General features: G+C 38.9%; 4 protein-coding genes and 1 pseudogene across 8 annotated transcripts in view; 4 read left to right on the forward strand and 1 right to left on the reverse strand.

Annotated features, from left to right (window-relative positions):
• The window catches only part of LOC137606120 (connector enhancer of kinase suppressor of ras 2-like), a 30,926-nt gene extending 6,534 nt beyond the window's left edge, over positions 1 to 24,392 (forward strand). The window contains exons 3-22 of one of the 4 annotated variants that reach the window (XM_068331214.1): positions 232 to 434; positions 1,436 to 1,541; positions 2,047 to 2,088; positions 2,176 to 2,295; positions 4,859 to 4,918; positions 5,102 to 5,170; positions 8,719 to 8,865; positions 11,783 to 11,916; positions 13,316 to 13,518; positions 13,750 to 13,839; positions 15,885 to 16,075; positions 16,190 to 16,241; positions 16,323 to 16,501; positions 16,601 to 16,674; positions 17,664 to 17,735; positions 17,969 to 18,036; positions 19,289 to 19,389; positions 19,466 to 19,952; positions 23,107 to 23,306; positions 23,391 to 24,392. In XM_068331214.1, coding sequence (XP_068187315.1) covers positions 232 to 434; positions 1,436 to 1,541; positions 2,047 to 2,088; positions 2,176 to 2,295; positions 4,859 to 4,918; positions 5,102 to 5,170; positions 8,719 to 8,865; positions 11,783 to 11,916; positions 13,316 to 13,518; positions 13,750 to 13,839; positions 15,885 to 16,075; positions 16,190 to 16,241; positions 16,323 to 16,501; positions 16,601 to 16,674; positions 17,664 to 17,735; positions 17,969 to 18,036; positions 19,289 to 19,389; positions 19,466 to 19,952; positions 23,107 to 23,306; positions 23,391 to 23,438 — 2,646 coding nt within the window. In that variant the 3' untranslated portion in view covers positions 23,439 to 24,392. The remainder of the gene's footprint in view (positions 1 to 231; positions 435 to 1,435; positions 1,542 to 2,046; positions 2,089 to 2,175; positions 2,296 to 4,858; positions 4,919 to 5,101; positions 5,171 to 8,718; positions 8,866 to 11,782; positions 11,917 to 13,315; positions 13,519 to 13,749; positions 13,840 to 15,884; positions 16,076 to 16,189; positions 16,242 to 16,322; positions 16,502 to 16,600; positions 16,675 to 17,663; positions 17,736 to 17,968; positions 18,037 to 19,288; positions 19,390 to 19,465; positions 19,953 to 23,106; positions 23,307 to 23,390) is intronic. The other 3 variants (XM_068331215.1, XM_068331216.1, XM_068331217.1) reach the window with 3 other exon arrangements.
• Positions 24,393 to 26,440: 2,048 nt separating this feature from the next.
• On the reverse strand, positions 26,441 to 27,361 carry LOC137606442 (olfactory receptor 51G1-like). The gene has a single exon (XM_068331695.1). It carries the CDS (start codon positions 27,359 to 27,361, stop codon positions 26,441 to 26,443), a length of 921 nt encoding a protein of 306 aa, XP_068187796.1.
• Positions 27,362 to 39,212: 11,851 nt separating this feature from the next.
• rnf167 (ring finger protein 167) lies at positions 39,213 to 47,537 on the forward strand. The gene is made up of 10 exons (XM_068330912.1): positions 39,213 to 39,403; positions 41,668 to 41,777; positions 41,870 to 41,950; positions 42,032 to 42,160; positions 43,037 to 43,124; positions 43,241 to 43,331; positions 43,452 to 43,557; positions 43,837 to 43,930; positions 44,158 to 44,238; positions 45,835 to 47,537. Exons 2-10 carry the CDS (start codon positions 41,694 to 41,696, stop codon positions 46,227 to 46,229), a joined length of 1,149 nt encoding a protein of 382 aa, XP_068187013.1. The 5' UTR covers positions 39,213 to 39,403; positions 41,668 to 41,693; the 3' UTR covers positions 46,230 to 47,537.
• Positions 47,538 to 51,888: 4,351 nt separating this feature from the next.
• Positions 51,889 to 60,208, forward strand: LOC137606446 (E3 ubiquitin-protein ligase RNF167-like; annotated as a pseudogene).
• A 4,826-nt stretch (positions 60,209 to 65,034) lies between these two features.
• Positions 65,035 to 67,085, forward strand: part of srrt (serrate RNA effector molecule homolog (Arabidopsis)) — an 8,959-nt gene continuing 6,908 nt past the window's right edge. For both annotated transcript variants that reach the window (XM_068331734.1, XM_068331737.1), the window contains exons 1-5: positions 65,035 to 65,154; positions 65,675 to 65,793; positions 65,919 to 66,047; positions 66,132 to 66,278; positions 66,426 to 66,614. In XM_068331734.1, coding sequence (XP_068187835.1) covers positions 65,675 to 65,793; positions 65,919 to 66,047; positions 66,132 to 66,278; positions 66,426 to 66,614 — 584 coding nt within the window. In that variant the 5' untranslated portion in view covers positions 65,035 to 65,154. The remainder of the gene's footprint in view (positions 65,155 to 65,674; positions 65,794 to 65,918; positions 66,048 to 66,131; positions 66,279 to 66,425; positions 66,615 to 67,085) is intronic.

Genomic DNA, 67,085 nt, shown 5'->3' on the forward strand with positions numbered 1-67,085 from the left:
TCGGGGTTGGGTGGACGGGTCACTGGGCTTCATTCCTCACATGTTTAAGCAGCATCTACTGTATTGCAACAAAGTGGGATCCTCTGCCAGTTTTTTTTATTTTTTTATTTTTAATACACAGAGAAATGCTGGTTTCAGTTTCACACTGGCAGAAACTCTTGTAATGCATCAGAAATTCAAACAAACACAGACAAACTGTTCAAACAAGGGGATTTACTTTCTCTCCTGCAGAACTATGGACTAGAGACTGAGAACCTGAAGACTCTTTCTCATAAGCTTAATGCATCTGCCAAGAACCTGCAGAACTTCATCACAGGCAGGCGCCGCAGCGGGCATTATGATGGTCGAGCCACTCGCAAGCTGCCCAACGACTTTCTTACCTCTGTGGTGGATCTGATTGCTGCAGCCAAGAGTCTTCTGGCATGGCTCGACAGGTGAGATTTGCAACAAAGTACACCTGGAGTATATTGAAAGATAGTAAATGGCATGTTTGAACTCTGTGGACTGGTACATGCTGTATACTGATGCAACGCAGCACTGGTTTTACATGACATAGGCTAAAATTTTGCTTGGATCCACATTTATGATGATGAATTCATTTTCAACTCTGGATTAGACATGTATATGTCATGTATATGGTTTCAATATGATGGAATTCTTGAATTCTGCATTTTCTGTACATTTGACTATATTTGGAAATAATACATTTCAACATTTATAAAATATCTTCAGAAAGAAATGAGACAACCTTGTGGTGCATTTTGTGTTTTCAACATGTTTTTATTAATTTTGTTTTACACATTAATAACATGACCGATTGCCTTTCAGAAAAGAATGAGTAAAGTCTTTATATATGTTGATTTTTACTGCGTCCAGAGAAACACAGAACAGGCTTATTTATACATTGTTCTATTGCTTCTTTCTCTGTGGGATTGTGCCAATGTTTTTGTTTCTGCTTGAATATGTATGTGTGTGTGTGTGTGTGTGTGTGTGTGTGTGTGTGTGTGTGTGTGTGTGTGTGTGTGTGTGTGTGTGTTTGATATCTCGAAGTTCAAAGCAAACAACATTCAACAAAAATAGACTGAAGTTTCTTTTCCAATAAACTCATCATGCGCATAATCTGCACACAATCTGCAAGCATGAAATCGCTTTGATATCTGGAGTTTCCTCTTAGTCTCTGAATGCATCGTTGTTGACAGAATGGTTCTTCACAGTGTATATTTCTCATGAGTCATATTGTCTGCATTAAAAACAACAAATGGGGAATCGAAATAAAGCAGTGCTTTCTTTAGGCTTGTGTATTATATTTATAACAAATGAAATGAACATGGTTGGTTTTGTAAACTGATGCCCATCATTATGTGTTTGGACCTGTTGCCACAGATTTACCAATGATTTAATCTCAAAGGATGGATGATCTAATGGTTCATTCCAGGTGCTCCTTCTTTTTCAGGTCTCCATTCGCAGCGGTGGCAGACTACTCCGTGACCAGAAACAGCGTGATCCAGCTGTGTCTTGAGCTCACTACAATTGTACAACAGGTAATTGTGTAATACCGATATTCCATTCCCCTTTAAGAATTACCTTTAAGGTGAATTGTTGCTCATTTTATAGTATGTGATGTGGAGCATCAGATGAAATACATGAAAAGAAGGAAAATGAAGACGCTGCTGATCAGATCGAATGTAAGGAGTTTATGTCAGATTAGATTTGAATGTGAGTGTGTTTGTTAATGTTGTCAGTCAGCTCCACTTGACCATGAACGATCAGCAAATAATGAGGGGAAAATGCACTTGATAGGTTTATATGGAGTTAAAAGAAAGATTTAAGTCGGAAAATAAAATGAAGAGCAGGAGAGGGAGAGACATGCCTCCGCATTGGTGATTCATTTGTTTTGTGTTCGTGCATTGCTGTGTGGGAGTGTTGGGGGTTATAGGTGCCAAGCTGCTCGGTTTTTGCTTATATCCACCTCCAGCAAAAATGCCAATAATAGCTCCATTTTGACACATTCTCTTGAGGTAACAGTGCTCTTTGAATGTTCCCCAGGACTGCTCTGTGTATGAAACCGAAAACAAAATCCTGCATGTGGTGAGTTGCTGACTTCTTTACACTCAATTTAATGTCAAAGCAGATATAACGTGTATGTATTCATCTGTTCATGTGTGCTCTATCCAGTGTAAAACACTGTCTGAAGTTTGCGACCACATTATTTCTCTGTCATCGGATCCCATGGTGTCCCAGGCAGCACATCTGGAGGTTGTGCAGCTCGCTAATATAAAAACTACCGAAGGATTGGTAAGACTCAGTCAAACGGTGTGAAATGTCTTTTTTATTGGTCATCCTTCTATAGTTTTTTGGATTGTGTCATTAGAGGATAATTAATCACATTGTAATTATGATTAATAATGAAATAACTAATACTGCTGAATGATGGAAAAATCTACTCAGATTTAGTACTCAGAGAAGTCTCTGTGTTTTTATAACTTATGTTTCATTCAAATATTGTCCGTGCAATTAATTTTTCAGGCCATATCTGAGTGCAGAGAAACAGCTGATTTATTTGCTCAGTAAATAAAACTAACTTCAACCCATTCATATCTGTCAGTTTTTCTCCTGATCCAAATTCCACATACTGGCGTAGGTGTTTTGGTACCAAGTACCAAAGCTATTTACTTAAAGGGTTGGTTGACCCAAATTTCCCAAAACCCCATTTCCTCATTCACCTCTAGGGACATTGAACCACATAAATATGTTTTTAGTTTTGTTGTCCCGGTTCTGAGATATTCTCATATTTAAGACTTAAACCTTAACCAGTACAATGTAGCTAGATAGCAGGGGCTGTCCTAAGCCTAGACCTTTGCAGACAGTATTTTAGGTGTTGCTAAGACCGTGTGAATTAACCTAAAAACACTCATGTCATAGAATTGCACCGGCAACATAAACATTACTCATTTACCTGTTTCAACAATCTCTCGTCTCGGTTAAGCAGTGATATTTAAACAGAGGAGGCAAACACCACAAACCCATGGGTTTGTATAGCAAGGTTTGAATTAGACACAGACAAAACAATCTGACATAAATGTAGACACAACATTACACAACACTTCTAGTGACTCTGTGTTTGGCTCACTCCTATTTAGTGCTTGTATATTTCAAATCTATGTGCTCTTGCACGATTCTCTGTTTCATATTTTACTTCTCTAATTTTAATTGACAAATGTTCTCAGTTTTTTTTCTATTAGTTGTATTTAAGTTTATTCTTAACACTCTCTTTTAGTTTGTACAACTCATATTCATCAGAGATACCATGGTAATAGAATATTAGTTTTACTAAATGTGCATACTTAGACTGGTATATAATCATCAATTGAGGGTAATTCTTGATCAATATGTAAAAATATATAATTACAATAAAAGCAATCAGTCCTTTTTAGTCCTACTGAGTTCCAAGTGCTGGTATCTTGTACAGTATAAAATTGTACTAAGTGCCTTCTTCCCATTCTCAATATCAGCATTAACAGATTTGTCCTGTCTGAGATTTTTACCAAACGTTTTTCAAATAAAACAGAAAGCATCATTAATTTTGGATGAATACTTGAGTTCTCAAAAATCTGGAATAATTTTGGTTGGAAGATTTTTTTGTCTGAACCAAACCGATATGTTATAATACTGGCAGCTTCAGCTCCCCTCAGAGAGGGTCAAAAACTGCCTTGAAAATAGCATTGAAAATTCAGAACATTGCTTTCCAGAGACAGTTCTGCTGTTATTGAGGTTAATGCAAAGACCTTGGTGTTAAAGGTTAAAGGTTCATGCAGCACTTAATGGAGCTCACTTTTTTTTTCTGTCTCAAAACTGGGTTTTGCTGAGCTTGTGGGCATATGAGTCATGTGATGCAAAGCAACACAAAAAGAACATGTTGCCCATTTTGAAAGAGACAAAATATAAAATAGTTTTTATTGAGGAAAGCAGTGCAACAAAATTGTTTTTTTCTATAAAAACTGGGCATTGTAGGATGAAGAAGCAGCGAGGAAATTTTTACCAGTGCTGTTAAACCATCAGCACTTTGCTGAACTCCATCTCTACACTGACCTACACTCAGGCTCGAGTGGCCACAACAAAAACCCCACCCCCACACAAATGCTAGCAGGGGGCATGGAAGTTCTCTCATCCGTTCAGTGAAACTTGAACACAGCAATGCACCAAGTTGCCTAAAAATAAACCTCTTACAGTTATCCTGAAGACTGGCATGTTACATCTGTGCATGTGTGTGTGTTTGTGTGTCTGTCTGTCCGTGTGCATCCATGTGTGCGTGTGTATGTGTGTGTGTGTGTGTGTGTGTGTGTGTGTGTGTGATGTACTTCAGACCCCTTATCGATGAGAATTTTGAGTTTTAATGAGTTTTAAATTCTCTTCAACAGCAAATATTAGCCTCAATCATTCCTCATGTTTGAGTCAGTTGTTAGAATGAGATTCGCTGCTTGATGTTAATTCAGATTAGGCAGTTAATAACAAAAACCTTGTGACATTAAAACATGTTGTTCTAACATTCATTTGGTCTGGCAAATTCAAATATCAATACGTTTACATCCTTCATCTCTGCTTAAACCAATTGAAATAAAGCTTCCACTATTTGTGATGTAAGATTAGATAATTACACAACACTTCATAAATCTAGTGACCCTGTGTTTGGCTCACTCCTATTTAGTGTTATTTATATTTCAAATCTATTCTTTCATGATTCTCTGTTTTATATTTTCAGACAACTGGTCGTACAAATGACAAGGATGTGTTGTGTTACATCAGGGACATGGTAGCTATGAAATGCAATAAAATGGATTTTTCTGCTCTCTTCCCACAGGGCATGTATATCAAATCGACATATGATGGTTTGCATGTAATTACCGGGACAACAGAAGGAGTAAGTGAGAGACTCTTGGTGTTTACCTACAGTACGTGGTTGTTTGTCTCACTGTTCATTCATCTGTGTGTTGAGTGGAGTGGTTGTGTCATGCTGGGCTGTATCGGGATGGTGAAATGGAGCAGCAGTTAATGACTGCCTCTCTGTCTATCTCTATCTCTATGACTGTCTCTCTGTCACCAGTCCCTGGCTGACCGTTGTAAGAAAATCCATGCCGGAGATGAAGTCATTCAGGTTAATCATCAGACGGTGGTAAGACTTGATGTTTTCACATTGTTGCATGAATTTGCATCTTTTTCCCAAACATTTTTCTTTTGAATTTGCAGAGTGTTTCCTCAAAATTAATTCACACAATCTTACTCTTCGCACAAACAAGTATTTTCCAGCTCAGATTGTGTGTAAATGTTAGTTCATGAGGTTCCTTCATCCACAACTGGGTTGCAGTATATCCACAAAGGGTCACTGCAGCACTGCTGGATCTGATGTTGTAAAGGTGGCTGATAAAGCTGTTGTTGTTATTCTTGTCGTTGTTGTAGTTGTTGTTATTGGGAGTTTTTTTAGGATGTGGCTATGTTGATCTGTTCGGATGAATATTTGACTCGTCACAGTCAGCTGACATCATTTAATTCTTCTCACCAATGCAGCTCAGATGATTTGGAGGTACATGCTACTGCTCTTTAATAAATGTAAATAAAACTTTAAATTTAATCTTGATTTCTGCTAAATTCTTAGACACCAATGATGTACATAAGGGTTTTACTTGTTAAACAGAGCTGTCCTTATGCCACATGTCTGATTGACATGTTTTTCATGTTCAAATTTGGTTAAGCTTTACAACCTTCCTGTCGGAACTGAACAACTGAAAGTGTCCAATTTTCACATTATAGAGTTCATATTCTAGTGCATGGTATTATTAGAACAAATCAGTGAAAGGATTACAGAAAAGGAAAGATGGTCTCAGAATTAGGATGTTGCCATTCTTGGTGGGTGTTTTAATTCATCGCAGTAGGAACCAGAGCTCCCAAAGTTTTTCCTGCTTTGAGTTTGACCTTTTATCCCAAGCTGTGCCCAACTTCAAAATGTCTTCTCAGTAGAGCACAAGTCAGACAAAATAATTGGCCTTTTACTATTTTCTTTGCCAAGAGACAAAACTGGACAAACCTCCTGTTGCTTAAGTCTACACAGCATTGTATAAATTCAGTGTAAATGAAAGCAAAAAATTCCACTGGTATACAATTTAAATATAGCACCCTTTGTCTGAAATAATTGCTGCCTGTGTGTGCAACAGCACGACATCTGATAATTACACAGCTCACGTCAGGTTCATTTCAGTCAGTCAGTCAACTCACCCACTGAATGCAGCCATTTCTGTTAAGACTGTGTGCAAATACAGAGTTGATTTTAGTGTCAAGACTCTTTCAGCTCACTGTGAAGCATCATTTAAGAGCTGCCAAAAGTGAGAGCAGGGAGGTGTCAGTGCATTCTCCTGCAAGAAATAGACTGTATCCTGATAGACCGGAATAGGGTAGATGTTCCAATCTGTCATTGTGATAAAGACCCAGCATAATGATTTATATTATTTAATACATCTATGCATGTCTCGCATTCTTTTATAGTTTGATTATGAACACATTTACAGAGTTGAATCTTCATTGCCATCTTTTTGCACATCCTGCATGAGCTGATATTGGTACTGGACATGATGTGCATTCATTTTTTTAAATTCTAACCGAAGAAACAGTTCATTTACTCCATTTTGTCAGTATGTGGTTTGCTTAGCGGTGGCAAATCAAAAGGCGTCCTGCTGTGCGTGTCATGCTGCAGAAATGAGCAGGAGCTGAGTGAGTTTGACAGCTTAAGTGGCTGATGGCAATATGTAAACTTAGTTCACTCAGATGTTAGCTAATCCAAAAGTGCAATGTCACTCACGGAAACTGCCACAACTGTCTTAGATCCTCATAATACATCGAATTAGTGCAGCCTATAGGACAGATTCATAACAGCTAAATGTTTATGAACATCCTTTTAGTGGAGCTTTAGTGAAGAGGAATCCTTTTCAAAAGCTACATCTGATGGTTGAGCAATGAAAGAACGTTCAGGCCTGGTAGACAGAAGGAAAAAAAACATTACTGTTAGGAAAACAAATGAACAAAAGAATAAAAAGATGGGGTCAAGAGTTCAAATACAATCTGGGACCTTTGTGGATTGAATATACAGTAAATGTTCTCTGTGTGTCTGGCTGCGCTCTGTCTGGGTTCTCTGTGGGTTCTCCAACGCCTTCCCACCACCAAAAACATGTATTGCTACATTGTGACTTTAAACTGACCATGGGCACATATTTGATTGGTTGCTTGTTTGCCTGTCTGGCCCTGTGATGAACCAGTGACTTATCCTCATACTTTTACACAAGATAAGGTTTTATAGAAAATAAATAAATGAATAGATAGTTGATCAATAAGACACACTAGTATTGAAGAATGAGTTGCCTGATGCATTTGAGGCAAACAGTTTCTAATTATGGCAGAATTTCATCGCAAAGATGGAGATCAAAGTTCCCTGGATTTGTGGATTTTCATAAGAAGCAGATGTAAGAACGGCTTCCGAGACAAAGGAAATGAAAGAAGAAAAACTCTCCATATGCAAGAGCTGCCATGTTATTATGTCTGAAAATAATTAAACAAACACAGAATATGATTTTAAAATAGGCAAAATAGTTAGTTCTACTGAGCACAGACATAAAAGACTACAAATATAAAGACAGCATGTCAGAAATAAGCAGCTCAATACAGCAGTGATGGGACGTGTGTTTCAGGAGTGGTCAATAAAAATGTAAGGCACACACACGCACACACACACACACACACACACACACACACACACACACACACACACACACACACACACACACACACACACACACACACACACACACACACATTAATTATATATATATATTCATTATATATATATTCATTATATTATATATATATATATATATATATATATATATATATATAAAATTAAAATTATTAAAAAAAAAAAAATATATATATATATATATATTTTTTTTTTTCTGGCCACATGCAACAAAAGCAACAACGCTTTGGATGACAAGTGTCTTTTGCAGCCTGTTTGTCTCTTTAATGCCCTTTTGGTATTAATCATTTCTATGTAGTTTCTGTCAAGATGAAAAATGACTTGGAAAGCACCAAAGTGATGGCTAATCAGCACCTGAAAAATGCTCGATTTTCCTGGCTATTTGAAATACACAGGATGTTCTGAAATTGACTCCGGGCAGCCAAGCAAGAGAGTATATCTTCTCCTCAGAATCAACCTGGCATATTTAGTCCAGCGGCAGACAATGTTTCTCTGGTTTTGTTTTTTGTGCCAAATGTCATCAAAACTGGGTTACTGATTCGTTACCATGCATGGCGTTGTTCACGACAGCAAGGGAGCTTACCTCATCATGACAGCAACTACAGCATGATAATCACTTGAGGCATACAAGATGCCCTCTAGCATCCAAGTTTGCAGCCGCAATCTTCATCAGTATGAATCATTGAGGCTGCAGGCTTATGCAGTATCTATCATCAGGATCCCTGTTTAATCAAAATAATGACCACAGCAGCAGCTTCAATGAAATGTCTACTTAGAAAACTTGAAGTGTAGAATATGAAAAAATAAGTATATGAATAAATATTGGGACATCAACTCATTGTTTGTGGAGTCTGTGTCTGTATTTGATGCCTGTGTGTCGAGGAAACCCTTATGAAACCGGCGGCGTGATGCTTTCTGCCTAGGTGGGCTGGCAGCTGAAGAACCTGGTGAACTTGTTGCGTGGGGACCCTGCCGGTGTCACCCTGACGCTGAAAAAACGCCCACAAAGCACGCTCACCTCAACTCCTGCTCTGCTCAAGAACATGAGATGGAAACCATTAGCTCTGCAAGTATGATGATGGCTTTCCTCCACAGACATGTTTGTGCATGGGTGTTTGTGTGCCGATTCATTTGTGTGTTTATATCTCCGTGCTTCTGTCCTTGCTCATGCTAAAAATAGAACTGCGCAGACTGTTGACACAAGGCACCAAAAACCCCAGATGAGCCCTCAGATAGACAAGATATAAGACAAACAGAACAGGGTGTGAAGTGAAAATTCAAGTCCTTTAAAAAGATGCCGTTTAACACAGGAGTTGTGAAAAAACACAAGCTTTGCTCTTTATATCCAGTTTTTGCATCCGCCTGCTGTCCTCTAATTGATTTAAGGTTCAAGCAGCCTCCATTCACAAATTGACATTTAAGTCCTACCTGGCATCTGTTGGCCTACTTTGGCCAAACCAGTTATATTATTAGAAAAGTGTGCCTGAGCCAGACTGGATGGAAAAGAGAGGGACGAGTATTATTGTAACACAGCCTTTCTTTGAGTTCCAGGCCAGAGAAAATGTTTCTCCCGCCCCGAGGCTCCGTATCCTCCTCAGCCCCCACCCCACCTTCACGTGACATCATCATTCTTGTCCTCCACCTGAAACAAATTATCTACCCTACTGGCATTTTTAAGGACAGAATATAAATAAGAAAGGACAGGGGAGCTGCAGTATTTGTCCAAGATGTGATTACAGTTTTTTTCAGTCGCTAACAAGCGTTTGTCCAAACAGCAGTCACATTTTCTATACTCTTAACACAGACTCACACCTAGAAAGCACAATTGACCAAATGGTTAATTTTCTTCTCAAAACACATTTTGTTAAATTAACACTAACTCTTCATTTCAAAATAGAATACATCTTTGTACACACACTTTACCAAAAACACTGGATATTCAACTCAAAATGAAATCACTGTGTCAAACAGTAATGCTTGTTTTCACTTCATAAATTACATGCAGTCAATCAAAGTACACCAGGTTTCAAAATACTGGGTATCGTTGATATTTGAAAAATTACATAGACTTTTAGGCTTCAGTTTTAATGGTATTTGCCTGCAAAATGTACACAAAATGTCTTGGTTGGGAACTTTATGTCCACATGCAATTTTCACATTCAAAAGCATTCCAGTAAAGAGCAAATCAGGTTTTTTCCTTTACAGTTTATTACAGGAGGTACAGTAAAAATACCGTTTACAATATGATAGAAAAGAAAAAGCTTAGTGAACAAAATAGCCACACACACAAGCATTCTGAACAAAAAAACAACAACAGCAAAAAGCCCAGAAAAAAGTGTATGGGGGGGGGCTTACGTAAAAAAACACAAAATTACCGTCTCTAATCTGTACAATCTCTGATATCATCCAAGGCGATGCACCTGGGATGGAACTGCTGGGTATGGCGGATCCACCCTTGGCAATGATCAGCTGTGTGTCAATGGGGGGGCAGTGACTCAGTGGTAGAGCGGGTCATCCAATGTTCCAAGATTGGCGGTTCGATTCCCCCTCCCACCCAAAATACCCAGAGTATGAGCTGACAGTGGGAGGTGTCAGCTCACCTCCGGAGCACTGCCGACGCGCCCTTGAGCAAGGCGCCGTCACCCTTACAAGTTGCTCATTTGGGTGCACCATAAAGGAGCTGCCTGCCACTCCACCCCCCCCCCCCGTACAGGACCCCTGTGTGTGTGAGTGTGTGTTCAGTGGTGTGTGTGAGTGTGTGTTCAGGGTCTGTTCACACTAATATATGCACTTATGAATTACTTACACTAGAGTGTGCCACTAATTTCTCTTTCAGAATTAATTGAGTATATTTAATTTAAAAAAAAAATTTTAATTAAAAAAAAAATCCAATTGTTTATCAGCTGCGATATATTGTTTTTGAACTGATATCATTGCAGAAACAAGGTTTTTATACTGTATCTAAGGTTTGGAATATTATTGTTGCTATTGTGGGATGTTGTGTGTTGACATTTGTAAATAATAAAAAAAACAATCCATAATTTTGTTGGGAGGTATAGCTTGTCTGTTAAGAAAATGAAAGCATTGTGGAAATATGTTCACTGACTGCATTTTGAGTGAAAACAACATGAAATGTGTGAATGGTATGGCCACAAAAGATGTATGATGTGCTAATTGTGTTTAGAGTTTTGAAAATGTGACTGTTGTTTGGACAAACGCTTGTTAGCGACTGGAAAAAACTGTAAAAGTAATGACGTCCAGGTTGACTGTTGATGAAAAGATCATCACTCTGTTAAAGCCCTGCAGCAGCTCTGACATTTGAAAGGGTTTAATGATGGAGGACTTCTCCTTATAAAATAACACTGGTATTAGTTAGCTGCGAGTTGTGCCACATATCAGCGTAGTTTTAGCAGTGATTAATTTGTATTAAATTGCCCGAAGAATTTCAGTACTTACTCATGTAGAGGCTCACAAGTGTTTTGGGAAGTTCATGATTTATCGCTGTAAAATAGCCATCTTGTCAGTGATCACTTATCTCTGAATATTCAACAGGCCTTGGTGACTTCACCGCCACATTTTTCTTTTTCATAAATGAAAAGATAAAAAATGTTGTATACATCGTTTTGGATAAAGGTATTTTGGTGCAATAAATTTGCTGGGACAGGAAGCATTGTAGGCAGTGACCACATTTTCTATGATCTGAAAGAACAGAGGGACTAAACTTTACTCAGACACGTCTTACTGTGTGCAGCAGACAGAGCTGGCGCATCAGACACATACAGAATACTCCTCATTTCACGGTTGAGATGCGCAGCACAACGGTCTGAACCGAACAAATAATGTCTGACTGACAAAGTGACTGAATTGCTGTAAACTCCATATTTCCATTGTGTCAATCGCTGTAACTGTCCCCCTTCTCTCTTTCTGTCTGCTTGTCTCTCTCCCTCTCAAATGCTCACACATCTACACACACATCTTCACACACAGCCCATCTTTCCACAGAGCCCCAGCAGCAGCGTTGCCACACCCACCAGCACTTTAAGTACTCCATCCCGGAGGAGCAGCTGCGCCCTGCAGGACCTCTACATCCCCCCTCCTCCAGCTGAACCATACACCCCCAGGTGAACACACTTACAATTAAAACACATTGAAGTTCACGCATCACATAGACTCCCATTAATTGTTGTATATGCATGGTCTCCAGAGGATGGATCAGAGGGTCTTTGACGAAATACTGTGTTTTGTGTTCAAATGGACGAAAACAGAACAGCATGCCAGGATCTTTTTTAAGATGGCCACATCTAAGTCAAACTTATCGGCTTTTGAAGTTCTGGATTGCAAAGTCTTGAAATTCAACTCGTTTACAGGAAATTCTGTTAAAGAGAGTTAAAGAGACTTACTCGAGACAGCTCGTCTATTGAATACAATGATTGTTCAATAATTATACTTTATTTTTGTGCAGTTTTTAAGGTTTCATTACAATTTCTCTGCATGTGTTATTTTTTTCTAATAGAATTTGAACACAGGTAACCCTTTTCAAAGCGGGAAATGCACGCTAGAAAGGTAAAAATGCTACATGCATAGCATCAGTATTTTACCACTATCGCTATTGGCATGTCGCCAAGCTGTGCACTGCTGTGCTTGGGCTGCTGGCGTGGATGTAGACTCTCCATATTGTAATATAGCTCTACTACTGATAAGAAAGGATTAAAGCTAAAACGTCTACATCATGTAATTTTTAAATGTCAACCAATGAAACAAAAACCACTGAACAAATAATAAATACTTAATTTTAATCTGAGGTAGCCAGAGCCTGGTTTTTTTTAGAAGGTTCTATTGTTACTGTGCGCATATACAGTATATACGATAAATGAGTGTTTCATCATTATATTGTTGATATATTGTTAATATTAATATTAATCACCAGATCAAAACCGTGTACTCCTTTCCAGCTTATGTTTCAGGGAGACTTCATCTTTTGGTTTTTAAGTTTGAAAATATAAACTCAAATTTAGACGTTAGCAAAGGGTGTTGTGTCCATACGTTGAAGTTCACCATTTTGTGAACAATATGATGTCTTCCTTAGCTTTCTTGGAAGATGAAAAAACTCGAAGGCTGAAATTGAGTTTATTATAAATACATTTTCAGGATTTGTCTTTGCTGTTTGTGTTGTTCAAAGTTACTATCCAGCCCAATTAGGGAGACAGACAGAAGCAGAGTGCAGCAGTGATTATACAAGCTATGGCGGTGAAAGAGTAAAACATTTAATTTGGATCATGGTAACATCATGACATGGATGGGAGTGAAGTTTATTTTTTGTAACATCTTTTTCAGAAATATTCATTAAAAAACAATCATCTATGCTTTAATTTGTGATATTTTTATATTATCTTCTCTATTTTTTTATAAATGTAGATTGCTGAACAAATGACACTGTGGCTGTGACATCTGAGGATTTAAAGTTTTCTCTCCACAGTTTGAGAATTCATGATATCAAAATTACTGTTTGTTTTTTCACAGGGACGACAAAGGAAACCTGGCAGGTGCCGATCCTCAATTGGATGTCCACGTTGTCGATGGATCAAAGTCACCAAATTCCTACCTTGACCATGAGTGTCGGGGGCAATTTCCTCTGGTGGAGGATGATACTATCCTTTACTGTTACGAGTACGACCAGAACCAAGAGGCGTCATCAGTCCGCAGGGGAAGCACTCCCACCTATGGTAAGCCTCGTCTGACCCGCCGCTGTAACGGTTAGAGCTTAAACCTTGTGTATGTCACATCTGTATTGTCTCTGGATGTGTTTTTAGACATCTGTGACTGTTTGATGTGTGTGTGTGTGTGTGTGTGTGTGTGTGTGTGTGTAGGTGTGTGTGTGTGTGTGTGTGTGTTTGTGTGCATGTGTGGGGGGGCAACAGTGTAATATTGATGTTCTATGCGCATCCTCGCTTCAGGCAGGCTCAGGCCCATCTCAATGCCGTTGGAATACAACTGGGTGGGAGACAACGAAGACCTGGCTAAGATGAAAAGGGAGAGCAGGAGAGGTGAGTGGGAGGCGATGGGAGAGAGAAAAAAAAGGGAGGCAGAGCAGGAAGGGAGGAAGAGAGTGACAGAGGGAGCTGAGGTGAGTGGGTGGCTATCCCATAATATCCTCACCCTCTCAGATCTTCAAGCCAAAAAATAGAAGGATGAGCTGGCCTGTCTCCTCCATATGTTCACAATCTATCAGAGCTCCTTCCTTTCCATCGTTTTCTTCCTGCTTCTCTCTTTCTCGCTCTCTCAGCTATGCAGTCTCTCTCTTTTGGATACAAAAAGAGTGCTGTTGCTTTGACAACAAGAGAGATATATCCAGAGATTTTCACATTTTGTACCTGACTGCTAACCAAAGTGGTAAATCTAATTGGTGCAGACGGATTGCATGACTTCAGCCTCAAACGATGGCTTGAGTGATGTGTTTGTTTTTGCTGGTGATAGTGGTGATATCTTGCCCCTTTGTGTTTTTCAGAAAAAGCGACGGAGCTATATTTATCCTCAGAACAAAGTATTTGGAAGTTTTGAGGGCTTTTGACTTGACGACAGCCTTTCTCTGTAGATTCTAGGGCCTTTCAAATAGTCTTTGTTCCTGTCAGCTTTCACTAATCACATAGAGAGATGTGATTAAATCGCATGCAACGGACTGTGTTGTTACAGTATAGACAGAGGTCAGGCTTTTGTAGACAATAATATGTGTTTATGGTCTAAATCAGTGGTCCCCAACCCCCGGGCCGTGGACCGGTACCGGTCCGTGGGTCATTTGGTACTGGGCCACACAGAAAGAAAAAAGAATTAACATTATTACCGTTTCATTATTTTTGGAGTCTGAAAGACGTTTTATTTTGAAAAATTACCCGATTCTCTGTTACATCCGTCTACGTCAGTGGTCCCCTGGTTGCGGGACATTAGGTACTGGGCGGCACTGATTGGTTTTTTTTAATTGATTACCAGTCTGAAGATTTTTATTTTGAAAAGTGATGTCTTTGAATGACACACAGATGAATGCGTGAGTCTGTCCCGCTTGACAGGTCTCGGTCATGTGACAGGTTACCAACCATTACCCCTAAATTAAGCGCCCACAACTGCGCCAGTGTTCTGGATTAAAGTCAAGGCTGATTATCCTGAGATCGCCCAAAAAGTATCAAAAACCCTGCTTCCATTTGTAACCTCCTGCCTTCATGAAGCGGGATTTTCTCCAGTGACCATAAAGAAAACCAAACTGCTGAGTAGACAGGACGTCCGGAACATTGTCATTGTCTCCTGTTACCCCTAGATCATCGCTCCCCAACCACTAATTCTTATTATAGTAATTATTGTTATTTGATTGACTTGTTCACCCTTTTATTGGAAATGATCAGTATTTCTTCTACGTTGAATGCACTTATTGTAAGTCGCTGTATTTCAAAATAAACCTCATCAGTGCAGTCACTCTAATCGAGTTTTTAATATAATTATTCCTTACAATCATTTTGTTTACAGAGATGTTGATTATCAATTTGTAAAAAAAAAGTTTGTTTATTATCTGTTGATGCCTGCATTTTACATAAAACCCCTGCGGATGATTTATTATTAGACTACAGCTGTCCTGGCGTCATTAACGATTATAGAGCAAATGAAGGCCGTCCGTGAAAATATTGTCTTAGATGAAACCGGTCCGTGGCGCAAAAAAGGTTGGGGACCGCTGGTCTGAATGGAACATTGAACAAGAAAAAGCGCAATGAAAAACATTTTGAGACAATGTTCTGCAGCTTTTAAAGGAGAGGAATTGTGTGGGACTGTTTGGAGCATTTAGCACAAAAGCTATGCATATGTTATATCTGACTACAAAGTGACATGGGTGACAAGTGCTGTGATGATTGCCTTCAGCAAAATGCTATGAAAACTCAAAACACATCTGAAATGGAAAGGAGCTGCCGTACGACTGACTGTATGAATACATTATGAGTTACAGACTATAAGTGGATGAGTTTTTCCTCAGGAGGAACATCTGTTCACACATTTTTCCAGTTGAAAGTGAAAGTCAAGTGCTGATTTTTCCTCTGTTCTGTCCTTGCAGAGAATTCCCTTCTTCGTTTTGCAAGTGAAGATAAATCCTCAGGGGAGGACTTTCTGCTGGGACGCAGCCTGAGTCAAAACAGGAGGAAGACTGAGCGAGGAAGCAGCCCCACCCATTACACGCTTGTCCCTGCCCTCCAGATGGAAGTCTCCCTGTCCACATCCAGCTCTGACTCTGCCTCCCTTTACCATGTCAGTCCCTTGTGCCTACAATTATTAGATATCTTTACTTATAAACTAGTGCAGGAGTTTATAAACTGGGTTGCTGTACATGTTGTCATTTTTAAATTTTATTTTACATTGCAGGTTTTTGAACGATCGTCATTGCTGTCGAGGTCAAATAAGAAGAAGAGTAAAGGTAAATGCACCTCCTTAAGGAGGATTTCTTGCTTTTGTCAGGACTGCTGTCTGATTCACTTGTCTCTCCTGGTGCTTGTAGCCGGAAGCCCCATGTCTTCAATCAGCAAAAGGCGGATTTCCTGCAGGGACTTGGGTCAGGGGGACTGTGAGGGATGGCTGTGGAAGAAGAAAGATGCTAAAACCTATTTTTCACAAAAGTGGAAAAAGTACTGGTTCATCCTGAAAGACACGTGCTTGTATTGGTACATGAATGAGGAGGTGAATGTGTTGGTATTTTCTTTAAAATAAGCAGTTTGCAGCACAAGCTTTTACCCTTTGTGTGGCACTTTGATTTAACGCTGCCCTTGCTTGCCACAGGATGAGAAAGCAGAGGGCTTTGTCAGCCTCCCAGAATTCAAGATTGATCGTGCCACAGAATGCAGGAGAAAGTAGTGAGTACTCTTTTCATCTGAATACCAAGGATAAAATATCTTACTTTGACATTGAGTTTCCATTTGGACTTGACAAAATTAGAGATGTCTTCAGTACAATTTGAGTGCAATGCATTTCATTCAGAAGAAACAAGTGAATGAAGTAAAGATTAATGTGACTGATGACGTGTGACAGAGGAGAGTTGCCCAGAAGCAGCAGCGAGATAAACTTGTATCCAGGCAAAACCAAAAATAACCGTATCCAGTTCTGTGCTGTACTTTATTTATGAATGTGTCTAATTTATTACATTTTATTTTTTAATAAAGTACAGAAAAAAAACAGTAAAGTCGTGTAAACCTAATATTTACTTTTCAGTGTATTCTTAATGAAAACAGACATATAATCGCGAACAATGTAACTCGAAACAACATAAGCCGAGGTATACCTGTATTTAAAAACTCCTTTTGTATTTACTAAAGAGATGTCAAAAATCAGTGAATAACCACCTCATCTTAAAGGTATCCTGAGTGGATTCAGTATCTCCAAACAATTCATTTGGTTCTGATCAATATGCATTTTATTTCAGATCAAAGTTCTATAAAATCCCACTCACTGCATTACTGCTTAATTTATATCTTTGCTTCTATATGCTGTTAACACATGTGTTGAGTATGTTGTTAAAAGCAAAAAAATTCACAAGATGTGAATATTATTATTCGGTGTTGTCAAAATACATACAGTCTATCTACTTTGATTATGTCAGTCAGCTTAAGGTTGGAGCGCTGTGTTTATAAGCCTTTTCAATGACATACATATAGCTCCTAGTAACACTTCAAGGAGTCCATTTTATGATGCAAATTCTTGCTGGATTTGTGTCAGTCTGAATTAATGTATGTGTGACCTGTGCCTGTTCATCTCCTCAGTATTTTGTATTCATATGTTAATCAGAGCTATACATCCTCGTTCTTGTGCTAACATGTGATTAAAAATACCCTCCGCTCCCTTTCAGCGCTTTCAAGGCATGCCATCCGAAGATAAAAACGTTCTACTTTGCTGCGGAAAATGTAGATGACATGTCCCGGTGAGTTAATGAGGCTTTGATAGGCATATTGTCAACTCCCCTGATCCCACATCTGAGGCCACATTTGAACTCCTGCTGAGTGGAAACTGTATCTCCCAACCGGCCGTCCACTCTTTTTAAAATAGAGCAGTTTTGTCAGGTGGTTGGTCAAACAGGGATACACACAACAAACAAGCAAGCAGCGTTTTGGCTGTCGAGCTGCTGTGCGTCATGACTGATATTCTCCCCCACAGGTGGCTGAGTCGTCTCAGTATGGCAGTGGCAGGCTATTCTGAGCAGGAGAAAATTCGTCTGGACCAAGGTGAGATTCGTCACAGACTCTAAGTACTTCAAAAAAAAACCCAGTCCTTGTCTGCTGTAGGTCAATAGTTACATGAAAGTATAGACGTTAAGGTGGTTTCACGCTGTTAAGAAAATAATGATGAGTCTGTGCCTAATCATGTTGACTAGTCTTGACTAGCCAGGTTTAAATTTGCTATCGCACTTCACAGCTGTGATTTTCCATCACAGTTTATCTGCTCCATCTCTAACAAACTGTTAACAAGCAGATGACAGGTGCCATGAGATGAACACAAAAATAAATATAATCATTAGCTTATTTATTTTCCACTCAAAAGATCTCAGTTGCTATGTGTTTGCTGTGTCTTTACTGTCACACGATTGCTTTGAAGTGAAGACCATTCGACTCTAATGGACTAGCTTTTCATTAGACTGGAATATCTTTTTCCCGTCATTGGTAGGTGGTTGTCAAAGTAACAGAGGCTATATGGAAATACATACAAAACAGAAATGAATAAACCATTTGTTATTTTGACTTTATTCTTTTACAACCTTTTCACCTTGCGGAATGTCAGTCAATTACTTGGAAAAGCATTTCCTGATTTAGATAATTTAATTAATAGATTTATTTTCTAGTTCAGCACCAGGGGTTTTTGACACTTCTCCTTACTTCGCTTATGCTTCACACCTGATTTCAGCATCCTCTCTTTATACATTGGTACATATTTTAGTCACTGCTTATTCATTTTATATCCTTGTCCTTTGACGTCCAACAAGAAGACAAAAAATAATGTAGCAAACCTTCTCTGCTATTTGAAGGAGCTTACGAAGAAATCTTGCAATGGTGGGAGAGTGAGATTAGGTCTGTCATTGGTTGTACGGAGAGTGGGCTTCATCCTTCACATGCATGTTGCTAAATCGGACCCTTAACACCTCCGGAAGTTTCTCACATCTTAGATTCCTCCTTCCTCAACCTCTTCTTCAAGGGTAGACAGTCCTGTACTTATTTCACACCTACACTACTCTGACATCACAGGCAGACGTTTCAGAACACTCACCGATGTGCAGCCTGAGGCAGCAGTCTATCAGAAACTGTACATGTGTATGTTTTCTCCTTGCTTTAAACTAAAGTCTCCCTAACCAAGGTGGAGCTAGATTTGTCAATTCTTTGCAGGGGATTATGTTGCTGTTGTGAGGCTATGTGCTTGATTTAAATTGAAGGTTACAAGAGCAACAGAAATTTTGAAAAATGACAGTCTATTTGTTTATGACAGATTACTGGAGTGAAAGTGATCATGAGGAAGTAGAGATGCCCTCAATGCCCAAACAAGACAGTCCACCGCCCCCGTATGACACTTATCCCAGAGCAGCCTCAGTGAGTCTACCTGATGTTTTGGCTATAGATATCATGCTAGTAGTATTATATTCATTAACTGTACATTTGTGTTCAGGTGAGTCCTTACCTAGAACCAAAACGTGGCCATCTCACCTCCTCCGATACATTCCAGTCTCGCTCCTCTCATGAGGAGTTCCACTCCGAGCCTCCAGATGGCAGCAGCAGCAACCATAGTGTCTCTCCTGTGCAAAAGCCATCCAGCCACCGAAACTCATGGCAGGAACAGATGGAGGGCAATGCAAGGATGCACTACCTCCAGACGTTTCCTGTGGAGGAAACTCTGCTGTCTGAAGACAGAGACCAAATGGCGATGGAGTATCGAAGGCAGTCCACCCTACCTGCCCAGCGTAGCTTACTACAAGAACAATACAGGGCCCTGCCTCTGCCCCTTAGGGCCAGCATTGATTCAGATGCAGGTGGGAAACCCCGCAGCTTCACGCTCCCCAGAGACAGTGGGCTACACGCTATCCTAGCTGCCACCACCGCTGCATCCAGTCAGAGAGAGCCCCATCACTACCACCTGGACCAGGGCAGAGATGCAGGTCAGAACATCTTTTCACATGCACCACACACACAGTTATGTAAATAGTACAGTGTACCGAAGGCAGTCCACATATTAAAACTACAACAATAATTTTCATCAAAAAAAGGAAAATGTGATTGACATTTTTTAGAATGTCCTAACTAAAACAGCCGAGAGAAAAAGACCAGACTTGACTGTGGTGGCAGAGACCCTACCATACATATACTAAATCACTTTTTAAGAGTAATATACTCGTGCTTAAACCGATTTACCGGTGGGATGCTGCTGCAGTTGCCAGGGGATGATTGAAAAAATGTGAAATAGCTCAGGGTAATTGAAAAATTTGAAAGTACAATTTGGTTTTAAAATCTATCCAAACACACCAGTGGGATCAGATGTTCTGTAAACCAGCCACACACAACACGAGTCACTTTGACAGTGTGAAAATGTGTCTGTCGTTTAAAATGAGAGAATAAATCAAAATAGATTAGCAGACATAATGAATAAAGTGTTGAATGTCCAACTTTCCACAATCAGAGTGGTGCCAGTACAATTGAAAAAAGACAAGTCTAAACATAGGTAATTCCAGGATATTTTAAGTGTCATGATATTCACTTTTACATAATTAACATTGTTGAGAAACACCCCGTTTAAAAATAAATTTAATCAACACATTTGGAAAATGATGTGCAGTGTTGATGAAGGAGTATGTAAGAAAAAAGAAAGGAGCCTTTGATATATTACATGCAGATCTGTGTCTTCATGCTCGTGGTGTTGAATAATGAAATTCACTTGTCGTTGGGTTTTTGGTCAAAGCTGCTAAGAGACAGTCAGAGGCAGCAAATGTCAGAGGTTGAATACTCGCTATTACTGCTTATTGGATTGGGTTTGACGCCAGTCATTCAAAGACCTCCAGGGGTGTCGTCTAAGTGGGATGAAATTTACTGGCTTATTTGATTGTGATTTATCTCGGCAATCCTCTCTCTCTCTCTCTCTCTCTGGCTCTCTCTCTCTCTCTCTCTCTCTGGCTCTCTTTCTCTCTCTAGTCCAATCGAGATGTCATTGTGCCTCTTGGCAGTGTTTGAATGGTAAATGAAGGAAGAATCCTTTCAGCCCATGTTAGCATTGAATTCTGAACAGGATAAAGAAACATGCCTAAGGGTCCTTTCTTCCCCCTGTCCTCATTTATCCATTGGTCTAACATTCGCTCTCTCTGTCACCGACTGTAAAGAGGGGAAAAGAACACAAAACAGGCTGAAAATAAAGCATGATGGATGTCAAAGCATGGCCCCAGAGCTACAGAACATACCACTCTTCCTCCAAAACACAGGATAGAGCCATGTCCAACAATTGGAGCTCTATTGTAGTGTGACAATCTCACCAACAGAGGGCAGTGTAGGTAAACAGGAAGCAGGGAGGGACGTGGTCGCTGATGAGAATAATTAATGAGCTCTAATGAAGTGACATATCACGTGGTTCAGATAATCAAACGTCTAAAACACAAAGAATTATGTAAATTTTGCTGAAATCTTTAACATGATGTTTTTTGCTTCTAAGTTAAAATTTGTTATTTTCCATTACAATTTAATTTGTTAATTTGTGGTAGGAATTTTGAACAACTTAAACCTGAGGTCATTTACTTGCCCTTGAAGTAAATTAAAGGGTCACCTAGATTAAAAATGCCATACCTTCTGTCTAGTGCATCACAAGTAAAACTACATGTTTAATTTTTACATCCCTCTTCAAAGCAGTGACTGACTGCGATTTTCGGTGTTCGTGTGTTTGTCCATTCGTTTGTTCATTCATTCATTCGTTTATTTGTCCACCGAATGTCTTCACAATCGTTGCAGATAAAAAAATGAAACAAAAAGCACATTGCTCCCACTTTCGTCCCCTTTGATGATGACCTTGACCTTGAAAAAAGTAGGTCACGGTCAAATTTCAACTTTTGTACACTCAGGAACCGGATAAGATAGAAAGACGAGGGAGAAGGCCAGTGTGGGTGAGACCGTAGATCAAACCTAGTGCTTTGATCTACGGTCTTACTCACACTGGCCTTCTCCAAATGCACTAGTATGCACTAGTTGCATCATGGGTCTTTTATTAAATGACCTTGACCTATGAAAGTAGGTCAGGGGTGTCGCGGGATGTTGCAGTCTGTGACTGTCTATTTCCATGTTAACTTTGTCACTAAAACAAACAGTGCTGTGTGTCACAAGTGATGGAATATAATAATTGTATTTCATAGCAGTACAGTATATACAATACTGGTAATAAACTTTAGAATTTTCACCTGGTAAAAACAACATCACTGCATTTGTTTGGTAGCTGGTTTCTAGTTAGTCCACTATGAAAGATGCAAAGCATTTGAAGTATTTGTCAAATATTAACATTATAACATTATATTAAGACATTAAAACGATCTACAAAGAAGCATAAAAAATAGCTGAGTTGTAGATTTAAAAAACAATTGCATTTTCATTTTTCTATCTTGTCTATCCTGGGCTTTCTTTAAATTACAGTAATATGGAATGCTTTTGAAGTTTCACCAGTGTTAAGATAGCATCAGTGGATCTTGGTTACTCTGATGTACATTTCTACCCATTTCTGTAAGTCTGCTAATGAAGCTAAAACAGAAATAGTTGCTGTAAATTATATAACAAACAGGAAGACAGCATCAAGTCATTGTTTACACCAAGATTAAAATCTGCTTGCACATTAATATATAAGTAATAGCTGCAGTATATACAGTACTTACTTTAGTAACACGTCAGAGAAATGTTCTTTTATCAGGAAACAGGATATTCACATGAAAACTCAACAGATTTTTTATTTTACAAAAAATAGTCTGGTTATTTTCAACCTTTGCTGTCAACTTGATATGTTTTTGAGTATCTTTTCCTTCCATTTGCTTGTTTCAGCAGCACTTCAGCATATAATCGTGGGCAGGTAGCATGCAGTAGGTTTGTATGAATGTGTGGGCTGAGAGAGGTTGCCTGCAGTTTCATTGGCTGGAGACATGAGAGATTCCCTGCAGAGATTAAACAGCTGAATACCTTCAGAGGAATGCTGGGTGTTTGTTTTTCACTTGTATTTACTGTAAAAATAAAATTAAAGAAATACCATCTTGGAGTGGAGTTTAATGAAAAACAATTGTTTCCCTTTCTTGTCAGGTCACGGACGGGACTTTAGGATGCAGGCAGACTCTCTGGGAGATTTGTACCGGGCTCTGGAGCAGACGAGTCTGTCCACCTCAGCTGACCACAGATCAGCCAGCCGCTTGGAGTACAAGCGTTCGTTTGTTCGCCGAAGCAACGACCCCCTGCTCAACGACAAGCTTCACCGCCTCCGGATTCTTCATAGCTCACTTAAGGTACCTCAGCATGCTTTAAGCATTAATGCCTCTCTGTAAGCTTGGTGTCTTTCTTACTTACTATCGGATGTCTTCTCTTTACAGAAAGTCCCTCTACAGGACACAAACCGATCGTTGGGCTTTTTAGGGTGAGGATCAGCATGTCGATTAAATCTCAGATGTATTTACCTGTGCCTCACATGGTTTGCAAATTTCTACTGGAGATAAACAGCTTCAAAAATCTTTTACTGGCTTGGCTCTCCGTCCCCTTTTTTCTTGTACTTCTAGTTCAAACTGAAAATATATGTCTGATTTGAAACAATTCATAGACTCACAGGAATAATGACAGGGTTTGAGCACTTTTTGACTATATCCAAGACTTTTCAGAGGGCTTTATGATTCATGCATGGTCACCCCCCTCCCTTCTGTTGAACATTATGCTGGAGTTGCGTATGGCCACTCGGTAAAGTGCACTGGAGGAATTAAAGCTATTTTGGATGTACACAATGTTTTGTTCTGCATGTGTGTATGATTAAAGGGTTTATTTGTTATATGAGTGTACAGGTGTTAAGCACACACATATATACAGTATATATATTTAATATTGCATTGCTACCACATTCGTGACTACACAATATTTTGGGGTACTTATACAAACTGTAAATCAAGTGCTGTGCCTCAGTGATTGTGAATGTAAATTGTACTTTTCCAAGAGAGATGACAGAAGATACTAGAAGTGAGCTATTCCTCAAGACAGGGTGCAAACATGTAACGCTTGGCAATAATGAACTAGTACTGTAAATTACAAAGGAATGATCAAAATATTTTTGTATGCATGCTGTCGATGTTAATGTTTGTAAAACAGTTTTGTATTTCTAAGTACATGTGATCTGGAGAATACCGCTGTCCTTCCCTCTACCCAACCACCACATTGTGTTTTTAAGTCTTATTTTACAAGTTTCCCTGAGAAATTAAAGAAAGTGGTTTTTTTAAGTGTTCTACACATAAAGAGGAAAAAAAAATCTGTATTTATTAAGTGTTTAATGTAAAAGCATGCTTTGTATAACTAAAACTCAAAATGACTGACATTGAGCAAGAGTGCCACATTGTAGCTACGTTACTTTTTTATTGAATAAAGTATGAATGGTAAAGGCACGCACAGAGACTCTCTTTCATGTTTTTTTTCTAGAAAAAGTTTTGGAGGTGTATTTCCGACAAAACAAAGAAGATGTTATAATAATTTTTTAGATTTAATTCACATGCACTCCATGTGTGTACACCTAATGCATTCTTGATTAGAATATGGTAAATAGGATTAAAATAGAATAAGATGAGAAAGCTAGCACCATTTCTGTTATGTAATTATGTATACAGTATATTTGACCAAAAGTTTATATTATATATTTAACCAACTACATTAAAAAAATAATCTTACGATGACTCTTAGTTTAAGAAGACTCCTGCACTCTTGTAAGATTCACTACGGACATAAATATGATGCCAGTGAAAGCTGCAGGAACACATTTTTTTTTTACAAATGTTTGAAGAAAAGATTCCTGCTGTTAATCCAGTCAAAACTCCAGATGTATCCTTCTGTCCTGTTTAAAGAAGCTTTGAAAAGACTTGGCTTCAGAAACAATTTTGATCATTTTTGTATAAACTTCCTGACAGATTTTGTTGAAACTGTATGAAAGGGGGGAACACCAGCAACCGTGAAAACAGATTTTATTCTGCATTTGTATGTTTTTTGGCTGAAATATCAGTAACATACCACAGTCAGGCAGTAAAAAGACAGCAGTCAGTCAGAGAGACAGTCATGCAGTCAGAAAGACAGCCAGGCAGTCAGGCAATCACTTATCATATGAGCAGCTTTATTAAGTTTGGTAAAATTGTCTCCTCAACCCACATCAACGTGAACGGCATTCTTTTGGAAGAATAAAAAACACAAGGATGGACAAAAATATGATATGGTCCAGAGTGACATTATCTTAGATGCATTTAATATTCTTAAGTTTCAGTGTTTCACACAGACTGAACACTCAAAGCAACACTTACGGATATTCTGCAATAGCAGACTTCATTTTAGATCAGTATTGAATTTACATCTTAATGAGTGGTCTTTTCTGACAACAACTAAATTAAAATTTTTAACTTATAGTATAGTCTAATCACATTGATGTATTATTTGAATTTCTGGTCCGCAGCACAATTTCATTTCCTTCTAGTTTCCTGCAGTTACACATCCCATCCCTTGTACTAGCGTACTTGAAGTAAAAAGGAATCCTAATTGATCACAATGACTGGAATTTTTTTAACATATCCATTTCAGTCAATTTGAACTTGTGTTGACACAGCCATACCGAGATAATGTTGTCTCTGGATATTCTTTACAGGTCAGGGATCGTCTCACTTTAATTATTTAGCATTTCCTAAATGCCTTCAAATACAGAAACCACTAAGGATGTTTATTCATGTGCTGTTTCGAGGTTTGCCCCTCTGTTTCGCAAATCAATAGCCTGATCATGATATTAAAGAATAATCAACAAGTTTCCAATAATTCTTTCACTTAAACTGAACACACCTCAATAGACTTATTGTGGCAGCGTGTGCAACAGCAAACTATTTTGCAGTATCTTGGGAAATAATATTCTTTAAATCTATACCTCTGCACCTCTGCTGCTACATAACTTATCAAAATATCAGTAAACAAAGCTGTTATGGAAGCAGTAAGTTGGCATTCTTTTCATCTTAAATAATGCATTAATGGTTCTTATTGCTTGATTTGGCTTGGCTGTAACCAAAGAAATCAAATAATCAAATTCAATAGTCATGCATTATAGTAACAGGATTAAAAACATTTATTTCGCATTTCAGTTTTTTAATCAACCACTTTTAATCACACACTATAGTGTAGTTAAAGTATGTTAATTATTCACACACAGGAACCCTGAAAATCTTCCAAGAGTATCCACTTCAGTTAGGATGTCAATACAAAAAGCTCTTATTCTCTCTTCTGTAGTTTAATGTACATACTATCATAGACTGAAAGAGTTTTTGCCATTAGCAGATTGTTAGAAATCCAATCAGTTCCTATAAGGGTCACTGCAATGTAAAGATATCCTGTATTTAAACAGTAACTCTTTCCTTTCCACACTTTACTGGTGGGATCTTTTTCTAATGGACATTTTCAGTATAAGAAGTCTTATCCTTTGAGTACCAAGCCCATACAGCAATGGGTTGACAATTGGTATAATGATGATAAAGTATAAGGACAGAAACATACGTGCTTCAGCAGCCACATGACTTATGTTCAATCTAGTTTGCGCAATTTCAAACAAGGAACCAATAGTGTAGTTCAGTAAAGATAATAAATGTGGTATACAAGTTTTTAGACCATTGATCCTTAATTTCAAACACACTCTTAAAATTTTGACATAAGAGAAAACAATCATCAGTAGTTGTGGCACAATCAAAAGCAAGATAAAAATTAACCCCACGGTGCTTATGTGTGATACACTTGAACATGAATTTTTGACCAGTTCCATATTAACACAGTATAGTTTTGGAATAAATTTGCCACAGAAACTAAGCTGCAAGGTTAGGGAGTATAAGCATCCAAACATGATGTATGGCCACAGAACAGTCAATGCAATAAGCTTGTTAACTTTTGATGCTGACATGATATTGTGGTAATGCAGCGGATTACAGATGGCAACATACCTGTCATACCCCATAACAGCCAAAACACTAAACTCACCACTTGCATATGTGTGCAACAAATACACTTGAGCCTGACACCACATCACAGGGATTTCATGTGTCTCAGACATGAGCAAAGACATGATTGCAGGCAACAATGCAGTACTGCCATACATTTCATTGATGGATAACATACATGTGAACACATGCATTGGCATATGCAACTCTTTGTTTTGTTTTACGACAATAATGAACAGCAAATTCAAAATGATCGTGACAACATACAGCAAGAGGAATATGGTGAACAGCTCATTCTTGTAGTTTTCTAAGACATCATATGCGGTCATTGTGAATGTTAGTGTAGTCGTGTTATCCATGTTTCAAGCTGATCCTGAAAAGAACATAGACATAACACAGTTTTTAGGATATATCTGTCAAATGGCATACACTTATAAATATGGTCTGGAAAAAACAAAAATTTAGTAGAAGTCAAAAAACGTAAAGTTGGACCACAAAAATACATCTAAGCTTTGTACCACAATAACGTATCTTATGAGAAGCAGGCAAATATTCCATTGATATAAGTTTAAAAAAATGACTCGTGTATCTATCAGATTTAGTTCAGAGCACAGATGCACACAGACTCAACTACCTGAGCAGTCCGCTTCATGCTGTGGAGCGCATCAGGCTTGTGGCTTTTTAATTCTACTCAAAAGGACTGGGGGGGATTGGTGTTGTTCCCAAGGTTACATGGTATGAGGTCTGCGGGGCTCTTCAAAACAATATGATATGATATAATATAATATAATGTGATGTAATGTAATACAATATAATAACTTATTATATATCTGGGTAATTGAAACCATGAATCTTGCCATTACTTGCCGTTACTTGCCATTATGTGCTGAATTAAAAGAGACTGCAATCTATATTACATCATATCGCAGTAAATAAATTCTATCAAGTCAGCACTCTGATCTGGGTAAAAGTTAAAGTAAGTTTCCACTTTTGGAAATATAGACTAAGAAACATAAGACCATTTATATATAAAAATAAGCGATGAAAAGCCGATTGATAACCATATTCAAGTCAATTTGATTATTGGTTAGGCAGAACGAATATGAAAGGGCACAACAGTCAAGTTTTGATTGTACTGCATTGGATTTTAAGAAGATACATTTGTAGATTTTAAAAAAATGGAGGCACTACCATTCTCTGTTATTTGACAAAGGTATGGATCACTCTCAAACCGAAGCCTGTAAGCAGTTTTTTTCTAAACAATTTGCCTTTATAATTGTCTTTAAGTAGACTTGATCAAATCATGCCTGGAATGCATTTGTACTTGGTACTTCTGCATTTCTTGCCAAATAGGGGTGGCAGTAGCTCAATCCCACACACGCGGGGCCGTTACAGCTTCGTTGGAAGCAGCAGTTTGTTGTCTTGTGACAGCGAAGAAAAAAAAGAAAACGAACAAAGTCTGATATTAATGTTTTATCGCGGAATTTCCACAGGTTCCTGCTAGTGTGTGTATTTGTGTATGCGTGCGCACTCGTGTGTGTGTATATTTAATATATATATATATATATATATATATATATATACTGTATATGTATATGAAACTAATAACCAAAATGTTATATTCTATACAGTACTATTGTAAAGTACTGTAATATTCTGTTTACAAAATGAGAAGGAAACAGTAGGATGATATATTAACTCGGATAAGAATCCTTCCTCTTGCAGTCAGTCCACAGAAGACAAGGACACAAAAATTACACTATCATCAGAATTTCTCGGGACATGATTTGCATTTAGTTAAATGTTGACATAGCTATATGCCACAAATTTATCAGTATAGAAAAACCTGAATTTGTCCATCTATTGTATTTATTGTAGCACCTGCTCCAAAACTGGTATTTTTGCACATTGTTTTATTTTATTGAGAGAAGACCTTACTGTATTTAAAGTAGAGGACCTTCAAAAACATTGGTGATGTTGAACTTTTGCATCATCACAGCAGCTGTTTTCAGCTGTGATGATGCAAGTTATAAATGGATTTGAAACATATTCATTAGAGGTTTATTAGTTCATCCCTCTAGAAAGCAATTAGACACCGCTGTTTTGCTACAGTTAAGAACTCTTGAGACCACACCTTGTAAATAGAAGCAATAAAGGAAAAACAGTAATGATGTCCCTTTGGAAACCTCTGATGCAACTTTGATGAAACATTCTCTGATGAGTGGAGACTTTTGACATTAAAAAAATCTGAACTTACCTTTGACACGTGTTTTCTGTGACCATCAGAACACGGTCAACTTCATTCTAACAGCATGCATGTGTATAAAAAACACAGAATATAAGCAAACAAGTTGGATGGAGCTGCTAGTCTCTATGAATCTGATGTGAGAAAAAAGTAAATCCCTCATAAGGAGTGCTAAGGGCTGATAATGTGGAGGACACAGGTAAGAAAACTTAGTGTGGGTGACCTTGGTAAGGCAACATCCAACCTGGAAAAATTCATTGCAAAAAAATCTTAATTGTAAGATTATTTTTTTAATATATGATAAATGTGATGACCTCATATAGAAACAATGGTAATGGAAGCAGAATTTTGTGTGGTGCTGAGCTTAATTTACAGAGAGAGAATCTGTCCCCTTGAACTGTCTTCCTCAATAACATTACCTGTACTCTCTCCAGCTGCAAGGCTCAAATACAAACTCTGAGACACAAACAAAATCTTTTTCATGAGGGCAAACATTCACCCTTCTACAGTCTCAACTAAAACAATCTTCTGTTCACATCAGTGGATGTTTTTCTCCTCTTCCTTTTTGTGTGACAGTGTCACTTTAGATTAGAGACACTCCATGTAGACATTCAGGAAATACAAAATTGGAGAACCATGAGACAGTCACGCCGGGCCAGTTAAACATGTTAATAATTCAAAGCATTTGTTTTTAAAACATTTTGATTTATTGCTTCTTGAAAACTCTACCTTACTGAACATAGGAAATTGATTTGTAATTTTGCTTACAAAATACTTCCTGACAAAGGTGCTCCCCGCTACAGAAAAGTTGCATTTGTAACAGTTTGAGAAAATACTTTCTCTAAATGCATCGCATAGACAAAGCCTGCCCTGTGCTGCCCTGAATTTAAGACAGCAATGATAATTAAGTTTGAGCATGTGTTTTGAATCAGCATGTTTAGGAATGCTTCACTCTTGTCTCATGACAGCACTTGAGTTGAGCACAGTGATCCAGACTTTATAAATGAGATTTAGAGAAGCATGTTCCCTTATGGATGTTTCTAATTCCATAAAATAATCTAGTGACCAGTAAACAGCTTCGTATTAAGGTCTATCTTCACTCCTCCCCTCTGACTAATATACAAAGAGACCTGAGCTAAATCCATTGTCAGACGCAAGAATGGCTTCTTATCGGGTTGTTTTGGTGCTCTTGGTTGTCCTTCTGCTGAATGGTAAGTCTCACTATGGTATTTCTGTACATTTTTTGTAGCTTAAATCTGTACATTTTTCGCTTTTAGAAAATACAGATGATATACACACACACAAACAGTCTTTTATTCATTTGACTTTAAACTGAGCTAAAATATTTGCCACGATTACAGTTGTGGAGAACGAGGCTGCATCTTTTCCTTTCACATGCTCCATTATGAGGGGAATGTGCAGAAAAGTTTGCCTCCCAACAGAAATGTTCTTTGGACCACTGGGATGTGGAAAGGGATTCTTGTAAGTTTTAATGTGCAGAAAATACATTAATACATTAACTTCTAGTGTGGCCTCCATTTATTTGCTGATTAATTGTATCACATGGTATCTGGTTTATTCTCAGGTGCTGTGTGTCTCATTTTCTTTGAGAGCTACATGTCATGAATCAGGAATCCACGTCTTCTCCGAACACACTTGGGGACATGAAGATGTTGAAGATCATGTTGGTTTTTTACACTGATGTAGCCTCTTGGACTTTTGCGTGTAAAATTAACCACTTGTTTTCTTCAATGATTTAATGCAACAGAAGTGGTTAAAGTATGCTTAAAAGAATACTAATTTTCCTTGCTTTCTATCAAATTATTTGGGATTTTTGTATCTAAATTTGTGGATCTTCATCTTGGCAAACAGCCAAGGTAGCTCAATTGTTGCTTGAACATACTAACCACCTTATTGGGTATTAACACTTGAACATATGGAAAACATGATATACTAAGTTGATGTAATTTCATTGTTACTCGAACTGCATGATTTTAATGGGCAGCAAATGCTTGGACCCATGATGTAGAATATGCTCCCAACTGTGCAAAAAACCCAACAATGTTGGGAATTGTGATTCACCATAACCTCAGAATTTTACATTCTTACTTGCTTTAAATTGATCCCATTTCTGTTAAATTCACCTTGAAATTCACATATTTTCCATTGCACACAACGGATTTCGTTGTTACTTATTGCAATGTAATACAATTTGTATTTATTTGTATTATAAAAATAAATTGTCAGTTGAGTTTCAAACAGGCTTATTGTGTTGTGTATATAATTTCAGACTCAAATTAAAGAGAACAATTGCAATAATCATCTAATTCATGAGGATACATGTATATTCAGTTCTGTATATTTAGGCCCTCTTTGAGTCATTTGACAAGGTTCACCATGTCTTCTTCACACCAAGTAATAAGCGAGTAAACATCCATCATGAATAAACAGGCATAATAATAATTCAATACATTTGCTTCCGGGTCAGCATAAACAGCAGCAACAAGCTCATTAAAATATGGTCAGCTTCTTCACATTACAATCCAGACATCATTTGTCATTAATTTAATTTAATACACTGTTATAATCCCTGAAGGGAAATTAAGAATGGGGTATTTTTTTTGGGCAGGAGCTGGAATCGAACCACCGATCTTGAATCATGGGACGACCTGCTCTACCGCCCGCTTTACCACTGAACCAGTGGCTCAGTGACAGATTTTGACAGATTTTGAACATCAGATATTACTAATGTAAACACAGTCCATCTCCTCTTGTCCTCCCAGAGTCATGTGTTCTGTCAGTGCATCTGTGTGGACTAACAGCCAAAAACATGACTCATACTTGTAGTCTGACTTTTACATTAAGTAATTATAATTCTCACAGATTACCACACTTCTTCGCTCTTAACTGTACTTCACACTGATCTGGATTAAGGACACAATCAAAATGATGGAAGCATTTGGTGAATATTATCATGCATAGGTTGAAATCCAGTCTTTTGATAAACACTCATTGAAAAGCAAACTGTATGGCTACTCAAGTTTGATGAATGAAGAGTTCATGATCAATTTATTTTCTGGGTATGAGCCTGTTATTGGAGGCAAAGAACCGGAGAGGTTTTCAAGGCCTGACATCATCAGCCTATTATGGGAGTGGAGATGGTATATTTAATTCATGTCATGAAAACATCCCATGCCTTAAAGTTCTTAAAACCTTATATGTGACTTTTTATTGTTGTGGCAGTTCCTTCAGCACATTTGAATGAGATGCAATGGCCTTTTCCAGCTCCAAGGACTCCTTGTCATAAAACATGCCATCTCATTTCAACAAGATACTGCGCATATTAACAAGCCTCATCCCCTCCAGTAAACACTTGGTTGCTGAATCCCCTCTGTAAAACTTCATCTTTACATCAAAATTCCAATATTGCTTACAAATGGCAATTGAAAAAAATTTTTTTTTGTTTGAGCAGACACAGCTGTCAGGTTTTCCATGACTCAGGTTGCTTGTTGGTTTTTCCTCTTGCATTTCAAAATCAATTAGCTTCAAGTTTTTGTATTTCATTATAGAAATGAAAACTGTGGCTGATACAATATTAATAAAGTAGCATTTCAAATACAGATACTGTATATTGAATAGAAAAATGTTACATTTTGTGCCCATGCTTAACATAAAATAACAATTGTGACTGACTCGTGTCAAAGTTAAGAATGGTCATGGCCAATGGTCAGCTGAATTTCAAAACGTCAAGCTAAAGTAGAGGTTCAGTGTAGTCCAACACAGTCTTTATTCTCACCCACACTACTGACACATTATACATTTACACACTACTATGCATCACAGGAGGCAAGTGTTGATAAGACACAGAACATGCTGGAAACTGTCTGCCATTGCTTGTCCCCTGAGCATCTACCGCAGTCCGGGGAGCCAAATAATACCAAAGAAATTCATCACACAGTACAACCGAACATCATGCAAAGTTTAAGAACTATACAGTGGTACTGTCTGATACTTTAAAAAAAGCAGTAGAGTGGACTGCTACTCCTAATTCACCACTCATAATCCCACAGAACTTTTAAATTGATAGGCAAAGAGATATGGACTCTTTTACACTGAACACCCTGGGGAAGAAACAAAGAAAATTAAACATGTACGCTGCACACTCATTAAATATTTCAAGGGTTTAAACCATTATGGCAGATTGTGTTGATGTTACTGCAGCAGGGACACCAAGCGTGATGTCCCCCACCGGTGGAGCCATCTATTTCAGTCAGCTCCCGCTGAAGTGCATGAACCACGATCATCATGTCATACATACTTTGCCATAAAATGTTTAAAATTTCTTACATATGGAATTTCATTAAGAGCATTTTGTGTCAATTATTCACAAGCTATGGCCAACAAATAGTAATAATGACCTTCACTATATTCAGAATATATTTTCTTCATTTTTGCACTAAAAGATTTGATTATATTGTTTAGAGGATGGAGATAAAGCAGTTCTCACAGCAAGAGATTCAGTGGGAAACAACACAGTTGAAACACCACAAACACGGTATATAGATAATTGTGACTAAACACTCCATAGGGTTACTTGTACACAAGGGACGTCCACATGCATAACCAGTGAGGAAAATATAATCAAGTATATTCTCAGGTTTTGCATTTACTTTGTATTTTATTTAGTAATGATATAACTTTTGAATTTAGAAAATATATTGTGTAATGGGCGTCCACCGTTTAGCGGTGTATGCCGGCTGTGTAATTTGTTTGGCTCTCTGTTGTAGGTGGAGACTGAGACTGGAGACAGACTGGAGAACCGTGTAAGGGAGAACCAACCAATCAGAGAACACCACGATGTATATGAGCTAATGTATAGTGTCCCATCCTTAAGGTGGAGCCTAGTGACGTGCATAATATCTGAGATTCTCTGAACGTGTTGTTCCTGCCCCCTGTCACTGTTCATACATTCATTCATTTTGTGTTAGGGACAGAGAACCCAGATCTGTTTAAAAATATCAGGGCAAATACATTTGAACAACAAAACTGTTTGTTTGTTTCTCCTTCCGTTTTTGAACACGCACAACTTCTCTGGGTGGACTTTGGGATAAAAGTCTGTTTACCTAACACCAGTTCAAAGAGCAGTATGAATATAATAAATTGTTTAAAATGAGAAAATTCAGAAAAACATGTACTGTAAATAGGATACTTGCTAATAGTTCAGCTTGTAAAAATGCAGCCACAGTAGAGATGTTTTGTATTGAGTAGGATTTGATGAAACGATCACAGGATTAAATGCTGCCAGCATCCTCAACTTAATTTGTTTTCTGTGCATTTGATAGCATACTGAATTTTTATGTCAAAGCATATTTACAACACAATTATAAATTGTCCTCATCCATCCGCAGGTTAACTTAGTGTCTGTATGTATATGTTAGGTGAGCTGAAAAATGGTTTAATAATCCATTAAATAGTATGATACTAAAACTGATAGCTCAAGTCTAAACTGAACTCTGGCAGCTCACAGCTCAATTTTTTAAAAGGTCATTTAGTAACACTGTAGTTATCTTGCAATGAATTCACTCATAATGTTATGGCATACAATAACACTGCTATGGCGCCATGATCCCACCACTGTACTGTAGCGTTGAAGGAACTCTGGCCTAGCAACAGAAGGCCTGAGAGTTCTTTTCAGACACCATGTTACTCTCTGATGGATGACAAGTTGATCCAACCCATCGATGCTGTTTTGCAGACTGACTGGGTTCTGTTACGGTCTTATTATTCTTATTGCCTAATTAATTGTGTGTTGTCAGTACACGGTTCCGTTATGCTGCTGAAACATGGGGAATTCTTTTTTTGTGTGAGGAATAAATTAGTATTCTATCTGTTCTTTATAATTGTAGGGAACCAAGCTATCTGTCTTCTGGTAGCCATGAACCGAATCGCAGCAAGGGGAATTCTGTTGATTCACAAGTCCTGGGATCACTCAAACATTACACAAACACAAAAACAGATTCATTTTTTTTTTATTTCCTGATCCTTCAGTGGAAACCACAAGGACTTAGCTTTGAAGCCAGAGGGTGGCCAGTTAAAGACCAAGTATGGACCAATGGTGTGTAAACTGGTGGCTAGAGAGGTGCAAGTTAACGTCCTGAGCGCTGTCAAGGTGCCTCTTCGTAGATTTGCAGGCCCTTTGTGTGTGTGCTCTGGCCTGCATATAGTGGGGGAAATAAGTATTTTATCCCCTGCTGATTTTGGCAGTTGTCATACTAAGAAAAGTAAATTAACAGTCTGATTTTATTGGCAGCTTTATTTTTACAGTTATGAAAAGATTATATTATATTAATTGTCACCTGCCCACATGTAACCCTCTTATTGAGTAGGCTGGACAAATACCTAAATATCTCTATCTACTGGGCTCTAAATATCTGTATATATCTACCCAATATGTAGGTTCTACTAAGTTCAAGGAGACTGGCGGTGGTGAATGGAAATTTGATACCTCCACTCTAATAACACACGGACAAAATTTAAGTAAATATTTAAATGTATTTAGCAAGCAAATATGAACATTTAAAATTTTTCACACACATGAACAAATAACAAAATATATTTTTCCACACCATTGTAACTGTCCTTTTCAGTTGTGGTTTCAATGTTCATCCAATGTCTATAGTTCAAAGTTATTCAATTTAATGTCAGATCTGACTTAGGAAAAGTAACAACAAAAACAAAAAAGGAAAAAAGAAAAATTCTTGAGATCTCAGTTAATAAAAAAATCTTAAAGGACTTGTAATCCTTCTGGGGCGGCAGTGGCTCAGCGGTAGAGCAGACGTCTTGTAGACAGATCGCCCCAACCATCGGTGGATCGAATCCCGCTCCCGCCAGGATGCCACCAGGAGTGTGAGCCGACGGTGGGAGGCGTCAGCTCACCCCCCAGCCACCGCCGAGATGCCCCTGAGCAAGGCACCGTCCCCCCCACAAGCTGCTCAATTGGGGCGCGTTCCAGAAGCCGCTGCCCGTCACTCTGCCTCCCTGGCGTGTGTTGCTTGATGTGTACTAACTGCATGCTTGCAGGCCCCTTTGTGTGCCGTGTTCAGGGGGCCGGTGTATACATTGATTGTTAAAAAGAACTAACACAACAGCATGTATTGAGTGACTGCGTAATTTCCCTGTGGGGATAAATAAAGTATACTACTTCTTCTTCTTCTTCTTCTTCTACCACCCTCCTGGGAACCAGGTGGAGCATTCAGGAGTATCTGTATCCACTGTATCCGCTGTACACCTTCCACGGGGCATGTGGTCCGCACATGTCAAGGCATCAAGTCTTGGTGCAGATTTCACCCATAAATAAACCCCAGCCTGTACAGAATTGTACAGAGCAGTTACTTTTAGTGATCAATTAACAACAAGAAAAACACATTTCCATCACATTTTGAAAAGAAAATCACATCCCGACTGGTTTTATAATTAATTTGCATTTTCTGGTTTATGTTACTCACCAGGATTATCTTCAACAAAAAGAAAAAACATCCACTCTCCGTGGCTCAACACCAAACTTTTTCCAGCGTGTCGCTCAGTAGCAAACTTTCACAGCGTCATGCTCAACACCAAACTTCTCTAGCCTGTCGCCCAACTTCCACAGCTTCCCTCTCCATGCAGAGGGCTGCGGCTCATAAAAGCTAATGAGCTCTGAGCAGGTGTGAGTGTGATTGGCACAGAGGTGCGTTCAGGGCACATAGGAAACCCCGTATTCAACCAAAAAACCTGTTCGAACAGAAATAATAAACTAACAGTAAAAGTAATACTGGGTTACACACAGACTCAGTAATAGACAGACTCGGACTTTTTATACAGGTTATGCAGGTCATTACTTCAGTGGGATTAGGAGTATGTCAATGGTCTGTAGGTGCCAACATTGGTCAAGGTTGGTCAGGGATCAAATACTTATTTCCCTCAATGACATACAAATTAATTTTTATTTTTTATTTCATGTAATTTTCTCAATTTTCTTAATATTCTTTTTATAACTGTTAAAATAAAGCTTCCATAAAAATCTGAGACTGTTAATTTATTTCTTAGTATGACAACTGCCAAAATCAGCGGGGGATCAAATACTTATTTCTTCCACTGTATGTGAGAAATACAGTAAATGTAGAGTGAGGAAAATAATTTCCCCAGGTGGACTAATAACGTAACTTTGTTCTTCTTCTCATTTAAACTGAACTGAGAACTGAGGAAGCTTCGGCTCCGAAAAGCAGCAGGACCAGATGGAGTGAGCCCCCATCTACTCAAGGCCTGCGCCGCTGAATTCGCTACAACGGGTCTCCAACCTGAGCCTGTGTCTCAGGAAGGTGCCTACCCACAGGAAGACGTCGTGCATCGTTCCAGTTCCCTAAAAGAACTGGCCCAGCAAGCTGAACGACTTCCGACCAGTGGCGCTCACATCACATCTGATGAAGACTCTGGAGCGGCTCTTCCTCATTCTCCTCAGGCTTCAGGTGCAACATGCCGAGGACTCTTTACAGTTTGCCTACCGGGAAAAGGTCGTCGTGGAAGACGCCATCCTCCACGTGCTACACTGAGCCCACTCGCATCTGGACAAGGAAAGCAGCACTGTGAAGATCCTTTTTCTGGATTTTTCAAGTGCCTTCAACACCATCCAGCCCTGTATCCTACAGGACAAACTACTACAAATGCGAGTGGACCCCGGCCTGGTTGCTTGGATCCAAGACTACCTCACCGACAGACCACAGTTCATCAGGCTAAAGGACATCACGTCTGACACAGTGGTCAGCTGCATTGGTGCTCCACAGGGGGCTGTCTTGTCCCCAATCCTCTTCTCCCTGTACACGGCGGACTTCTGGGGACTTTGTTGACTGGTGTCACAGCAACAGCCTGAAGCTCAACACCTTGAAAACTAAAGAGCTGGTCATTGACTTCAGGAGGGACAGACCCCAACCTAGACCAGTTCTGATAGGAACGGAAGAGAAGGAGATTGTGCAGACCTATACATATCTTGGGCTGTGGCTAGACAACAAGCTGGACTGGACCAGCAACACGAGGCAGCTGTACAAGAAAGCACAGAGCAGGATGTACTTTCTGAGGAGGCTGAGGGCAAATCAACATCTGCAGGAAGCTCCTGTGGATGTTCTGTTCAGTCTGTGGTCGCCAGCATCCTGTCGTTCGCTGTGGTGTGTTGGGGAGGGAAGGCGGATCTCTCCAGGCTGGAGAAGCTGATCAGGCGGGCCAGCTTGGGGGTCGGGATGAAGCTGGACCCTCTGGCTATGGTGGCAGAGAAGAGAACCTTGGACAAACTGCTGGGCATCATGGACAATGTCAGCCACCCTCTACACATCGTTGTCAACAACCAGAGAAGCCTGAGAAGCCTGACCTGCCAGAGGCTGTGCCTCCCAACATGCAGGACCAACAGACTTAAGAACTCATTCAACCCCCGAGCCATTAAACTGCTCAACTCCTCCATGGGGGAAATGAAGAACAAAGCACACGAGAGCTGAGGATTGACACAAACAATACAGCAAAAACAATGCAAACACTATATACATTTCACTATACCCATACTTAACTAGGCCTGTTTATTTTTTTTATTTCTATGCCTATTTATGATTTTCTATATGTATATTCTTGATGGGTTATTTATTAATCTTTCTATTTGGTGTACAGTACTACTTACTATGTGCTGGTGATTTCTGTGTGCTTTTTCTGTGTGCTTTTTCTGTGTTTTGTGTACTCACTGTGCTGTGTGCGACGGAGAAATTAATTTCCCTGAAGGAACCTCGTTAAGGGATAAATAAAGTTATACTCTAGTCTAGTCTACTCTACTCTTAAACCACAAGAGGCCATTGTCGTCAATGAGCAGTGGACCAAGGCGTTATTTGGCCTTCTGGCCACTGGCGGCGCTGTGGATCTCAACCTTGTCAGTCAATGAAGAAGAAATGGGAAGTGAGAAGCAATAACAAGCTCACAGCTGCAAGCTAGCGCAACTTTGGGAAATCGAACATACAAGCAAAGTTGTGTGTTTTATTGCGGACCAAACAATATTGATTTATAGACGTGTTATTTTGTGTGATACAATGTACACGGAGTACAAAGAAGGCATATGATCTGTCACGGAGATCTCGTAACGCTATTGGTATGTAATGTTAACATTTGCTATAAGTGGCCAAACGTTAATCCTTCCTGTGTTTATTTTTTTGGGGGGAGGGGGGGGGGGAAATTAATCGATCGTTAAATAAGGTACGAGGTATTGTTTTTAAATTATAAGTGTTGTACATGAAACTTATGACAAGTGACAATTAGTATGGATTTAAAGCGTCACAATGTGGATATTAACGAGATAACGCCAAGGTATGCTGCTACCGTCAACCCACACAAAATAAATCGACGACTTTTTTATTTTATACATGGTTTGTGTAGTGAATATAAAAAATAACTCTGATTTACTTAACCTAGTCATCGGTACTTCAACCAACTTATATCTTGTTAAGAATAGGAGTGATGCAAGCAAACCCTTATTTTCCAGGAAGTGGGGAGCGACATTTAACAGGTTTAGCAGCGTTCTGTCTGAGCTATCTATAACTTTCGATTTTAACATGATGGTCAGTTTGCAGTGGTACCGACAAGACTCAGATCAACTTTATTACGGATTCAAGGTCCAGAGAATAAAAGAAAAATAAAAACCAAGACATTACTGTACATAAAACACTAAAAGAAATTCATGATTAAAATTCACAATAAATGAAAATAAGAACCACTATTCTGATACATATATACATATGCTCACAATGTCCTGTCATTTTTAATGTCACAGGCGGAAGCTCATCCAGGTAGTGAGAAACCAGTCTGGGAATGTTTCCCCACATTCATTTATGACTCTGAGACAACGCTTTATGTCGCTGGCGTCTTTTTTGTGGCCCTTTATGGGAGACGTACCAACAAAACTTCCTTTGACGACTCGATCCACTTGGTGCCATAATTGTTAAACAACAATCTCATCTTGACTTATTGTGCTAATTTTAACAGCAAGGAAGTTTTACAACTCGTCCTCCACTCTACTTTTACCATCAGTAGTCCTATAAATCTCTGGTTTCATTTGGCACTTTGTCATTTTTATATCAAAGTTCTCACAAGTGCTTCCAACAGAGCGTAACGCATCTAGAAAAGTCCATGGACTAATCACTTAGAAACCATAGAAAACTTAAAAGCTTAACAACATAAAAGCCATAAAACGAGCAGAAAACGACCTTTTCATCCACACATGTGGACCATGTCCAAAGCTGCAAGTATATTTAATATTGTTATGTTCTTTACCTTTTGTATCTGTTTGCTTTCTGCCCCAAACACTGAGCATAGCACATATTTTGAGTTGTGCTAATACAGTGGAGTTTTTAAACCAGGTTATCATTACAAAAATAACAAGGCAGTCAGAGACTGCAACATCCCGCGAAACCCCATGAATTCAACATTTTCTCCTGACCTACACATTTTTGTGCCTCTGGCTTCCTGAAAATGTTGCTTTTTGTGTTGTGATTATATATCATCAGTTTTCAGCGATGTGTAAAAATGTATACAGTGCGCCATCGTTCCTCGTGGTTAATGTGATCCATGGAACCACATCCGATTAACGAATACTGCAATAGAGCGACAAACTATTTATCTTGTTATTTTTGGTAATTTAAACATTTAAGACCACCTCCATACTGATATTAAACAACCTTGTATCTGTATTACCCTTTCCCACACTCTTATCGACTGTTTAAAGCACTTTTGTGTCTCAAGGAAGTCAGAGACTCACAAAATGTAGCGCACTTCCGGATGCCGTCAGCCAATAGAATACATGTACGGTATCACGTGACTGCCCTCCAAAAATCCGTGATGAGTACAAAAGTTGAAATTTGACCTTGACCTAGTTTTCTCAAGGTCATCATCTAATTTTCATCCCCTTTGCCGCCCGACTAATGTTCTTTTTCTTTTATCTTTCTATCTGCAACAGTTTGGTGGACTGATTAACGGACAAACACACAAACACTGAAGATTACCAATATTTCTGTACTCAACTTAGTAAATACCGTATAATTATCTGTGTAGGTTGTCATATATCCAGGTCATTGTAATCAATCCAAAGTTGTTTAAATCAATCTGCTGGACTTTATTTTCTTGTAATTTTCTTTAAATGTTTTACCTCTCATCTAAGTGGCCTCTTTAGTTCTGTTGGTGGTTGGTCATTGGCGGTCACGTTTATGTCCACCATTAGCATACGAAGGCTGGGGGAAACTTGCATTTCGATTGAAATGCCAATGCTGTGCTGTAATGAAAGTGCAAAATCATCTTCAACCTGACTCAGGAAGCTGTGACTACTATAAGTGTATTGTGACATGTCATATGGTCTTTTAACAGTTTAGTCCAACTGTCAGCAACCAAGGATGAATCACTTTGGTGTGTGGTGCTTCACGGTGTTGTTTTGGAGCACAACCATTCCTTCATCTACACATGCCTATATCTATGCTGTAAGTTATCTTGGATCCTTAGCTGAGGAAATTCAATGTTAAGATTCATTAAAATGTTCTGTGGTGGTATTTATTTGTATTTTTTTGGGCAGTATTACAGCAATACAACTTCCTTATTGTTCGAGGATCTGCCTGCCTTGTTTGGTGCCTCACTTCCAAAGGATGGGCTAATGGTGAGCAATGGAGAGTGGAATGCAAAGTGAAAAGCATTAATGATGGTCCATGAAAATGACAGCTTTCTTTTTATGTGAAAGGGTCATTTGGTGGACTCCCACCCGTTAAATGGCTGCACACCAATAAACCCTCCTCCATCATCAAGTGACCCAAACTCCACCAATTTCATTGTTCTCATCAGACGCAATGATTGTAATTTTGATTTAAAGGTCAGTAAAACTTAAATTCATTGTAGTATTCATTAGTTGTATTCAAATGGAATGTGTTCTATGTTGTACAGGGTTAGATATATGATACCATCTTCATCATCTTCCGAACCGCTTTTCCACCATAGTGGGTCATGGGGAGCTGGAGCCTATACCGGTGCAACATAAATATCTGTCAAATCCCATTGTGTTAGATGAAAATGCTTGCAGGCAGTAGCAGTCATTTGTCTCATAAATGTGTTACCACTTTCATACTCAGGATTCTGTTCAGTCAATCAATCAATCTATACTTGCTCCCCACCTGTCAAGGACAAGCAAGTAGACTAAGGCAGTATCTTGCAGGTACTTGAAGGTTCAATAGTGTAGGAATAAGACAAAGAAAGAAGGAGAAATAACAGAAGCTCCAGAAGCCATTGCTGTAACTCCCTGTAATGGGAGAGAGAAAAATACCTTCAGCAGTCTAGGCTTATAGCAGCTTATCAGAAGGAATATATGTTGATCCTAATTATAAGCTATGTCAAAGAGGAAGGATTTAAGTGTACTCTTAAATAAGCTAAGGGTGTTTGCCCCCCCTGACAGAGGCCAGTAGTTTGTTCCAGAGGGTCATTTGTAATTCTTAGCAGTGCAGTCTCCGTACTGTAATTTGTTTTAAAATCTGATTGAAAGTCCTGTAATTTAATAACGGGAATACCTCTTTTAGAAGTGTAGTTGTAATTTTGTCGAGCTGGCTGGTAGTTGGTTTAGCAGAGGAGATTTGGGAATTTGATGAGTCTCATTCCTTATTATTGTTGTTTTATTCTGAAAGAATTTAAGAAAGTCTTCACTGTACATGATTTAAATGAATGATGGGCTCAACTGAACTGGACAACTGATTTTCAGGTCTTGAATGCACAACAAGCTGGGTACAAAGCAGCAATCGTTCACAATGTGTACTCTGACACTCTGCTGAATATGAACTTCAGCAATGGTAATTTATTCTCCTCTATAAAATGTACACAATATCAAAATGAACACATTTATACAATTTCACTTTAAAAAAATTTGAGTTTAATTGTTTTTTGTTTGTTGGTCTTTCCTCTCTAGCATCTATTGCAGAGCAGATTTTCATCCCCTCTGTATTCACCAGTGAATACGCCTCCAAAGTTCTCAAGCAACTAATAATTCCAGGACACGGGTAAGTGATACATCTCAACATATTAATTTTCCGTCTTAACAAGAAATCAGACTGTCAACTTGTGATTTGCACAGACAGTGATTATAGTAATTTAATAGCATTTTTCTTCTTGGCCTGCAGGACCTATGTGATACTTAAGCCAGAGTTTCCTTTTCCACTTTCGTACTACCTAATACCTTTTACTGGAGTAGTTGGCTTGATCTTCATTGTGATGTTTGTTATCTTGGTAAGTTTGCATACGATACCCCCTTTATTCAGTGGGAAACACATGTTTAAATAGAGAGGATCGTCCTGTCAGAATCAAAGGAAGAATTAGTCCGTGATTTTCAAACAGTGCATTTGCACTTAAATCCAAGTTTAAATAATAAAAGTTATTTTTTAAAAACTTGAAACTATGTTATCTTCAGTTAAAATAGCATGTTATCAAGCTTATGCCTTGGAAACTTGTTATCCACATTACCTTCTCACCAACTTACCTGTCTTACCTGTATTCTGCATTTTTCAGATTGTAAGATGTGTACAGTACAGAAAGAGACTGAAGAAAAATCGTTTGTCCAAGGAACAGCTGAAGCGAATTCCAACCCACAAGTTCCATAAAGGTAAAAATATTTTTGACGGTTACTGTACTACCTTGCTTTTGTGAATCACTTGTAAGAATCAGATATTCTTTGCATGTGAATTTGAATAATCTGTAAAGCTTTTAAATAATAGAAAAAGTTTATAAGATAAGTTGTAGCCTATTTATACTACAGGAAAATTTTCAAGAATTGGATTATACAATATTCTGAGTGTTAACTGTTCAACATTTATATCATCTTTGTTTCAGGGGATGACTATGATGTGTGTGCAATCTGTCTGGATGACTATGAAGAAGGGGACAAACTGCGAGTTTTACCTTGCTCACATGGTAAATGTTTTATTCCCAAGTAATTATCATGGATATACGTATTATGAACCACACCAACCCATTTCCAAAGAATATTGGGAAATTGTTTAAAATTATTAAAGCGGATATTAATGATTAATTTAATACACTGTTATAATCCCCGAAGGGAAATTAAGAATGCACACTCTAGTTTTTGTTAGTCAATCAAATCACACGCATGCATATTAGTGTAATACACACAACCACACACAAGGGGGCCTGTAGGCATGCAAGGGAGGTAGAGTGGCAGGCAGCTCCTTCTTGGTGCGCCTCCAATGAGCAATTTGTAAAGGGGACGGCACCTTGCTCAAGGGTGCCTCGGCAGTGCTCCGGGTATTTTTTTGGGGCGGGAACGGGAATCAAACCGCCGATGTTGAATCATAGGACGACCCGCTCTACCGCCCACTCTACCACTGAGCCACTGCTGGCCCTCAACAAATCCAGTTTGACTTTGAGAAGGCACAATATTGAATTTTTAATGAAATAATCATTAGTGTTCTTTGTAAATAAATATTGATTCAGAATATGAACCATTAACAGCTTTCAAACTAACAACTGGGAATGTTTTGGAATTTGTAAATAGGAGTATGGGTATGTTTGGAAAAATCTGTACATAAATGATTTGATATATCATTTAAAACTGGTGAGGAGAAAAAACTGAAAAAAGATTAATAAGATCTGAGTACCTGAGTAAATAATATTTAAATCACCAAAAATGTTGACATACCATGGCACACGCACTAGTGGTAGGTGAGAGTGTAGCCAAACAGCATAGGGTGGTGGTGTGTAGGATGACTCTGGTGGTGAGGAAGATGAAGAGGGCAAAGACAGAGCAGAGGACAACATGGTGGAAGAGTGTTTCATGACTTTTAGGAAGGAGTTTAGACAGGCTCTGGGTGGTCAGCTAAAATGAAAGGAAAGGTGTACAAAACTGTGGTGAGACCAGCGATGTTGTTTTGTCTAGAGACAGTGTCACTGAGGAAAATACAGAAGACAGAGCTAGAGGTAGCAGAGATGAAGATGATGAGGTTCTCTTTGGGAGTGACCAGGAACGATAGGATCAGGAATGAGTACATCAGAGGGACGGCACATAGGTTTTGGGTTTTAGCTTTTAGGTTACAGGTTTTGGAGATAAAGTCAGAGAGGCCAGACTGAGATGGTTTGGACATGTCCAGAGGAGAGATAGTGAATATATTGGTAGAAGGATGCTGAGTTTTGAACTGCCAGGCAGGAGGCCTAGAGGAAGACCAAAGAGGAGGTTTATGGATGTAGTGAAAGAGGACATGAAGGTAGTTGGTGTGAGAGAAGAGGATGCAGAAAACAGGGTTATATGGAGGCAACTCATTCGCTGTGGTGACCCCTGAAGCAAAAAGCCGAAAGGAGAGGAAGACTCAGAAATCTCGACTGGAGATAAGACGTTGTGTCATGATTGGTCATGAAAGATGTACAGTATCTTTGAAGGATCAGGCATTCACAAACAAGGAGCAGCTTCCTCATGAAGCAAATATGAAGGGGTGTGACATCTAGAAAATATAGTGATTATGGAAGTATAATTCTGTGAATCCTTCTGTCCTGCAGCTTACCACTGCAAATGTGTGGACCCGTGGCTGACAAAGACAAAGAAGACGTGTCCTGTATGCAAACAACGTGTCACTCGGAACAACCCAGAGCACTCCGAATCCGATTCCGAAGATGATTCTCAAGGACGTAGAGAGGGAGAAGGAGCCCCGAGTGAAGTGGACTCAGAGCGAACTCCCCTGCTCAGGTCCTCCATCCAATGGCCACCACCAGAGAGCCCATGGTCCTATACAGGCACCACCACTACTGCCCAGTGCCTGGCCTCACCTGCACGTTGCGACTCACCCATTCTGAGCTATGATGACTCCCTTCCAGAAGACACTGACTCAGAAAGGGATGAGGCAGAAGAGTGTGACACCTCTCAGCTCATTAGTAGGGATAGGGTAGATGTCTGATGACAGGAGTGTAGCTGAAAGGAAATTTAGTTAACCTAAGAAGGGTTTACTTTTCATCAGGCGTACTGTTATCACAGCAAACTTTAAAAGAGGTTCAGGGTGGAAGTTAGGCTGACATTTATTGTTACAGAAGAATCGTGCCCAGTTACAAGAGGTCTATTTGTGTCAAAACGCATGCAGCACTGGTAGCGATTCATTAGACCAAAGTCCATAAAGCATTAACCCCGTGTTAACACATCCATCCCGGTTATCCATGTTTGTCCAAAGACAACCTTCATAAACACTTATACGAATCATATCACACGATGTAGCTGCCAGTGCTGCACTGAAAGAACAGGCCCAGTGTGACTCCAGTCAGTGTAGACTCAAGCTTGTGTTGCGAAATGGAATCAGTTCTGTCATTAATGTGGGGGGGGGGGGGTCTTTGGCTTTAGTGCTTCTCTGTATTATAATTGGTTTATATCTGACCGTCCTTTTTCTGTGCTTTGAGTCATTTCCTGTAAGTGGAAGGGAAAGGTTTGTCTTGATTTTATATTTTACACACCCATAGCTCTCTTTTCACATTTCTAAATCTGCATTTAAGGTCTTTGAAATGTCAGATTGCAAGTATGTTGCCTGCAATTTCAAGGATGCGATGTGGTCAGTGTAAAGAAGCAATGTTTTAGGTTTATCCAGTTTGTTAAATTCAACAAACGCAGGGTTCTTGAAAAAAAAATGAAGGTCAGTTGGTATTGTAAATTGATAACATAATGATTTCAAAATTATTTTAGTCATTTTATTTCTCAGCATTTTATCAATGTTTTCGATTAAATTTTTAATGAGCAACAGAGTTATTAAAAGTTAAGTCATAAACCCTGGAGGTATTTGTAGAAAAAAAGCAATTCGTAGTGTTGGCCATCATGAACATGTATCAAGTAGCTAGCCAGCTGACATTTGCTAAATTTGCACCTTTTCCTCTGCAGTTGTGAAGTGAGATAATGGGCTGTGTGTTGGTGTCACGACATGACCCTGAATGGACTTCACGCTGTTGATTTTATATAAAGAATACTACACATAAATAAATGCACACTGTTTACTGTGACCTAATAATCACAACTGGACTTGTTTTAATGAATACATGTGCAGTACACACACACACACACATACACACACACACACACACACACACACACACACACACACACACACATAAAAAACATCTTTAGATTTGAATTAAGATGGATAAAAACTCACTAATATTTTGGGCTTATTGACAACATGGGAGAACAGTTTGTTTCCTATCAAATAAACTTTGTACTGTACATTTTTTCTCTTGTCTCCATGTTGGATACTGTACTGAAAATAATGCAAAAAAAGTGTGATCTCCAAATTAATCCTTTTTTTAAAAGTTGTTTAGAATATATATCACATTATTAAATGTTGAATCAAAGTTTTTTTGCAGCAGGTTTGAAAATTTGTTGTATGTCTAGAAATGGAAAGCTGCTTTTACTGTGATTTGTGGAAGATTAAATAATAAAATTGGAGTGAGGTGCAATATGTTGTGTCTAAATACAATAAGACAAAATGGTCTACAGCTGATGTAAAGCTGATAGATGAGCCAATACAAAGAATCAAACAATTCATTATGCTACTAGCACTTTTGTCATTATTTAACACTGAGAAATAAATTATAAAGACTAAACACAAATGCCATTGTGTAATTTTGTATTTTTTCATTGGGTAGTGTCTCAGTGGAAATAAACTATTTCCTGTTGGTTTTATTACAAAATCAAGAAGTGAACTCGAGCATGTGACGAGTGAAACTTGTGAACATGCAGCACAGCTGAGGTCAATGACTCGTGACATGATGTGTAATTTGATATCTTCATAGAGGTGAATGAAGACTTATCCAGTTTTCATAGTTCACTCTTATTTCATTCTTAACCATCTGCCCCTCATTATTCTGAACTATGACATGTTAGTGATTTCATTCATGATATAGATAGATAATTAATCCCGGAGAAAAATACATATACTGCTCACATACTGTATATACACACACAATCCTGGAAGGCGCATAGTCCACAGACAGCACAGCAGACATAAATGCACATAAATAGATAAACACACAAAGAGAAAAACATCAATGTGAAAAAACAACAAAAAGAAAAACATTGACAACACAGAACATATACTACACAACTGGGCAGTCCAAACAAAAAGATGAACGAGTAAAATGTGCAAAGGGTAGAAAAAGTACAGAAAGCAAAGTATAATCAAAATACAGTAATGTTGTGCAACAAAATATTGTTAAAACTCATAACACAAAATGAGCTGAAACTTCGGATTGCGAAAATATCTAATAATGGCAGTGTGGCACTGGCACAAACGGGCAGTGAGGCACAGAAAGATTAAATTGTGAGGACTGCGTGGTATCCTTGGGTGGCAGTAGTTCGCCCAGGGGTTCAGGTAGTACTCTATACTGGACTGTATATTTCCAACAAACACTCTCTTGTCACCTGGTGAAAGTGTGTGTGCGTGTGTGCGTGTGTGCGTGTGTGTGTGTGTGTGTGTGTGTGTGTGTGTGTGTGTGTGTGTGTGTGTGTGTGTGTGTGTGTGTGTGTGTGTGTGTGTGTTATGTGTGTACTTGCGCTTGTGTCGGAAATCTGCCCTGTGTGATACAGAGGAAAATTACAAACACACAGCCATGTAAAGATGGAACGATACTCCAATGTGTAAGTAAGATAAATAACAAAAGGACAAGGTGTAGAGTTGTTCTAGTTGTATCCTTATATGTCTTCTGTAATCTGGTGAATGTATAGGAAATAAAATTAAACAAAACTAACTTTATATTCAAGGTGGACAGGGTGCTGTTGGGTATAATGGTTGGGGAAATGCTGCAGTAATGTGGAATACTGTGTAGCAATCCTGAGTTTCAGATGATTGTACTCAAATGGAAACAGGATTATTATTGTAATATTCCATTTTACCCTTACAACTCCTTCTTTTAAACTCTTGTGTTTTTTGATATGCAAACATTCGATTTTAAAATGGTTTCTTTATGATAGTACCAACAAGACTCAGAACACTGGTCAAAATTCTTGTATAAGATAGACAGATAGATGAACTTTATTATGGACTCAAGGTTCAGAGAAAAAAATAAAGATAAAAATCATATTTTATTGAAAGCACTGAAAGAAATTCATGATCAAAATTCACAAAAAGTGAAAACAAATATATCATAAGTCAAAAGATCAAAGCTAGTCCTCTGCCCTACTTTCGTAGATCAAAGCTTTGACCGTAGATCAAAGCAGTAGTTTGATCTGCGGTCAAAGCTTTGATCTAGGGTCTTACACTGGCCCTTTCCCTCGTCTTTCTATCTTATCCCGTTGCTGAGTGTAAAAAAATTTAATTTTGACCTTGACGTAGTTTCATCTTTCTATCTGCAATGGTTGCGAAGGTATTTGGTGGACAAACGGATGGACGAACGGACGAACGGACTAACTGATGAACACACAAACGCTGGTAATTACAATACATCACCGCTTTGAAGCGGGATGTAATAAGAACCATTATTCAGATACATACAGAGTATACATATGTACATCATCATTTCCAAGCACATATACATACATACATCTACACATATACGTATACCCATTAGGACCTTACATATAAAACACTATACCAGGGGTCTCAAAACCTTTTCTTGTAAGGGCCACATAACTCTTCCCTTCTCTGATGGGGGGCCGGGTTCAGTTTGTAATCGAAAAACTGTTGCGATCACAAGGGTGCCTAAATGTAAACATTTATTGTCTTCCAGAACCAAATATTAACAACCTTTCCGGTTATTATGTCGTTTGGGAGGGCGACATAGAAGTCATTGAGACTGTCCGGCTTGAATGCATCTTTCAGAACATGACAGTTTTTGAATTCTGCCAACTGATAAGAAGGCTGGGCTTTCATCCATTGGGTTCTTCAACAAAGGGATTACGGAAAAAAAATTGATTTCTTTTGCATCAGCATGTAGTTTACAGAATCGCACACAGAACTTGGACTTCAGCATTTCCAGTTCTTACACACACCTTTCAGCTGGAAATGGGACCACTGGATTCTCTGCAGCTAAGTTTTGGGTAGCAGGGAGATGGATGAAGCTGTGCTTTTTCACTTGTTCCAAAACCAGTGTTATTGTCACTTCAAATGCTTTCTTAAGAGAATATATGTCGCAAATGAGATACCCCTGGCCTTGAAGCTGCGAGTTAAGGCTGTTCAGCATTTCTGTCACTCTGTCACATCTGCCATTTCCATTCTGGATCGATCAGCCCTGGGACCTTTTTGTCGGGGGGGCATTTTCTGGTACTGTTCGGGGGGGCATGCCAAATGTGGAGGCTGGCCACATCCAGGTGGCAGGTTAGTTTGGGGACACTTTCTCAATAAATGGGTGCCGAGTAATGAAACAGTTTTCATTCAATTTCAATCATTCAATTTGTTACTTCACAAATTGAACAAATCCGAACATATTTGCTCTGAATTTTTCATTTTTTAATCTATCTATTGATGCAGGACGTTTTTATTTCCCAGATTCTAGGATTCAGTCGAGTTCGGGAAGACCTGAAATTAATTTTTTTCATAAATCCAGTCACAATTAATCAATCTAGGACATATTCTACATTCAACATGAGCTGAAATATCATATCTGAGAACAATCAACCATACAAATGAATAAATTGTCAATAATAAAATACATTCACAGACTTTCTGCAAAATGTGACACACTTCAAACTCGCGACAACTGACATTTTTGCATCCAGTGGATGATCAACTAGAGCAAATGAAGCCTCAAGAAGCTTTGCACTGGAGTGAACCAATAGGATAAAAGGCTTCAGTGCTTGAATGGACTTCTTATTCACATCAACAGCTTAATTATGTGGGGAACCTTGATGGGAATGTGGGTACCATCCATGAAGCATTGGGAATACATTGGGAAATCCTAAATGACATCAAAGTTACTCATCCAACTGGAACAGTCAGAGACTGCAATATCCCGCGACACCCCTGAATTCAAAATTTTACCCTGATCTACTTTCAGGGTAGGTCAGGGTATATTGCAGTCTCTGAATACATTTTACCCTGACCTACTTTCATAGGTCAGGGTAAATCTAGGCATAGGTATCGAAGCACTAGCTTTGATCTATGGTCTTACTCACACTGGCCGTCTCCCTCGTCTTTCAATCTTATCCGGTTACTGAATGTACAAAAGTCGAAATTTGACCTTGACCTAATGTTCTCAAGGTCAAGGTTATCATCTCATTTTCATCCCCTTTGCCGCCCGAGTAATGTACTTTTTATTTCATCTTTCTATCTGCAATGGTTGCAAAGATATTTGGGGGACTAACGAACGGACGAACACATGAACACTGACAATTACAATACATCACTGCTTTGAAGCGCGATGTAAAAATTAACGCAGCGCTACACACAAAGCTTGCTGAGATGTAAGAGCATGACTGATTTGTGATGCTGCAGATGTGAGGATGAATTAGGTAATGGAGAGTCAGAGATGTGAAGGACGTGCAGCAGGTTAGGGTGATTGAGGATAGGGATGGAAATGTATTGACAGGCGCCAGTAGTATGATGGGAAGATGGAAAGAGTACTTTGAAGAACTGATGAACAAGGAAAATGAGAGACAACAAAAGACTAACAGAGGTGACTGTTTTGGACCAGGAAGTAGCAAAGATTAGCCAGGATGGAGTGAGGAGGGCATTGAAGAGGATGAAGAGTGGAAAGGCACTCGGTCCTGATGATATATCTGTGGAGGTACAGGAGTGTCTAGGAGATGTGGCAGTAGAGTTTCTGACTGGGTTGTTCAACAGGATCTTAGATAGAGAAAAGATGCCTGAGGAATGGAGAAGTGTGCTGATGCCCATTTTTAAGATCAAGGGAGATGTACAGGAGAATAAAGCTGACGAACCATACAATGAAGTTATGTGAAAGAGTAGTTGAAGCTAGACTAAGAGCAGAAATGAGCATTTGTGAGCAGCAGTATGGTTTCATGCCAAAAAAACAGAACTACAGATGCAGTATTTGCTTTGAGGATGTTGAGAAGTACAGAGAAGGCCAGAGTGAGCTGCATTGTGTTTTTGTAGATCTGGAGAAAGCTTATGACAGGGTGCCCAGAGAGGAACTGTGGTATTGTATGAGGAAGTCTGGAGTGGCAGAGAAGTATGTGAGAGCAGTGCAGGACATGTATGAGGACTGTAAGACAGTGGTGAGGTGTGCTGTAGGTGTGACAGAGGAGTTCAAGGTGGAGGTGGGACCTCATCAGGGATCAGCTCTGAACCCCTTCTTGTTTGCTATGGTGATGGACAGGCTGACAGACGAGGTTAGACAGGAATGTTAATCTGTAGTGAGAGCAGGGAATAGGTGGAGGAGAAGCTAGAGAGGTGGAGGTTTGTCCTGGAAAGGAGAGGAATGAAGGTTAACCGAAATAAGACAGACTACATGTGTGTGAATGAGAGGGACCCAAGTGGAAGAGTGAGGTTACAGGTTGAAGAGATCAAGAAAGTGGAGAGTGGAAGAGTGAGGTTACAGGTTGAAGAGATCAAGAAAGTGGAGGAATTTAACTACTCCAGAGCAATAGAGAACGTGGAAAAGAGATGAAGAAGCATGCACAGGCAGGATGGAACAGCTTTAGAAAAATATCAGGTGTTATGTATGATAGAAGAGTTTCAGCTAAAATGAAAGGAAAGGTATACAAAACTGTGGTGAGACCAGCGATGTTGTTTGGTCTAGAGACAGTGTCACTGAGGAAAAGACAGGAGACAGAGCTGGAGGTAGTAGAGATGAAGATGCTGAGGTTCTCTTTGGGAGTGACAAGGATGGATAGAATCAGGAATGAGTACATCAGAGGGACAGCACATGTTAGAGGTTTTGGAGATAGAGTCAGAGAGGCCAGACTGAGATGGTTTGGACATGTCCAGAGGATGGATGAATGGATGGATGGATGGATGGATGGATGGATGGATGGATGGATGGATGGATGGATGGATGGATGGATGGATGGATGGATGGATGGATAGATAGATAGATAGATAGATAGATAGATAGATAGATAGATAGATAGATAGATAGATAGATAGATAGATAGATAGATAGATAGATAGATAGATAGATAGATAGATAGATAGATAGATAGATAGATAGATAGATAGATAGATAGATAGATAGATAGATAGATAGATAGATAGATAGATAGATAGATAGATAGATAGATAGATAGATAGATAGATAGATAGATAGATAGATACTTTATTAATCCCGGAGGAAATTGCATATATCCACTGCTCAGGCATTACATAACAAATAATACTGGATAAACACCAGGAGAAAAGGAAACATTGACATCACAGGACATACCACAGGACATACATTACACTAACAGACAGACACATGCAGCACTAACAGGACTTATATACTAAACTATAACTAAAATATAAACAGTATAAAATTTAAAAATATTACAGTATTAAAATATAAACAGTATAAAATAAAATCTAAACAGTATAAAATTGAATTAAAATATAAAACAGTATAAAAAATAAATAAATTATATATATATATATATATATATATATATATATATATATATATATATATATATATATATATATATATATATATATATATATATATATATACAACAGTATAAAATTAAATTTAAATTAAATTAAATTAAATCCATTTTCAACCCCGTGCTGACCTCGCCACCTCCCCCCCGCTCCTCCTGAGAGAGTCATTGTACCCCCTCATGGCACGGGGCACGAAGGAGGACCTCAGCCTCTCTGTGGAGGCGCTGTGTGACAGCAGTCTGCTGCTGAAGGTGCTTCTCTGCTGGGAGAAGATAGTGAATATCTTGGTAGAAGGATGCTGAGTTTTGAGCTGCCAGGCAGGAGGCCTAGAGGAAGACCAAAGAGGAGGTTTATGGACGTAGTGAAAGAGGCTAAAACAATGATCTTGACTCAATCTGTTAATTTTAATATCAAGGAAGTTTAGCAACTCATCCTCCACATTCACTTTATCATCAGTAGTCCTATAAATCTATGGTTTTTACAGACCTTGTCAATTTTATATCCATGTTCTTGCACGTGTGTCTAACAGAGGGTAACGCATCTAGAAAAATCCATGGACAAACTACTTAAAAAACATTAAAAAACCCCCATAAAAACTAAAAAGCTTACAAACATGAAAGCCATAAAACTATAAAAGCCATAAGACAACAAGCATAAAACAAATTAATTGTGATATGTCACATGGTCTTTTCACAGTTTGGTGCAACTGTCAGCAACCAAGGATGAATCACTTTGGTGTGTGGTGCTTCACGGTGTTGTTCTGGAGCATAACCATTCCTTCATCTACACATGCCCTTATCTATGTTGTAAGGCTGTATCTTGGACCTTTAGCTCATCAAATTCAAATATGATTCACCAAATTTTCCTGTTGTGATATTTGTTTGTATTTTTTTTTAGTATTCTTACAAGTATGAACCTTTCTGGTTGTTTGATGATTTGCCTGCCTCATTTGGTGCCTCAGTTCCAAAGGATGGACTAGTAGTGAGTAATTGAGAGTGGAATGCAAAGTGAAAAGAATTCATTATGGTCCATGAAAATGACAGCTTTCTTTTTGTGTGAAAGGGAACTTTGGTTCTCTCCCACCCGTTAAATGGCTGCACAACGATGAAACCTCCTCCTTCATCAACTCGGCTAAACCCCAAAAACTTCATTGTTCTCATCAGACGCAATGATTGTAATTTTGATTTAAAGGTGAGCAAAACTTAAATCCATTGTAGTATTCATTAGTTGTATTCAAATGGAATGTGTTCTATACTGTGTACAGGGTTAGATACATATGTGATACCACTGCAACATAAATATCTTGTATAATATCTATCTATCTATCTATCTATCTATCTATCTATCTATCTATCTATCTATCTATCTATCTATCTATCTATCTATCTATCTATCTATCTATCTATCTATCTATCTATCTATCTATCTATCTATCTAACTATCTATCTATCTATCTATCTATCTATCTATCTATCTATCTATCTATCTATCTATCTATCTATCTATCTATCTATCTATCTATCTATCTATCTATCATCCATCCATCCATCCATCCATCCATCCATCCATCCATCCATCCATCCATCCATCCAATCCATCCAATCCATCCAATCCATCCACCCATCTCTATCTGTCCGTCCGCCTGTCCGCCTGTCCGCCCGCCTGCCCGCCTGTCCGCCTGTCCGCCCGCCTGCCCGCCTGTCCGCCTGTCTGTCGGTCCGTCTGTCTGTCCGTCTGTCCGTCTGTCCGTCTGTCTGTCTATGTATCTAAGATTGGCAGATGGTTAAGAATGAAATAAGAGTGAACTATGAAAACTGGATAGACCTCATTCCCCTCTATGAAGATATCAAATTACTCATCATGTCACCCGCCATTGACCTCAGCAGTGCTGCATGTACACGAGTTTCACTAGTCACAGGCTGGAGTTCACTTCTTGATTTTGTAATAAAATCAAAGAGGAAATAGTTTATCTATATTTCTCCCCACCTGTCAAGGAGCAGCAGGTACACTGAGGCAGTATCTTGCAGGTATTTGAAGGTTCAATGGTGTAGGAATAAGACTAAGAAAGAAAGAGAAATAACAGAAGCTCCAGAAGCCATTGCTGTTACTCCCTGTATGTAATGAGAGAGAGAAAAATACCTTCAGCAGTCTAGCCCTATAGCAGCTTATCAGAAGGAATATATTTTGATCCTAATTATAGGCTATGTCAAAGAGAAGGGTTTTAAGTCTACTCTTAAGTAAGCTCAGGGTGTTTGACCCCCTGACTGAGGCCAGTAGTTTGTCCAGAGGGTCATTTTAAACTCTTAGCAGTGCAGTCTTTGTACTGTAATTTGTTTTAAAACCTGGCTGATAGTCCTTAACAAATAATTCTCTAATAAATGATCATTAAGCTGTCTGGCCATTATGTTTTCTAAATTTTTTTATCGAAATGGAGGTTTGAGATTGGCCTGAAATTTGTGAGGAGGCTTACATTACAAGTTTGGCTTCTTAAGGAGGGGCTTGATCCCAACCACTTTAAAATATTGTCGTACAGTATATAGCTTGTTACTAAGGACTGGTATTTCGACTATGGGTTTATTTAATAACGAGAATACCTCTTTTAGAAGTGCAGTTGAAATTTTGTCCAGCAGGCTAGTAGCTGGTTTAGCAGAGAAGATTAGATAATTTGATGAGTCTCATCCCTAAGTATTGTTGTTTTATTCTGAAAGAATTTAAGAAAGTCTTCGCTGTACAAGATTGAAACGAATGGTGGGCTCATTACAATTACATTTCTTGGTTAGCCTGGCCACAGTGCTGAAATGGAACCGAGGGTTGTTGTGATAGTTCTCTATTAACGAAGCACAGTATGTGTTTCTACTTCTAGAAAGAACCTTTTTGTATGTTTTAAAGCATGGTATATAAGTTTTGTCTGTTTTTGTTGAGTGCCGAATTCTCTTTAAATCTACGGGAGCGTTGTGTGAGCTCGCGGGCTAACAAGTTGAACAAATCGTCTGACCTTTCTTGATTTTTAATTTATATTTTAACGGAGCTATGCCATCTTCGAGTTGTTAGCCTGTCGCTCACACTATTTATCAGATATTCAATATCTAAGGGTTACGGGAATATTACTGATTCTATGGCTGATGAAAAATCTTTCCTTAAATTTATGTATTACACTATCAAAGATTGATCCAGTCGGCATGGCTTTATCCAGTGGTTTTAAGCTGGGTAACACAAGGTCAAAGGTAACTAAGAAGTGATCTGATAGGAAATCATTGTGAGGGAAACTTGTTAGGTGCTCTATACAGTATTTATACCATAAGTAACAATCAGGTCTAGGGTGTGGTGGTACTAATGGGTAGGGCCATTCACTACCTGAGAGAATCCTTAAGAGTCTAGTATAGACTTAAAACTAAACCAGGAACACTTCATTCACAACCTCAACTGTTCTTTCTTTTGTGGAAATGTTTTGGCTGTTTCACCAACACTTCAGAAACATAGTTGATTTTGAAACAATCCATGTCTGCGAAATGTGCTGTACTGATGTGACTGAACTGATTTTCAGGTCTTGAATGCACAACAAGCTGGGTACAAAGCAGCAATCGTTCACAATGTGTACTCTGACACACTGCTCAAAATGAACATCAGCAACGGTAATTTATTCTCTACAAAATGTACACAATATCAGAATGACCATATTTATACAATTTCCCTTTACATAGTTTTGAGTTTAATTGTTTTTTGTTTGTTTGATGTTCTTTCCTCTCTAGCATCCGTTGCAAACCAGATTTTGATCCCCTCTGTATTCACCAGTGAATACGCGTCCACAGTTATCAAGCAATCACTGAATCCAGAATCCGAGTAAGTGATACATCTCAACATATTAATTTTCAGACTTAACAAGAAATCAAACTTTTGATTTGAACAAAAGTGGGTAGAGTAATTTCATAGCATTTATCTTCTAGGATCAGCAGGACCTATGTGATTCTTGAACCAGATTATCCTCCACGTCCGTACAAAGTTGATTACTTAGTTCTAGTGATGTCCTTGATGTTCAGTGTGGCATTTATTATCTGGGTAAGTTTGCATACGTCACCCCCTTGTGTTTATTCAATGGGAAACATGCTTTAATAGACAGAATATTCCTGTTGGAATTACAGGTGGAATTATTCTGTCATTTCCAAACATCGAATTTGCACTTAAATCCATGTTTAGACAAGAACAATGCAGTCAGAGACTGCAACATCCCACGACACCCCTGAATTCAAAATTTTATCTTGACCTTCTTGCATAGGTCAAAATACCCTGATCTACTTGCACAGGTTAAAATACCCTGATCTACTTGCACAGGTTAAAATACCCTGATCTACTTGCATAGATCAAAGCTGTAGCTTTGATCTACGTCTTACTCACTGACCTCACCCGTCTTTCCATCTTATCAAGTTCCTGAGTGTACAAATGTTAAAATTTGACCTTGACCTAGTATTCTCAAGGTCAAGGCCATCATCTCATTTCATAGTCATCGTCAACTTTATTGTCAAATGGACCATATATGCACGACATGAAATTACAGTCTTCTCAGACCCATAGACAGTAAAAAAACACGAAAGAACGCTCGAGCGAGAGAGAGAGGAGCCGCTGGACGTACACGCGCCGCCACCTTATCCTATCCCAATAATTTCATCCCCTTTGCTGCCTGAGTAATGTGCTTATTGTTTCATCTTTCTACCTACAATAGTTGCAAAGATATTTGGTGGACTAACGAATGGACGGGCAGACGGCCAAATGGACTAATGGATGAACACACTTACTGACAATTACATCAATGCTTTGAAGCGGAATGTAATAATAAAAGCTAATTTAACAAAGCTAGAAGCTACATTATCTTCAATTAAAACTGCATTTTATCAAGCTTATGCCTTGAAAACCTGTTATTCACATTACCTTCTCCCTTAACTATCTGCCTGTAATGTTTTGCATATTTCAGATTGTTATATGTGTACAGCACATAGTGAAACTGAAGAAAAATCGTTTGTCCAAGAAACAGCTGAAGTGGATTCCAACCCACAAGTTCCATAAAGGTACAAATATTTTTACTGTCACTGTACTACTTGCTTTTGTGAACCACTTGCATGTGAATTTGAATAATTTATAAATCTTTTTAATAACTGAAAGGTTCTCACGATGAGAACTTATTTATACAACAGGAAATATTTCAAGAACTGGATTACAGTACAGTATACAATGTTCTGAGTGTTTTCTGGCCAACATTTATATCATCTTTGTTTCAGGGGATGACTATGATGAGTGTGCAATATGTCTGGATGATTATGAAGAAAACGACAGACTGCGAGTTTTACCTTGCTCACATGGTAAATGTTTTATTCCCAAGTAATTATCATGGATATACATATTATGAACCACACCAACACATTTCCAAAAAGTGTTTGGAAATTGTTTATTTATAAATTTGGAAAAATTTATAAATAAATATGTTTTGATTGATCATGAAAAGCTGGTGAGGAGAAAAGAAACAAAAAAATGTTTAATAAAGAGCTGCATAACATTTCAATACTGTATATTGTATAATATAATTAGGTCATATCTGGACCATAGTGCTTGTGGTTGAACGTCAATACACAAGGTCAAAATATCTAAAGGCAACAAAAGTGTCTCAGTCACAAAAGCAAATGAGTATTAATTTATTGATGAACCCTCAGTTATAATGCCAATAAATAACATTGAAATCACCAAATAAATTGATACACCATGGCACACACACTTAGAAATCTGGTAAACATCTGAACTGCAGATAAGCCATTGCGTCATGATTGATCATGAAAAATGCATCCTTGAAGGCTTAGGCATTCACAAGCAAGGAGCAGTTTCCTCATGAAGCAAATGTTTTGGCGAGTGGCATCTAGAAAATATAGTGATTATAGTGGCTCAGCAGTATGGTCCTGTACATTACAGAGAACAATCCTTTGAATCCCTCTGTCCTGCAGCTTACCACTGCAAATGTGTGGACCAGTGGCTCACAAAGACAAAGAAGACTTGTCCCTTATGTAAACAAGGTGTCACTCGGAACAACCCAGAGCACTCCGAATCCAATTCTAAAGATGATTCTCAAGAACCTAGAGAGGAACAAGAAGTCCCGAGTGAAGTGGACGCTTAGATCAAACTCTGCTGCTCAGGTCATCCACCCAATGGCCACCACCAGTGAGCCCATGGACTATACAGGCACCATCACTACTTCCCAGTGCCTGGCCTCACCTGCACGCTGCGACTCACCCATTCTGAGCTATGATGACTCCGGTTTCTTCGATTTCATAAATTCAAACAAACTCAGATTTCTAGCAAAAAATCTAAGGTCAGTTGGTATTGTAAATTAGTAACATAATGACATCAAAATTATTTTAGTTATATTATTTGACTGAAAATGGATAAAAACTCTTCACTAATAACTTTGATTTTGGGCTTCTTGACAAAACTGAAGAACAGTTTGTTTCCTACCTTTCAAATAAACTTTGTACCATAGTTGTTTTTTTTCTCACTCCATTTTGGATACTGTACTGAAAACAATGTGAAAAATGTAATTTCCAAATTAAATGTTTTTTTTAAACTTGTTTAGAATATGTAGTTCATCTTATTTAATTATTAAATGTTGAATCAAATTTTCTTTGCAGCAGGTTTGAAAACTTGTATGTCTTGAAACGGAAAGCTGCTTTTTCTGTGATTTGTGGAAGATTAAATAATAATAAAATTGGAGTAAGGTGCCATAAAAGGTCCATCAATTCAGTATGCTACCAACACATTTGTCATTATTTAACACTTTCAAATAAATTATAAAGACTAAATCAATACAAATACCATTGCATAATTTTTTTAAAGAAATGTAGCTATATTTTACACCACCAAAAATGAATTTTTCATAAATTTGGAAACAATTCATAATTTTTTATTTTGGGTAGTGTCTCAGTGTAAATAAACTATTTCCTGTTGATTTTATTACAAAATCAAGAAGTGAACTCCAGCATGTGTGGAATTAAAAAGAGTGTAAGATAGAGTGATGAGTCTGAAGCCAGAAATAGAAGGCGTGATGTTCAATGTTGTTAGTGGGTATGCTCCACAGGTAAGATGTGAGCTGGAGGAGAAGGAGAAATTCTGGTTGGACTTTGATGAAGTGATGTAGGGCATACCTAGAAGTGAGAGAGAGATCATTGGTGAAGACTTCAATGGACATGTTGGTGCAGGAAACAGAGGTGATGAGGAGGTGATGGGCAGGTTTGGTATCCAGGAGAGGAACGCAGAAAGACAGATGGTAGTTGACTGTAAAAAGGATGGAAATGGCTATAGTATACTTTCTTCCAGAAGAGGCAGGAACAAAGGGTGAACTATAAGAGGGGAGGTAGGAGCACACAGGTAGACTACATCTTTTGTAGACGATGTAATCTGAAGATCAGTGACTGCAAAGTAGTGATAGGCGAGAGTGTAGCCAAACAGCGTAGGATGGTGGTGTGTAGGATGACTCTGGTGGTGAGGAAGATGAAGAGGGCAAAGGCAGAGCAGAGGACAAAATGGCGGGAGCTGAAAAAGGAAGAGTGTTGCATGACTTTTAGGAAGGAGTTAAGACAGGCCCTTGGTGGTCAGCAGGTGCTTCCAGATGACTGGACAACTACAGCTAATGTGATCAGGGAGACAGGTAGGAGAGTACTTGGTGTGTCATCTGGAAGGAAAGTAGATAAGGAGACTTGGTGGTGGAATGAGGAGGTACAGGAGTGTATACAGAGGAAGAGGTTAGCTAAGAGGAAGTGGGACACTGAGAGGAGTGAGGAGAGTAGACAGGAGTACAGGGAGATGCAGAATAAGGTGAAAGTAGAGGTAGCAAAGGCCAAACAAGGGGCTTATGATGACTTGTATGCTAGGTTGGACAGTAAGGAGGGAGAGACTGATCTATACAGGTTGGCAAAACAGGGAGAGAGAGATTGGAAGGATGTGCAGCAGGTTAGGGTGATTAAGGATAGGGATGGAGAGTGGAAAGGCACTCCGTCCTGATATACCTGTAGAGCAGGGATTCCCAAAGTGTGGTGCGCGCACCCCCTGTGGTGCGCGAGCTGCCGCTAGGGGTTGCGCGAGTGTAATGGCAGCTGAGCACCTTGAAATACATAAATAATTAATAGTTAATGGAGGATTAACAGAAATTCATTCACGGAAATCATTTGTAATTTTCAATTAAAAAATGTTTTGGGAACATTTTAAATAAAAAAAATTACCCAAAATGCACTTGGCTTTCTCCTAGCTACATGCTAGCTTGTTGTGACAGCAACAACAGTAATATGCCAAAATGCATAACTGGTTAAAAACGGGCAGTCTGTCCGGTTTTAAATCTGGGAGAAATGAAAGCGGACAGGATACATTGGCCACAACTGAGAGCTGTGCAGTCTACCAGGCTGAAGAAATCCAGCAGGAAAAAGAGAGTGATGATGACGAGACAGGGGAAACTGAAAATGAGGAGCACAGAACACAGAAAACTCACCCGGACACTTCATCGGGAGAAGAGGGTAAAGAACACAATGAGACTCGTACTCGAAAGAGAAAACATGATGTTGAACTCGGGCCTATGTTATTTTGATTCTTTGTGGCGGAGTAGCATATTTGTTACCATTTAATAACTTAGTTTGTTAAATAGGCCTATTTGTTACATAGTAATAACTGTTGTTCATCACTCATCTGTAGTCGGCTCGCTCGGCGACCATTTTGACTTAAAATATTATTATTGTCATTTTTGTATTGTTACTATTATTCTCTCCTCAGTTTTTAAAGTGAGAGATCATTAGGCCCATTATTGCACAATCTATTCTGTGTTAACAGGAGCCTATATTATTAAACTTGATACCTATATGGCTATAAAGACTACGCCTTTTCTTTCTTTTTTTTCATTTTCGGGCATTTGGGGTGCGTCAGCTAAGTCGGGAGGTAGAAATGGGTGCACGGCCTGAAAAGTTTAGGAACCGCTGCTGTAGAGGTTTGGAAGTGCCTCAGAGAGGTGGCAATAGAGTATCTGACTGGGTTGTTCAACAGGATCTTAGATAGTGAGAAGATGCCTGAGGAATGGAGGAGAAGTGTGCTGCTACCCATTTTTAAGAACAAGGGAGACGTGCAGAGTTGTGGCAACTACAGAGGAATAAAGCCATACAAGGAAGTTATGGGAAAGAGTAGTTGAAGGTAGACTAAGGCAGAAATGAGCATTTGTGAGCAGCAGTATGGTTTCATGCCAAAAAAGAGTATTACAGATGCAGTATTTGCTTTAATGATGTTGATAGAGAAGTACAGAGAAGGCCAGAGTGAGCTGCATTGTGTTTTTGTAGATCTGGAGAAAGCTTATGACAGGGTGCCCAGAGAGGAACTGTGGTATTGTATGAGGAAGTCTGGAGTAGCAGAGAAGTATGTGAGAGCGGTGCAGGACATGTATGAGGACTGTAAGACAGTGGTGAGGTGTGCTGTAGGTGTGACAGAGGAGTTCAAGGTGGAGGTGGGACTGCATCAGGGATCAGCACTGAGCCCCTTCTTGTTCGCTATGGTGATGGACAGGCTGACAGACGAGGTTAGACAGGAATCTCCATGGACTATGATGTTTGCAGATGACATTGTGATCTGCAGTGAGAGCAGGGAAGAGGTGGAGGAGAAGCTAGAGAGGTGGAGGTTTGTCATGGAAAGGAGAGGAATGAAGGTTAGCCGCAGTAAGACAGAGTACATGTGTGTGAATGAGAGGGACCCAAGTGGAAGAGTGAGGTTACAGGGAGAAGAGATCAAGAAGTTGGAGGATTTGAAATACTTAGGGTCAACAGTCCAGAGCAATGGAGAGTGTGGAAAAGAGGTGAAGAAACATGTACAGGCAGGAAGAGTTTCAGCTAAAATGAAAGGAAAGGTGTACAAAACTGTGGTGAGACCAGCGATGTTGTTTGGTCTAGAGCAGTGGTTCTTAACCTGGGTTTGATCAAACCCTAGGGGTTCGATGAGTCAGTCTCAGGGGTTTGGCGGAGATGGAGTTCGGCTGTTTTTGCTGAACATACACGAAACACTGCGTACGTTTGACACATTGCGTCAATTCGTGATGACACGCCCCCCTTAGCCATCACTGGCTACAGGTGATCATGCTACATCGATTAGCCTACCTGTGCTACATGGGATTTTGCGCACTCGGTAGTCGATTTAGTCCTGTCATGATGGCACGTCATCTATGTTGAGCAAAAAAAGATCGGACGAATATGTGCATCGTGAATTTATATGTACTGTATAACAGAATGTGATGGGAGTCAGCGTTCTGCATGATTTTCAATATCAAGTTAAGCAACTCTGGTCTCGCACTGGCAAAAATAAAGGAACACTTCCTTAAGCTGCATGTAAAACAAAAGAAACAGACTTTGCTGTGAAAATGACACAAGAATAGCACTTGCCAATGTGAAGCCACACATATCCGAACTGGTCTCTCAACAGCAACAACAGCAGAAGTCACACTAATTTGAGGGTAGGTAATTTCTTGTGAGTTCATGCACTGTCTAAGTTTTGTTCCTTGAAAAAGGTGACATTAATGCACAATTCATTAAATACACCAGTAAAACATATACTTATATCTTAAATTTGAGGGGAAAAAAGTTTTGCTTTTTTTTTTACTAAAGAAGGGTTCGGTGAGTGAGCATTTGAAACCGACAGGGTTCGGTACTCCCAACAAAGTTAAGAACCACTGGTCTAGAGACAGTGTCACTGAGGAAAAGACAGGAGACAGAGCTGGAGGTAGCAGAGATGAAGATGATGAGGTTCTCTTTGGGAGTGACCAGGAAGGATAGGATCAGGAATGAGTACATCAGAGGGACAGCACATGTTAGAGGTTTTGGATGGATTGGATGGATGGATGATGGATGGATGGATGGATGGATGGATGATAGATAGATAGATAGATAGATAGATAGATAGATAGATAGATAGATAGATAGATAGATAGATAGATAGATAGATAGATAGATAGATAGATAGATAGATAGATAGATAGATAGATAGATTGTCAAAAGTCACAAAACAGGAACACAAAAGGAGCTGAAACATCGTGTTCAGAAAATATTTAATCATGGACCGTGTGGCACAAACGACCATGGACGGCATCACAGATTAAATTGTGAGGGCCGCTTTGTACCATTAGGTGGCAGTAGTTCCCTCTGTGTCGTTAGCTGCCTCCGCTAAAAACAATAGAAGAAGACGGAGAATTAGGAAGCAGGCTGGCCACACGACACAAAGCTTATCCACGCACAGAAATTCTGATAGTCAGAACAAGTTATCAGAGGTGGGTAAGATAGTGATAATTTCTTAATATAAATAATGAATGCTTTATCGTGTAGCAGAACACACGTTAGCCCGCAATTCTTGCTAACGATGTTAACATTTAGCATCCTAGCTAGTTCTAAGCCATACCTGAACAAAATCAGAAGTTAATCAATTTATTTCAACTTGAAAATGTCGTGATTTTACTTTCAGTTTTGGCATTTTTATCTGACGTTATTTTATTATTTGGATACAGGATTCATATGTTGAATAAGTGAACATGAGCTAGCTGTGATCCTGGTGTCATATTACGTTTCGTAGCTACGCTTTCGCTACGTAACTACCACTAGGGGATCGTTTAGGTGATACCGGGCAAGGTACCGGTGAATAACTATTCAACTATTTACTGAAAGTAAGATTTGAATTGACATAATTCTATAAATCTTGTCTAATGACAAGTCAATCTTGTCAATTTAAATACAGATTGAACTCTTTTGTGTGAGCAATACAACGCGTACAAATGTGCTTTTTCCTCTGCATAGATGGGTGACAGTGATGATGAATACGATCGCAGGAGGAGAGACAAATTCAGGAGAGAGCGAAGTGATTATGACCGGTCAAGAGAGAGAGATGACAGGCGCAGAGACGACTGGAACGACAGGTAAAAAGAGTTCAGAGGGTTATTACTTTTGAAAGAGATTTAAAAGAAACCTCAAATCCAAAACTGTTTGCGAACTACACATACATAAAATGTATGATATTGTTTTCTGAATACCAATTTCCCAGGGAGTGGGACCGTGGCAGGGAACGGCGTAGCCGTGGCGAGTACAGGGATTACGACAGAGGTCGTAGAGAGAGATTCACCCCGCCAAGACATGACATAAGTCCACAGCAGAAACGGATGAGACGAGACTGGTGAGTTCAGCAGCAATTATAATTCACAGTCTTGACTGCTGGAATCTGCTGTTCTTAAGGCTTTCTCTAATCTGTCCTTGACAGGGATGACCATGGTGGTGACCCTTACCGTGGAGGATACGACTTGGGTTACGGTGGTGGAGGGGGGCCCAGCTATGGTCCTCCACAACATTGGGGTCATCCTGATTTGCATCTCATGCAACCTCATCATGGGATCCCCATTCAGGCAAGGTGAGTGATGGAATCAGGGTTGAATGGACTTCGGTTTTAAAGTGTCCCTTTGTTTTAAGGATTCCATGTTAACTTGTCAATAACCACAACAATTGTCTATTTTGATGACCTATTAAAATGTCATCCAACTTGTTTCTCTTCTGTCAGGCTTGGCAACATTCATGACATGGATTTGGGTCCGCCCCCTCCCATCATGAAGAGCTTTAAGGAGTTCCTTTTGTCCCTGGAGGATTCTGTGGATGAGACAGAGGCAGTCAAACGTTACAATGAGTACAAGCTTGACTTCCGCCGACAGCAGATGCAAGACTTCTTTTTGGCTCATAAGGATGAAGAGTGGTAAGATCTCCTTTGCCTTTGCTTTTGAAGCCCTTCTAAGTATTATTAGCTTTTAGTGTGGTTTTTCTTTGCATATTACTATTTTAATTGTGTAATCTGTGGTTGTCATCTCCAAATTTTTGCTTTTATTTTATTATCATTATTATTTTAGATACAGTGGCTTTTTCAGTAACAGTCTATCAGGTTGGGCCTGATCCTATGATGGGGGGAATGATGGGGTGGTAAAATAGTCATATTCACAATACAGGATTTTTTCAGGTGGTATATATTTCCAATGCACACTATGTTACCAGGTGAAAGTGTGTGTTTGTGCGCTTGGGTTGGAACTCTGCCGTGTGTGATACAGAGGAAAAATACAAACACACAGCCATGTAAAGATGTAAACAACACGCCGTTGTGTAAATAAGATAAATAACATATGGCTGTTTAGTTTGTTCAGTAAAAGGACAAGTTATAGAGTTGTTCTAGGGG

Source organism: Antennarius striatus, chromosome 13 (genome assembly GCF_040054535.1).
Source record: "Antennarius striatus isolate MH-2024 chromosome 13, ASM4005453v1, whole genome shotgun sequence".
Classification (NCBI taxonomy): domain Eukaryota; kingdom Metazoa; phylum Chordata; class Actinopteri; order Lophiiformes; family Antennariidae; genus Antennarius; species Antennarius striatus.

Coding starts and splice junctions, on each gene's coding strand:
- LOC137606442 (XM_068331695.1), bottom strand. CDS start 27,361: ATGGATAACACGACTACACTAACATTCACAATGACCGCATATGATGTC.
- rnf167 (XM_068330912.1), top strand. CDS start 41,694: ATGAATCACTTTGGTGTGTGGTGCTTCACGGTGTTGTTTTGGAGCACA. Junction 43,125..43,240: donor GAATATGAACTTCAGCAATG/GTAATTTATTCT, acceptor TTTCCTCTCTAG/CATCTATTGCAGAGCAGATT. Junction 44,239..45,834: donor AGTTTTACCTTGCTCACATG/GTAAATGTTTTA, acceptor TCTGTCCTGCAG/CTTACCACTGCAAATGTGTG.